This window comes from Acinonyx jubatus, chromosome D2 (genome assembly GCF_027475565.1).
Source record: "Acinonyx jubatus isolate Ajub_Pintada_27869175 chromosome D2, VMU_Ajub_asm_v1.0, whole genome shotgun sequence".
NCBI classification, from domain to species: domain Eukaryota; kingdom Metazoa; phylum Chordata; class Mammalia; order Carnivora; family Felidae; genus Acinonyx; species Acinonyx jubatus.
The window spans coordinates 25,243,287-25,315,375 of NC_069393.1; the positions used below are offsets into that span (position 1 = coordinate 25,243,287).

The 72,089-nt window shown below is 36.5% G+C and overlaps 1 long non-coding RNA gene across 1 annotated transcript; it reads right to left on the reverse strand.

Annotated features, from left to right (window-relative positions):
• Positions 1-17,317: 17,317 nt before the first annotated feature.
• On the reverse strand, positions 17,318-53,572 carry LOC106967207 (uncharacterized). Its single transcript, XR_008292193.1, has 4 exons — positions 53,504-53,572; positions 53,236-53,302; positions 26,030-26,101; positions 17,318-17,624 (listed from the first exon to the last, which is right to left on the reverse strand). It is a non-coding gene; the product is annotated as an uncharacterized LOC106967207 (long non-coding RNA).
• Positions 53,573-72,089: the final 18,517 nt, after the last annotated feature.

Here is a 72,089-nt window from a genome sequence, read left to right on the forward strand (position 1 = left end):
GCAGCGTGACGCTTGTTCAAAGAAATGCATACATTTTGACAAGACATTATCACTAATCTTTGAAAATTTGTACTGATTTTTGGCTGCACCACATGTATATGAGTGTAAGCTTACATTTCATTGATGAACTAAAGTATCATCTAGTTTCTTAGGTGAAAAATAATTTTAAATTTTTTGTAACAGGATTCTCACACAGAGAGTCGTGATGCTGAGGCTTTTCTTTCCAGAAAGCAACTTTATTCTTGCCCGCAGCGCTCAGCTAGGTTTGTACCCAAAGAACTGAGCCCCGAATGCCATGTGGCGTAGTCTTTTATATATTTTTTACTTCTTTGTCTCCTATATACGGTAACACACAAACGTACAGTCTGGTTAAGTGGTCTCATGTTACAAGGTCATGAGGGATATTGTCACCTAAGCTTATAGCCAGGTTGCCTTGAGGTTTTTGCTTTTCTTAGGGAGGGCACCCTACCGCATTCCCTGCTTTGATGCTCAGACCCCTCTATTTAGGGTCAAAGAACATCATCTTGGTTCAGTGGTTTATATTTTTATAACGTCATTACATGAGTGGCATCTTTTTTTTTTTTTTTTTTTTTTTTAATTGTGGCCTCAATGAGACTGGAGGCAGACCACACAACCAGGGGAGCTAAGCAGGATAAGATTAAGCAAAATTGAGAGGATAATTCCAAAATTAGGAGGATAATTCCCATGAGAGTTTTGAATCCCGCCCCTCCATGAGTTGAAAACCATCCTCCAAATACCTTCCCGGGGGTTCCAACCATTCCAGGTCTGGACTGGGACATGAGCGACCTTGTTTATTTGATCTGTGATCTCCTCTATGACTTTTCTCTTATTATCTATCTGTAGGTAGCAGTTGCTCAGGTTAAATTTTCCACGAACACCTCTCTCAGAAGCAAGTGGGTAATCTAAGGCTGAGCGATTTTGATAGATGGCATCGCGCATTTTGATTTGTTGCTTGGCTAGTAAGTTGAGAGCTCTGGCAGTTTCATCTGTTATAATTTCTACAACTGCTTGCAGTCTAATTATGCAGTTTAGCACGCAAATGGGAGCCTGGTAGCCCCAGGACCCATCCTCCACCCAGGTGGTAGGGCCATAATATTGGATTATATGCTCGGGAGGCCATTTATTACCTTTTTAATTGCCAATTTGTGAGGCACGCTGCTTCCTTTGAGTCTCCCTGTCTCCATACACTTAGACTCCCAAATGTTTCCTTCTGGCAAGTGAGAGCCACAAGAAAGACAGATGAATAGTTCCCAGCATGTATGATCCTGACCAGACTGAGGGAAGGGCTATGTAGGCTGTCCTTCCACGTATCTAGCATAGTCCACCTAGGACCAGCCATTTGATGGCTGCGTTGACATTGTCTCAGCCCTCTCGGAGACGAGAGAAGTCAGACAAGGGGTGGAGATCTGGCTCAAAGTGATCTGGGGTCCCCCACCTTTGGGTTTTTCGGGCTGTTGAGTTATAAAATCTTTGGCTTAGGCATGTTCAGTTTTTAACAGAGACAACGATGAACTTTTTTCCCTACTAGGCAAGACAGTTTTTCCCAATAATTGAACTTTTGAGAAGCCAAGCCCCGATAGTAAGACTGGGGTATTTTGTTTTACTATAAGGTTTGTGGGGAGCTAATTTTTTTAGTCTCTTATGGCCATTGTTTCCCCACGTTGGTACCAACGAATTATCCTATTCATAAAAGGAAGGTGAGTATTAACAGAAACCTCTCACCACATTTCCAGCCAGCCAGGTTGTACTCGGCCAATCCTATGGCAAAGAGTAGAGCAGGAATCACAGTAATAGCGAGAAACAAGGCATAACGGTGTATCACAGTAAGGAAACACACAGAAAATAAGGACAGTCTTTTTTTCATTGGACCTTCGATCCCTCAAGCTTCTGCTGTGCATAGATTAGTCAGCTTCCGGAGGGACTGAAGCAGGGCTGCAGTCTCCCAGAGCCTCTGGAGTTGTAGATTGCTTCTTCCTTATGGTCAGCTTGCACAGCGTTGATGGATCAGGAATGCACTCCCAGTTTCAAGATGCCGGCCTCACTCTGCCGTAGGGAATCCAAGGACCCACTTAGGCTACCTTTACTGCAGTAGGGGTGGACAAAATGACAGTGAATGGGCCATTCCAGAGGGGTTTTAGGGGTTGGGCATTTCACTCCTTTATCCGTATTGCATCTCCTGGTTTAAAGGGGTGAGCGTCTGTGGTCAGATTCCCTGACCCAGTGGTGTAAGGTGGTTAGCATAAAGCCCAGGGCCCTCATCTGTTGTCTTATGGTTAGATTGTCTATCTCATTTAGATCTCCCTGCCCTATGCCCTTGATAGTAGGGGGGCACCCATCAGGGATTTTATAAAGGGAGAACACCATCTGCTTCTTCAGCCCCCCACTTGCAGCTGCAGTCTGACTCCCTGAAGGTCCATATCTATTAACCCTTTCCCTATTTGTTTCTCCCCTGGAATAGGGAACCTAACTGCCATTAGGGAGCAGGGACGATGGCCGCTCTGGCTTCTTAAGCTGATGAGGGACAGTGCCGGGGTTCAGTAGTTAGAGTCTGACCAAGTGTCAGTCGAGCAGCCCATAGAGTGGTTCTGCAGGAAAGCTGGCAGGCATGAGGCAGCATAAACATTGACAGCCACAAAAAGAAAAACACAAAGTAAAGATTATACTGACCAACAAGATGACATTATTTTTTATGTTTATTTTTGAGAGAGAGAGAGAGAGATAAAGCGTGAATGGTGGAGGAGCAGAGAGACAGGAAGACACAGAATCAGAAGCAGGCTCCAGGCTCTGAGCTGTCAGCACAGAGCTCGACGCAAGGCTTGAACTCACAAACCGCGAGATCATGACCTGACCTGAAGTCAGATGCTCAACCGACTGAGCCACCCAGGCGCCCCTAACAAGATGGCATCTTAAGATTATATCTTTCCAAACCTGTCAAATAATCTAGGAGAGACCCTGAATTTGTAAACAACATATGTCAGGGAATCTTTCATAACCCAGGTGATGGAGAAGCAGGAGCAGTAAGTAATCAATGATGGCTCTATTTCCAAGAGTTTGGCCCTAGCTTAATTTAAAAGAAAAAAAAAAAGAGCATCTAATGCTTGTGAGGTGTTATTTATAGTTTTGCTGAGTATAAGCAAACAGCCTGTTTTACTTTGAGATGTAAAACTTTTTCAAGAGCCAGAAGTTCTACTAGAGAAAGAGTCAAGGCAACTGTTTACCATTATTAATTCATAAATGTTTAGATAAGCCTGGGTATTATTTTATAAAGCAGGAATTTTATTATTTTTTGTGCCTCTTCTGTTTTGTAGGGGAAGGCCTTTACCCAATTAGTAAAACTATTAACCTATACCAACAGATGTTGGACTTTTTTTTTTTTTTTATTTTTGATCTTGGCATATGAGAGAAACCTAACTGTCAGTCTTTCCTGGATAGTCTCCAGTTCCTTGACCGTCTGGGAGAGCAAGTTTGTGGTTGAGAGGATTGTTTCTAAGACATAATTCACTGGTTGATACTACTTGCAGAACTGGCCTTGACAATTTTTTTTCAGTAAAGATCCTTTGGTCCACTTGATAAGTTTTGTCCCTCCCTAAATGAAAGGCCTGATGTTGTATTTTAATGATCGTTTAGCTCTGTGAGCTTGGTAATAGTAATTGTCCTGCTCTGTTTGTCACCATTTTAAGGGCTGGAGACAGTATTTAGGAGTCAAACCCCAGTTTGTTTATTTATTTATTTAGGAGAGAGTAAGTGGGATTGAATCTCCTTTAAGACAAAAATCATATGACTTCACTCATGAGGACTTTAAGAGACAAAACAGATGAACATAAGGGAAGGAAAATAAAACCAATATAAAAACAGGGAGGAGGACAAAACAGAAGAGACTCATAAACGTGGAGAACAAACTGAGAGTTACTGGAGGGGTTGTGGGAGGGGGGATGGGCTAAATGGGTAAGGGGCACTAAGGAATCTACTCCTGAAATCATTGTTGTAGTGTCTGCTAACTAATTTGGATGTAAATTTTAAAAAAATAAAAAATAGAATTGAAAAAAAATGATATAGCAGCAAACTTTTCCTGAACCCTGGTATCTATAGCCTACAATACCCAGTAATTTTCAAAAACTCACATAATTGTTTATCTGTTCTGGAGTTAGTAGCACCATAGTCTCTAATTCACTTATAATGTCCCTTTCTAGCAAGAGAATAAGGCTCTCTGGCATTACCAGGAAAGGAGAAAAAAATAGGTTTCCCCATATACACCCCGGGGGCTGAGAGAAAAATTTAGTTAGTTTTCCAAAGATGCCTCCAATCGTCATGCTGTGTTTGGATAGTTGGCCTGGGGTGGAAAGGAGGACAGAAAAGGTAGCTCCGTGTCAGGAAGGAAATCAACCAGTTTTCCTTCCATATTTAGAGTCACCCAAGGTTCTGGGTTTCTGATGGTTGTTTTGGGGGAGCCACCGTGAGAGCCCCAGGCCCAGGTTAGTCTCTTCCAGGGAGAGTGGTTATCTGAGCCTTCACGCATAGAGATCCTTGAGGGCATTCAGGTCTCCAGTGATTGGCTCCACATAAGGGGTGTGGCTTATGGGGTTTTCATTTTGGTTGTCCACTCTGAAGATGTTCTCATTTTAGTGCTCTCAATGACCATATAAGTGGCCATATAAACTTGGGGCCAGGACCTTGGGAAGTCCGGTCTGACATGGTACATAAGGCCACAACTAAGGCCTCTGATTTTTTTTTAAAGCCTCCTTTTCTGTTTTGTTTGTAATATACCCAATTGGCAGCTCATAAGAGCTCCTCCAGGATCCCTTCAAGGCAAACAGCCAATTTTTGCATTTTCTTTGAATATCTAGGGCTGATTGAAAGACAAATTTGTCCTTTAAAATCGTCTCAGCTTTAGGGGTAGTAGGGGAGATAGCCATATATTTAATGAGAGCCTCCCTCAACCTCTCCAGGAAGGCCATTAGGCTTTTATCGTGTGTTTGTAAAACGATGGCTAATTTAGCATCATTTAAGGGCTAAATCTTAGATTTCCTTAATTTTCTTTTTTTCAAAACATCTGTCTCATTAACAGTCTGATTGAACAAAAGCATTATATCTTTCCAGGTCAACTCAAAAAGCATGCAATATTCTGAAAAGCCCATTTATATACTTATCCGATCAGAAGATTTACCTAGATCTCCTTTTATCTGTCTTAACCTTGTAATGTAAAGGTTTTTTGTTCTGGCATCCTAGCTTCTTATAAGGGAAACATGCCTGTTACATTAGAGGGAGGGCCTGGATAAGGTGGTTAGCAGGGAGCAGAATTGTGTTTTAGATAGATAGATAGATAGATAGATGATAGATAGACAGATAGATAGATATAGATATAGATATAGATATAGATATAGATATAGATATAGATAGATATAGGCCTGAGGAGGAGGAGGTCAATTGAGGTGGCAGACTTCCCTTCCTCCTTCTCTAGGTCTGTTTTGAACACAGGTAAGGGGCCCTTAATTGTTTCCCCTCCTGATTGCTAGACTTTTTAGAAAGGGTTGCCATTAAATTAGGCTCCACCTTATATTGCCTACATGTATCTCAATTTTTTTCTTAAGGCCCAAAAACAATGAGCATAGGGGAATTCTCCCCATTTCCCTTCATGTTTGCAAAACACATCCAATTGTAGGATAGTGTTGTCATTGATAATTTCCTCTGGAGGCCAGTTTCCCTCTTCCAATTTGTTTTGGGGCCAAGCCTTTGTACAAAAGAAAATGAATCATAATGCATTCCAAAGGAGTAATGGCCTTGGTTGGGGAGATACCCATCTATAGGAAAAAGGAAGAAAGTTGTCCCTTATCTCAATTTCCTATAGTCTGCCAGGAGAAACCTCATCTCCTGGCCCCTCATTTTGGCTGGCTATGAGACTGGCAGTCAAAAGCCTTGTCAGTCTCGTGAGGTGCTGGGAGTAGTCATTCTCACCCAGGCTTGACCCTACCTCCAAGAGCTGGCCTGGTCTTTCGTGTTGTTGTTGTTGTTGTTTTCTTACTCTTCTGTTTACCCCCTGCAGGATCTTGGGGGTACGGACTGTGACCAAGCAGGACATTTCTGGTTGTTGTAGGATTCACTAATTTTATTTTGGCCCAACAGTAACTTACATATTGACCATTGGCTATTGAGGGAAGGGGTTAAAGGGCCAAGTCAAGGTCTATTCCCCTGCCTTTTTCAACAATGCCCACAGGAATATGTTGCAGCCATGTGGATATCCATTTCTGGCATACAATCGGCTAAGTTTAGTAAAATGGCTCCCATGTACCTTAGTAAAAGCCTTCATATATCATCCCTCCCTCATATGGTAGAGGCATCCATTCCTCTGCTAAACAGGAACAACACAAATGTGGAGGATTTGGAGGCTGGCACCAAGGGTATTGACATCATTTTCCCAGCCTTTGGATCAAAGGAGGAGGAATTTTAATTTTAACCCAGTGTGCTTTTAAAATCCACTTATTTTAACCTTAGTCCATCCTGACCACATATAAAATTTCTTTTTAAACATTTTCCTTCAAGAAACTTCTACAACTTTTCTTTGCATTTAGATTTTGCCCCAAGCCATTTCCCTCCAAAAACCAGTCTCATTTATGACAAAATTACTTTCTTTTACCTTCAAAAAAATATTTTTTTCATTTCTTATATCTTTCTCTCATATCTCCTAATTTTCTACATACAGAGTTGCTTTTTTAAAATTTTTATCAGTTTTAGCTATAGTTAGCAGAATTTTAACTCTTAGAAACCTTAGTCTCCAGTGAAATCTAAGTAGTAACCAATTGTAAACTCTATGTTACATCAGAATTTTTTTTTTGATGGCAAACTTAGAATCCATTAAGCACAAAGCATGTTTTTCCACAGTTCCAAATATCCTTAGTTTTTTGCCACAAGTCAGAAGCAAAAACCTACATCTAGCAATTAGTTCTTTAGCCTCTTATCTCATTAGATATCCAATGAATTCAATCTCAATTTATCATGCAAGCAAAACTTTAACATTTCAGTATTAAAGTCTTTTACCAAAGACTTTGAAAGCTAATTTAACAATTACCCATGAAAACTTTGAGACAGACAAAATTAACCATCACTTTAAGTCATCCTTTTGCTGCGGTGCCTGGGCGGCTCTGTCAGTTCAGCGTCCAACTTCCGATCAGGTCATGATCTCACAGTCCGTGAGTTCAAGCCCCCCCCCCCCCCCTCCCGTGTTGGGCTCTGTGCTGGCAGCGCAGAGCATGGAGCCCGCTTCAGATTCTGTGTCTCCCTCTCTCTCTGCCCCTCCCCTGCTCATGCTCTGTCTCTCTCTGTCTCAAAAATAAATAAAAACATTAAAAAAAAATTTAGAGTCATCCTTTTGTTAACCAATTGGAACAGAGATAACATGAGCTTATTTGACCTTCGGCCAATCTAGGTAGAATAAATGTTTAATGTTGATAGACATTGTCTCTCTCAAACCAACTTAAATGAACTTAAACACTGAATACGTTTTACTTGGGTCCACATTAGACAATTTGTTCCCCATGGTTATTTTTTACCTGGAACCTTGTCGGGGGACATCTGACGTGGGCGGTCTTCAAGCCTCAACATCTAGGGTGGGAGGAGCTGATGGTGCCTGAGGCATTGAGGAGTCAGTTACTGAAGGCTGCGCCCCAGGTGGTGCAGAAAAGGGGGGGGGGGGGAGGAAGGCGGAAGAGGAGAGGCGTCAGCAGAAGGCCTAACTTTAAATCTTGTCAACTCAGAGGAACAGACTCCAGGTTTCTTTTGTTTCAACTTCCACAAGTGGAATCAGGTAGTCCGTGTCAGTCCAGAGAAGACAGGGAACCTTCAAAAAAGAGTTTCGACAGCTGCTCGGGAATATTCCTTAAAGTCCCTGTTCTGATGTAGCAGAACCAGAGACAGTTGGCTGTCATTATCATAGTCGTGGATCCAGGAGATGAACGAGGCACGAGTCCCCATACACAGTCACATGGCGACTCCAACCTGCCACCCAGTGCCCAGCGCCCAAAGCCTTAGAGTTGCAGCTCTGCTCCTTGTCCCTTGTGGAACTACTAGTGCACCTCCGGGAGGTTATCAGGCTCCCCTTCGGCCTCTTCCAAGCAGGTCTGTGAAAATGAACCCGGTTCTTACCCATCTGACGGGCACTCCTTAAACTGGTTCCCGGGCCTCCTGGGTTCCCGGGTTCCGCTGGAGCACAGAGTCCTCGCCCCGGCATGCCGGGAGGGCTAGTCTCCTGGGGATCAAGCGGTCCTCTGGTGTCAGCCCAGACTGCCTCTCCGTGCGCCCCAAGGTTTGCATCCCTGGTGGCAAAGGAGGTGGAAACACACCGTCTCCGAATCCTGGACAAGAGTCCCCAGGTAATGTAGCAGGATTCTTGCAGAAGAGTCTCGACACCCAGGCTGTTCTTTCCAGGAAGCAACTTTACACTTGCTGGCACCGCTCAGTTAGGTTTGTACCCAAAGAACTGAGCCCCGAATGCCACGTGGATAGTTTTTTATATATTTTATACTCCTTTGTCTTCCATTTAAAAAATATTTTCCTGGGGCACTTGGGTGGCTCAGTCGGTTAAGTGTCTGACACTTGATTTCTGCTTAGGCCATGGTCTGGTGGTTCATGAGATTGGGCCCTGGATTGGGCTCTGCACTGACAGCGTGGAGCCTTCTTGGGATTTTTCTGTCTCCCTCTCTCTCAGTCCCTTCCCCACTCTCTCTTTCAAAAATAAATAAATAAACATTATTATTTTTTTTCCCCAGACTGACTTATTTCAGCCAGAGAAAGACAGATGTCATATGTTTTCACTCATCTGTGGAATTAGAGAAACTTAACAGGAGACCATGGGGGGAGGGAAGGGGGAAAGCAATTTCAAACAGACGCGGAGGCAAACCCTAAGAGACTCTCAAATACAGAGAACACACTGAGGGTTGATGGGGGAAGAGCGGAGGGAAATGGGTGATAAGCATTGAGGAGGGCACTTTGCTGGGATGAGCACCAGGTGTTGTATGTAAGCGATGAATCACGGGAATCTACCCCCAAAAACCAAGACCATACTGTATACAATATGTTAGCTAACTTGACAGTGAATTATATTAAAAAAATTTTCCCAGTCTAGCTCTTACATTTAGATGTTTGACCCATTTTGAGTTAATTTTGGATATACTGTGATCTTTATTTATTTTTAACATCCTGATTTCTCATGAGGTGACAGTTATAATGTGCATTTTCCCATTATTTCTTTTCTGTCATATTCAGTTAATCTTGCACTGCTGTGATTTATGCTTTATGAATTTTACTGATTAAATATTATGTTTATGCATTTATGACAGTTAGGCACATTCTGAACTGAATCTTTCATTACTATAGAGTGAATCTTTTTGTGTCTTTTAACACTTTAAACAAATTAAAGTTTGACATTAATTTCATAACTCTGTCTGAAATCTGTTAGTATTTGCTTGGCAATTCTCTTTGCAGTATTTTCCTGTTTATTCTCTCTGCTTTATGCATATTTCTTATAGCAAAAAGATGCATTCTTGTCTTTTCTGGCTTCTTTTTGTGTGTGTGTGAATATCTGTGACTCTCTTGTAACCAGGTGAGAACAGTTAATAGTTATTTGTTGTTGAAATAGTAAATCAGAATTCTCCAGAAAAATACGACTGATATAGATATATAGGTAGATATATAGATATACTATATGGAGATTTGTTGTAGGAATTGACTTACATGATTATGAAGCCCAAGAAGTCCCACAAGTTGCTTTCTGCAAGCTCAAAAAGTAAGAAAACTAGTGGTGTAATTCAGTCCAAGTCTGAAGGTTTGAGAACCAGGGAAGCAGAGAGTGTGAGGCCCAGATCAAATTCAAAGGTCTGAGGATCAGGAGTGTAGTTGTCTGAGCATAGAAATGGATTATCTCAATTTGAGCATAGAGTAAATTTGCCCTTCCTCTGTCTCTTGTTCTATTCCGACCCTTAATGAATTGGATGTTACCCACCTGAATTAGTGAGGCCCCTCCTTACTCAGTCTACCAATTCAAATGTTAATTTCTTCTGGAAACTCAGACATGTCTAGAAATAACGTTTTACCACCTATCTGGTCATCCCTTAGCCCAGTCAAGTTGACACATAAAATTAACTCACATCAGGTATTCATTCTTTCACCATATATTATAGCCTTTAAAAATTTCCTCTTTGGGGGCACCTGGGTGGCTCAGTCAAACATCCAACTTTGGCTCAGATCATGAGTTCGAGCCCCGCGTCGGGCTCTGTGCTGACAGCTCAGAGCCTGGAGCCTTTTCAGATTCTGTGTCTTCTTCTGTTTCTGCCCCTCCCCCGCTCACACTCTGTTTCTCTCTCTTTCAAAAATAAATAAACATTAAAAAAATCCTCTTTGTTTTAAGTTTTTTTTTTTTCATTTTGATTATGCTTTTGATTTCTCTATTCATGTATTTACCTCCTGATAGTATGGATTGGTCTACTTTCATTGTAATTTAATTCAATTGCTATCTTCTGAACTTTATCAAAATTAACATTATATTTTACTTAACACAGTTGATTGCACAGTTTTCACTGATATTAATTTAAAACTTTGAAAAATGGAAATGCTAAAATACTAATATTTCCTATTACTTTCATTCCTTCCTCAACTTTCCATTTTGTTAGCATTTTCTTTCTGATTAAAACTTATCTGGTTAGTGTACGTATGACTTTAAATCATATACTTAAATCTATTTGCCAGTTTATCCATCTTTTATCCTCTTCTCTTGAAAATGTTAGTGTTCTTCCCAGCATCAATCTGCCTTCTCCATTCCCTCGTACCTTCTGCCTTCCCAACAGGCCTGTGTTTTGTACAAATATATACCCTTGTCCCACACAACAATATGCCACAGAGATTGCTGTGTTTGGACTCAGGCATTGAACGTTCTTAGTCCACACATGTCAATTAACAATACCTTTTCTTCCAATGGTGTTAGCTTAATAGCAAGCAGGTGAGTTATGCCACCCCAATCTTATTGAAAGAAAGGATTTATATATTGTGCTTATGGGGGAGGTTTGCTCTGACTCTCTCCTGTCAAACGCGAGGGGTGGGAGGGAGGCATGTGACTTGGGTAACTCCTCACAGCTCACTTACAAGTATAAGCATGAGCAGACTTAGAAGGAAACCAATGCTAATGATTATAAAAGAGAGTGCCAAAAACTCCTAGGTCTTTAGTGACGTTTTTAAGGTGCTGATGTACCTGTTTGGGGGCTTCATGTAACTCTGGAATTCTGGACATGTGAAACAATTAATATCCTCATTTTAAAAGTTAGTTGAGGGGCCCCTGGGTGGCTCAGTTGGTTAAGCGGCCGACTTCGGCTCAGGTCATGATCTCGTGGGTCTGTGAGTTCAAGCCCCACGTCGGGCTCTGTGCTGACAGCTCAGAGCCTGAAGCCTGTTTCAGATTCTGTGTCTCCCTCTCTCTGGCCCTCCCCCATTCATTCTCTGTCTCTCTCTCTGTCTCAAAAACAAATAAACGTTAAAAAAAATTTAAAAAAAAGTCAGTTGAGGTGAGACTTAGGGAACATCATTACAGGCATATTAGAATACAACTACATTGATTCACATTCTTCTTCACCTTTACCTCTCATTTTTTCTTACATTTAAATTTTTACATTATCAAGATTTTAAACTGCAAATTGATCACTGCCTGTCTCCTTTGGCACTTGATTAGCCATAGACTATCTGGAACATGGATTTGACACTTCCTCCCTGACTTCCAACTGAGACAATCCTTTACATTTGGCTGACAGGATGCCTTCCTTGAGTAGTGTTTTTTGTTTTGTTTTCTTTTCATTTGTTTGTTTGTTTTCTGAGTATGAAGAAATGCACATAGATGCTATAATCCCAAGAATTCATGCCACTTTTATATTTGAATAACATATTTGTTGGAAAATTTGTCCTTTTTTTGGTATTATATTGTCCTTGCCTCGTGTTGTCTGGGATACCCTTAGGCTTCAAGTGGTTCCTCCAACACGGTGATGCCTCTGCAAAGACTCCACGTAATTTGAATTCTCATTCTCTCTCCTCCGTCCCGGTGGGAACTTTCTAAAAGAAGGTCATTTCGCTGCCTTTGTTAAGAGCTGATGTAAAGAAGGGATGCTCATAAGGAACCCTCAGCACGCCTTTCTTTCTGCCTCCTGTTTGCCTCAGTTATTTGCTCATTTGTTTACTGTGTCCCTATATTTCTATTTCATGGTGGAGATAATGAGCTCTGGGTGTTAATGGTCCTTCTGTTTTTTATCTCTTGCTTTCCTCCAAGCAGGGAATTCCCAACATGTCTAAGACTAGCATTTTTTTAAATTTAGTTTAACTTTATTTTATTTTATTCTGTTTACAGTGAGGCTACTTTTTCCATTGAAATTTCATTGTGTTCTCCTGGGACTGCTATTTGTATGATTCTTCAATAAAGTAATTACTGGCCAATTTCTCAGAATCCAATTATAATTTTTAGTGTTCATGTGAAGACAGATACAGTGTTGGCTGGAGCTGTATAAAGCTGAAGCTTGCCAAGCCGCACAAAATTTCAGAAAACTATCTTATCCATTTACTTATTGATCAGTTACCTTTTATTCTTGATTTCTTTGTGTTTCTTTCTTCATCATGTCAGTTGATAGGTGTAGGCAAAGAGTGTTATTGAGGCCTGGTTCTACTTTGCCATCTCAAATAACATCGAGATTCTGTAAAAAGACCAAAATGCTTTGTTGAAATGACTATTTCTAATCATGTTGTGTAGAAAGGTAAGCACAATGTATGCAAACGTGCTAAAGGGTGTGCAATGGATTCTAGTAGAAATGTTTTGCTCATTTTCTCTAAGAAATTTGTGAGAATACTTAGCTGAAATGCCTTAGGAAATAGTAATTCCTCTTAGCTTGTCTGTATTTTATTTCTTTTTATGTTGTTCTAGAGAGGAAAAATCTCAAACACTTCATGTGTCTTTGTTTCCTCATGCTGGCTTTTTAGTATATCTACTACTTTTTTTTTAATTTTTCATCATTAATGTCATAGCAAGTCTGAAATAGAAACAAAATAACCAAGCACCACATGTAAAGTATCTACACTGTTTAGATAATCACAGCCATAATAACTAAATTTTTAGCACTTAATATATGTCAGGTACTATGCTTGGTGATTTCCCCATAGTAAGTGTTTTAATCTTCACAAAAACTATCATTCACCGATATTGATGTTTCTACCTACCACACAGACCGTGGATCAACAGTTCATGACCTTGTCTAAAGTAAACAAAGATAGTTGAATGGGAGAGTCATGATTTGACTTTGGGGCCATATGATTTGACCACAAACAAAAACCAAAAGACCTAAGGAGTACTATCAGAGACAGTATGAAAAAAAATAGCAATTGTCAAATAATTAAAATCCCTTTTCCCATTGGTGTTTCATAGGTCTGAATAATATGTTTGCCTCAGCTAGACAGCAGGTTATAAAATCTAAAACCCTCTCTGAGAAACTTGGAGTTTCATGGACCTTTAGGAAGATGGATGGCATATGGCTGAGTGAGGCTACCAGGACTTTTCTCCCTATCTTTAAGACCAAGTGCAAGTTTTTCTTGGGAGCAGTCTAAGGGAAGGAACAAGCTTCCCATTCCACCAATGGAATTTTGTGTGGGTATACGAGCAGAAAGAAACCAGATTGTGCAATGGAGTTCTGTGAAACCGTGGAGATTGTATGAAAAAAAAAATGAATATATTCCAAAGGCTCATAAACATGCTACCGGAGGAATGAAGCATCTGTGCTTGGGTGATGCTAATGGGTTATGCAGCTCAGCCTTCTTCACGATGCCTCCTATCCCCACCACATTTAATATTTGCATTAATAATTCTTTTAGGTTCATTGAATTTCTAAATATATTATATACATATTTTTCTGTAAATCAGGCAAATAGAAGAATACTAATATGTAAGTGATGTGATGGAAATAAACCTCACATTATTCATCCATAGACCAATTACCTAGACAAATTCACGTAAATGAATACATTCAGCCAAGTGTTCTGCAACTATTAGTAAAACTACCTAAATTTTGCCTCTGTGAATGCCTCACATTTCCGCTCAAAATACAGAAATGATCAAATCATTTTAAAGGAGTCTGCCTCCCTCTAATATGTTGGCGGGCACATGCTGGCTGCCTACATTACATGTTTCTGGGAAAACTTTTGTTTCTGTACTGAGACGTTACATTAACAGTGTTTCGAGCTTTTATAAATTTGATGTTTTAACATCTGCCCTACGTGTGTATGCTGGATATTTCTTGTTCCAGACACCTCAATAGTATAACTGAGCCACTTTGCCTTGCCCTCTTGCCTCTCTCCTCACCCCCTGTTTCCTCAGAGGGAATCCTCCAAGAGGTGTGCTTTTCAGGTACAAACCAATCAATCTGGAACCCATATAGCAACCACTTCCTTTACTGGGCTTTCCCTGGGCCACTATCCACCTCTCCTAGTTACCCCAGGGCCGGTACCAGACAACTAGGGATAGCCACTATGTCCCAGAGCCTGCTGCAATTATTCAGGCTAGCCAATCCTAAATCTGTATAACCTGCAGTGTCCATTCCTTCCAAGGAAATTACAAAAAAAAACCTCTTCTCTAAGATCCATCCCACCCTCCCTCCCTCCTGATGGACCACAGTGCTTCTTCATGTCTCCCCATCCCATCCAAACCATGGCATTGGGTGCTTCTTCTTCTTGGGAACCATGAATAACAAAATATCTTTTCAATAGGAATGTTTCTTGACCTGTTGTCCTTACCACACCGCAAATTTACTATTAATACGCTATATGTTTTTTATTGAACTGTACTTGGTGCATAATGTTACATTCATCTCAGATGTACAACATAATGATTCTATAAGTCTATACATTATGCTATGCTCACCACATGTGTGGCTACAATCTGTCATCATACAATGCTATTACAGTGCCATTGACTGTATTCCCTATGCTAACATTTTTTCAACCCCGAGACTTATTCTATAACTGGAATCCTGTATCTCTCACTCCACTTCACCCATTTTGTCCATCACTCTACCCTCTCCCCCCTGGCAGCCATCAGTTTTTTCCCGGTATTTATGGGTCTGTTTCTGCTTTCTGTTTGTTTGGTTGGTTGGCTTATTCATTTGTTTGTGTTTTTTAGATTCTACATATAAGTGAAATCATACGGTATTTGTCTTTTTTTGATTTATTTCACTTAGCATAATACCTTCTAGGTCCATCCATGTTGTCACAAATGGCAAGTTCCCATCTTTTTTTATGGCTGAGTAATATTTTATTGTATACATATATTACCACTTTATCCATTCTTCTATCAGTAGACACTAGGGCTGCTTCCATATCTTGGCTGTTGTTAAAATTGCTGCTGTAAACATAGTGGTGCATATATGTTTTCATATTCGTGTTTTTGTTTTCTTTGGGTAAATACGCATTAGTGGAATTATTGGATCATGTGGTTTTCTATTTTTAATTTTTGAGGAACTTCTGTACTCTTTTCCAGTGGCTGCATCAATTTACATTTCCACTAATATTGCATGAGGTTTCCTTTTTCTCTAGATTCTCACCAACCCTTGTTAGTTGATTCTAGCCATTCTTAAAGGTGTAAGGTGATATCTCATTGCTGTTTTGATTTGTGTTTCCCTGATGAGTGATGTTGAGCATCTTTTCATGTGTCTGTTGGACACCTATTCTTCTTTGCAAAAAGTGTCTATTTAGGTACTCTGCCCATTTTTAATTAGATTATTTATGGGTTTTTGGTGTGGAGTTGTGTAAGTTCTTTATATATTTTGGATAATATCCCTTATCATTTGCAAGTATCTTCTACCATTCGATAGGTTGCCTTTTTGTTTTGTTGACAGTTTCTTTTGCTGTGGAGAGGATTTTTATCTCGATGAAGTCTTAATAGTTCATTTTTAAAATTTATTTATTTAAATTCAAGTTAGTTAGCATACAGTGAAGTGTTGGCTTCAGGAGTAGAACCCAGTGATTCATCACTTACATATTTGCTTTTGTTTCCCTTGCCTGAGGATAGGTAGGAAAATGTTTCTGTGGCTGATGTCAAAGAAATTATTGCCTATGTTTTTTTCTAGGAGTTTTATCATTCCATGCTTCACATTTAGGTTTTTATTCATTCTGAGTTTATTTTTGTATATGGAATATAAAAGTGATATGGATTCATTATTTTCCATCTAATAACACACTAGATTTCAAAGTAGCCATGTAGCAGATTTTTCCTCTAGATTTTCAGATATTTTTTGACTTATCTCTGCATTCTTTGCTCTGTCAGCATTTTCTTTGATGCACTGTGGTGAACTCCATTTTCAGGAAAACTTACATTTTTAATTAAATTTTCATTAGGGAATTCAAGATTTAAAAAAATAGCGTTTATTTTTGAGAGAGAGAGAGAGTGTGTGTTTATTTTTGAGACACAGAGAGAGAGAGAGAGAGAGAGAGAGAGAGAGAGAGAGAGAAGCACGAGTGGCGGAGGGGCAGAGAGAAAAGAGGGAGACACAGAATCCAAAGCAGGCTCCAGGCTCTGAACTGTTAGCACAGCGCCCAATGTGGGGCTCAAACTCATGAGCTGTGAGATCATGACCTGAGCTGAAGTCGAATGCTTAACCAACTGAGTCACCCAGGTGCCCCTGGAGAATTCAAGATTTAGATGAAGTTGTGAAGATAATACAGAGAGAGCTCTGTACCTATTGGCCAATTTTCTCCAGTGGTAACATTTTGCAAAACTATAGTACAACATCACAAACAACATTAGACATTGATGGAAGCCTCTGCTCTTTTGTTCTTTTTGTAAAAATACCCTATTTGATCATTGTCCTGGATAAAGGTAGATATCTCAACACCGGATGGCAATGCACCTCCTGTGAAAGCGCTTCCTTTCTCATTTCCCCTCTCCATCATTTTTGCAACAGATGAGAAATATTTGTGTTTAATATCTGTATGTTTTTTAAATGTTTGTTTATTTTTGACAGAGAGAGAGAGAGAGAGAGAGAGAGAGTGTGTGTGTGCATGTGCATGTAAACAAGTTGGGGCAGGGCAGAGAGAGAAGAGGAGAGAGAATATTAAGCAGGCTCCTTGCTGTCAGCACAGAGCCTGATGTGGGGGTCAATGTCACAAACTGCAAAATCATGACCTGAGCTGAAATCAAGAGTTGGACACTTAAATGACTATGACACCCAGGCATTCCTTACATTTGTATGTTTTAATGTCTTGACCAAAATGTATTTCTGTAATTATGGCTTACTCAACAGTTGTTACCATAACAGCATTGATTATCAGGATTAAATGGTCAATATGTACATTGGACTACCATGTGGAAAGATTACAATTTTCAAAACTGTATTTGGACATGATTTGAATTTACGAATTGACATTGATTAGGGACCAATTCCAGCCTTTAGACACTTGTTCCCACCATTTCAATTCTTGCATCTTTAGGGGTTTTCAGATCTTAATTGCATAACTCATTGAGTCTAGACTTGTTGCCATGAACACTTACTATTCCACGTTGCTTATAATTCCAAGAAAGGAAGAAGAAAACAGAATGGTTACTGAAAATAGAAGAAAACTTCATTTAGTGCTTTTATTCAACCTATACTGGGAGTTCAATGCAAACAATAAATTTTCCTTTCTTGAGCACTTTATTTTCAGTATTGTACCCTTATGCTTTGCTGCTTCTTTTTCTTTTGGGCTATTCACTCACACTATAGTTGATGTATATGGTCTCACAGATTTATGATAATGGAAAGAATCTCCATTTTATTTTATTTTTTAAATTTTTATTTGAAAAGAATCTCCTTTTTAAACTGTTCATTTGTCCTGATGTAAGATGTAGCAGCCTAAGTAAAAATGTCAATCTAAAAGCTGAAATTTTCAAATAAATCAGTTTTTGAATACTATTTATTGAAATGAGTTTTTCTTTGCTTTATATGAAACTAACACAGAACAATCAACACTAACAATACTTTACTTCCAAAAGCTGTGATTATTGCCGTTTTTCTGCACTGAAATGACAAATGGAAACTATGTAAATGTTCTGTTCTGTTTTGCTTTGTTTTCCCTTGTGGATTTCTCAGCATCTGCTTTCAAATGTATGAGCGTGTAAATTGAATATATATGATTTTGATGACCTTAAAATAAATGTATGCAATTTGGTAGTCTGATGTACTTATAATTCTACTCAAAAGCTAGATCAAAGCTTTCTTTTTTAAAATACTACCTGTGAATAGAATTTGGTATTAGCATTGTTTGATGTAAAGGTATCAGTATCTTTGGGAGAAACAAGTCAAGACAAGTAGCATACTTCGTTATTTATCTTTCAAAGTAAATAAGTATCTTAGAAAATATTCTCTTCTTAGAAAGCTTTACGATCAAAAAGAGCCAGATTTTTGGAAGTTACTTCCTCTGAGTCCAATCTATGCTCCCATTACAGATCCCTCGTGTTGTTATTTGTGCTTTAGCCTCTTTGGGGGATTGATAGAAACAACATCTATGGAACCTACACTTTCAAAGCCACATCTACTTGTAACATCCCTTGTGGAAATTTCACCTTACCCAACAATATCCCCCTATAAACCTGACTAGTGTATGCTTAATTTAGCACCTCAAAGCAATTCAACTGAAATGTTTTCTTAGACATAGTAAGTTTGCACAAAGGTTTTATATTACATCTGTGCTGAAACTTTCAGCAGTTCAGTTCTGTTTCATATACTCTCCTTATTCCAATAAAATTATCTTTCAATTAGGTGCTTAGAATATTGTGTTCTATTAAATTTACATTTAAATTAAAAATAAATAAATAAAGGAATATGTACTAACTACTCAGACATTTCCTAGCTGCTACACTAGATTCCTATATGCAGTTCATAGCTTTTAAAGTTAATGAGCTCCTATATATTGGTAGTTAGCTGAATTTTTTTCATGGTTAGAATATTTTGTGTAGCATTGAAAATACCATTAAGCCACTTAGTGTTTTAAACGGAGTCATCCTAATGGATGCCTTTCAAAATATTAAAACAATTTTCCTGCTTTTCTAAAAGCCTGGTGGGGGGAGCACAATTGAATGGAGATGTTCAAGTGGTTTTAAAAGTCATTGAACATGTATCATTTTGGCAGATAGGACAGCTTGAACTGATGCAAAATAAATCCCTGTTGCTTGTAGACAAGATGCTCCATAAGTAGGAGAGAATTCCTTTGTCCTAGATAAAAAGAAAGCTATATACACCATTGAAAGTATGTTTTCCCTTTAGTTCCTTTCAAAACAAGCTTAAATGGATTTAAATAGCCCAAAGTATTGAATACTTTTGGAGAAGACTGCAGAGATCATGCTGATCTAATTAGAAAAATTGCATGCTTTTTATATGCCATTTTCCTTTTTATTAGCCAATTGGAAATAATATATTATCAAAGGGAAACTCACTTTTCTTTTTTATGTAGTGCTCTTGCCCTATGTTCACTAGCTCGGATGCTGCAGTTCTATATTAAGCTTTTTGAATATGGACGTGACCCTTAATTCTTTGCTCTAGTTCACTCCTTTGGATAAGGAAGATCGCATCCCACCCTACTATTTAGTAAATTACCACTCTGAGGAACTGAATGCCACCCTAGCGCATTAAACCTCAAAGACTTAATGCACTTTCATAGAACTAACTCAGAGTTATTTGCACACTGGAACCTGCAGGCAAGCTGGGAGAAAGAGAACTAATAAAAGTGTTCATAATGCACTTACACTGTAAAGTATCAGGATACTTTTATGCAACATTGAATGATAACACACTCAGAGTGTTTTCAGTGATTTTACCTGAAAAGAAAATTTCTACGCAGTTATCTAAACTGTTTTGACCCTTGTTTGGGGACACTGCTTAGCACTATTGATGAGCCAGCTGTGCCGAGAGCTCCCTAGATCCAGAGGAGTCATGCTGACCAGACTCAACTGCTCCCCAGTGCCCACTGGCTTGGCTTTTTTCTGTCCCCAAACAAATCTGTTTTGAAATTTTCATATTGCCTGTACCCAAACCCCTCTTTGTTTCTTCCCAAATCGCACTTATCAGAAAATGAGCTCATTACCTGCACTACTGAGTTTATAGGCATCAGTGATAACCTATTTCAAGTAAGCCCTCCTTTTTTTTTCTTTTATAAAACTTTCTGTAGATTCTGACACAAGTTTTGTTACTTTTTTTTTTTTATCTCTTTAAAAATGTGTTGTTTCTTCTTTTGAATACTAATGCTTCCTCCTCTTGGTGATGACCCTCTTGGTCTTCACTAGAACCACCAAATATGCACTTTATGCAGATTTTGACTTCTTTTACATTATGTCTCTTATGGGCTTTTTCTCTAGTGCGTATAATATTCTCACCGAACCATTCCTAAAAAATGCTTCTTTCTTCTGACTGTTCTCTTTATTGCACTGTCAGAGTTACTACCTTCACGCTGTCGCCAGGAAACTGAAAAATAACTATAATCAATATAAAAGTTGAGTATCAGATTTTGGGCACATGTCTGAACAGTGATCAGCCTGATTCATAAATGTCATTCTTCTCACTTAGATGGCATAAAGCTAAGGTAACTCCTTGTTGCTGAATTTTATTATCCAGACATTGTTGAACAGATAGATGAATGAGTAAATGAAAAATAAAGAAGACTTATTTTCATCAGATTTGGTCCTGTGTCATGGCTGTACCAAGGAGAAACTTGTAGCAAATGTTTGAAACCGGAGGAAGCTGTAGGGAGTTACTTTTGTTGGCCACATTTTGGTATGTAACTTAATCATAGTAATGTAGCAGAGAAATTGGGTGGATTTATTTCTCTATCATTGCAGAAATTTCTAGGTATCATTGTAGAGGTCCCCAACAGATCTTATCTTGGTATAAGGTGCCACCCACAGAAGTACTTGGGATCCTATAAGTAGGAGCCTAGATTTTGATCAACTTTGCCTCAAAAACCACTTTTAGACCAACTTTGCCTTAAACATAAAATCATACTCTGATACTCAGTCTTCTACTTCCGTTTATTTTAACCCTGTAGAGCTACAAGGGCCAAAAGAGGAACTTTAAGACTCACTCATTTTGGTCAATTGATTTCAAAAATGTCCCCAAATATTCACTTGTTTCTCTATTTAGACCCTTTCAAATGAAACTGCAGATTCTCCCATCAAGAGATAGAACCTATTACCCCCTTCCTGTGAATTTGGCTGCTATGTTGACTTCTCTGCAACAAAATTTGGTAGAAATGACAATGTGCTGGCTCTGGAATAGTATCAAGAGCCCTTGCACTTTTTATGCTCTTTCTTTTAAAATGATGCCACTGTCATGTGAACAATCCCAGCTGGCAGAGGCCATCCTCAACAAGCCTATAGACACTGTGGATTTGGTGGATGATTCTTTCCTTCAATGAATAATGAGGCTTAGTTTTATCATCTCCAAGAGTACTTAATAATCTTAAAATATTTCTCTGATGATTAAAAAAATTTTTTTAATGTAAGCATGAGCCACCTAGTAGATATTCAACAATAATTTATGTTGTGTTATACTATTTTCCCTTCTTCTCCAGATGTTTTATTGTTTTAGTCCATTTATTCATTTCTGTTAAACTCAGCAAAACAGGTATCGAATGTCATTGCCTGGCTTTGGGCTGAGGTTCTGAGATTCCAAAGATAGATAATACTTGAAACTCGTCTTAAGAATCATATAAGCTTTCACACAAACTATTAATTAGGTCACTGTACTGGCTACTTCGCCAGGAGTCTCTCAGTTTCCTTTCATTGCCAACTCTCCAGTCTTACCTTCTATATTTCCATGAAACTGTTTTATCAGAAGATAAAACTGACCCAGTCACTCCTCTTTCTTATAAAAATAAAATAAACACGATGCTATTGATCTCTGATTTGTATCATGTTACTAAGGATTACTCTATACATTTCTTACAGCACACATGCTTTTTCAGTCTTTTAAACCATTCTCTATCTCCTCTAAACCTTGGGCTCCTCATCAGTAAAACAGACATAAAATCTTCTTCATATATCAAATGATTAAATATGATAAAGAGTTGAAAGCCCTTAGAACATCATAGTAGCACTCAGGAAAAGGTAGCTATTTCTATTGTTTCTATTCTAATATATTCAATGTGTATCCTTACTTCTCTCACCACCATTCTCTCATACACCATTCAATGTGTATCCTTACTTCTCTCACCACTACTTCCGCTGATTTTATCTCTATTATCTGTTAACAAAGCCTTCCTTTTGCAAAAGTGAACTCTCCGTAATCTTGACAAGTGAGGCTCTTTAATTCTATCTTAAGAATCATTACAAGCTAGTTCCCCTGAAAAGGCTTTCCCATCCACTTTCCACCTTGTGTTTTTTTTATTCATCTTTAAGAATCAGTTCCAATATTACTTCCTTAGTGAAATGTTACTTCATTCCTTGAGGCAGAACTAGATATTTTATTTTTTGTGACCCACAGTTGTCTCACTCTTATCTCTGAAATGTCACTTATCAGGCTATCTTGCAATTTGTTTATTTTCATATGTTGGTTTGTGTATATTTTAAGGACATGTACTTTTTATCTATAATTTTATGTCCTTAGGGTCACAATATTGGTTCAACAAATATTGGGATAATTAATATGCACACTTGAGGATTATTCTAAAAAGCATCGATATTCTTCGGCTAGTATTTTAATTTAAGCTTTTGTTTTCATTTCTTTCTAATTGTGCATAGCCTTTTTACATCTCTCTTACTCCTAGGTCTCTTCTGTTTTAAGAGAGAACATAGTCATAGAATAATTTCAGAACTGTAAAATAGTTCTGCTTCCTAAAAGCTCAAACAACAAAAAGCACATCCCATCAGAAATGATTTCTATATATGTTTTAAGACTTTAAAGTGGCACATTCAATTTATTTCTTTAAAATGATTTTTTTTGGTGGTTGTTAATAGGCAAGTATTCATGCATTACCCTAATTTTTAAAAGTTCCAGATTTTCAATATAAAGGATGAATAAATATGATTAGTATATGTGGTAAATTCTACTGAGATAAATATCTGGTTTGGCCTTGACTAAGCATTTTTTTAGTAGGAATTGACCAAGATGGCTCTCATGTTCTGCTCAACTTGACTAAGTTTTAGATAGGCCTTTTTCCTGATTATAGGTCACTATCCTTTTTCTGAGAGCATGTACTTTAGAGAACTCACAATTATAAATTCTTTCTCTGGCACTTTGATATTTAAATCTTCCTCCAGCTTCTTGCCAAGATTACAACCCAGGAATGTCTGTCTCAAGATTCTGAGAGCCATCCTTTTGAGATACAACTAATCAAGAAAGATAAGGCTACTGTCTCCCAGCATCTTTGGGAGGGTAGAATATTAACTTCAGTATAAGCCAATTAGTAAACACACATAGTCTAAGCACATTGACCAACACGTTTTTACCAACTCACCCCATTGCTGAGAAACTCTCCTGACTTTTGTTTTAGTGGAGTTGAGTTTTGCTTCTGTCCCCGATTCAAACAGTTTTGACCACTATTACAAGTCTTTAATTAAGTTGTCCTCGCTTGTTTAATCTGGTGCAATTTTTCGTTGATAGCTGTTGATGTACACTATAAAAAAAGTTGTAGATATCTATTTCACAGTGTGGATATATTAGTTTCCTTTTGTTGCTGTAACAAATTGCCATGAACTTATTGACTTAGAACAACACGAATTTATTCTCTTACAGTTCTGAAGGTCAGGAATCTGCAATCAGTTTTATTGGACCAAAGTCAAGGAGTCAGCAGAGAGGGCTCTTTCTGAAGGATATGTGAAGAGTGTATCCTTTCGAATTCTCTTTCCCAGATTCTTTGTTTACATTTTGTGGCGTATGGCCCCTTCCTCCATCTTCAGAGCCAGTGGCATAGCACCTGCAAATCTCATTCTGCTTCCATCATTGAATTCTGTGCCTTCTCTGATCTCTTTCCTGGACCACCCCCCTGGAAAATCCAGCATAATATCTCCATCTCAAGATCATTAACTCAATCACACAAATTTTTATAGTTTCTGATGCAGATTCGGATGCAGATATCTGGCAGGGGCCATTATTCAGCATTATACACACTGGGTTGAAAAGCCCCTAAGTCTGCAAATAAACGCATAGCTGGGAACTATTTCATTCCTAAGCTTACCAAAAGAATCAAATTTTAGTTACATGTTGTTTGGAAAGACTGAAGACCAATGGGCAACGTTAAGAATTCAAACTTCCTTTGCTTATATTGGCCCAACACTTGCATCTGTACCTACAAGACAAATGCACAGATGCAAATCTCATTCATGTTACTGAGGATTTTGCAATTTACAAAATAAGCTTCTATGCTGCTTACCATCTGGGCTTGTGAGGGTTTTAGGATAACGTTACTTTCTTTTTACGTGATATCGTTTTAAAATATTGATAAGAATGGTGACAGAATTGCAGAATTACAGTAATATTTTTAATTATTTCCACCTTAATGCTTGCCGAGTAGGCGCTATGATAAAGGACGTTGGACTCGACTAAAGCTCATCATTTAGATCACCAAATGTATAAATTGTTGTTTAATTTTATGTATGCCAAAGTGAAAAGAATTTTTCGAAATGCAAAGGGTCTTTACAAAGCTATCTTTCATCACGTGAGTGCACTATGTGAGTTTTACCCTAAACCACCGCAGGGACTCCCCCATGAAACTCAAAATAAAAGGCAAAACCCGAAAAATAACTTACAAGGCCTTACAATGACCAGTGCCCTCACTAACTCTTCCAAGGCCACCCAGTCTCCTCGTTCTTCCTCCCACATGCCAGGCAAATTCCTGCCTTGCCATATTTGTACTTGTTCTCTCCACCAGAACACTTTTTTTCAGAGAGCTTCATGGCTCACTGATTCTGCCCATTAAGTCTTTGTCAAAAGTCACTGTATGCTAACTAATTTGGATGTAAATTAAAAAAAAAAAAAGTCACTTTCTTAGTGAGGTCTTTCCAGACCCGATCACATAATTTAAAATTTCACCCTGCTCCCATATTACTTATTTGTTTGTTTGTTTATTGAGACATTTACTTACATATGTCTTTACTTTTTTATTTAAATGAAATGAAAGTTTATAATGTGAAATGCATAAACCTTAAATATTTCACGTAGAAATCTCGTTTCTCCTACGCGTCCTGAGCACCTTCTTTCTGCTCCCGCAACCAACTGTTCTCATTTCAATCACTGTAAATTAACATTTCCTGTGCTTGAAGTTCATTAAATGGGATCTCCAGAATGTACTCTTTTGTGTACGGATTCTTTCATCCGATATTTTTGAAAGTAATCCGTGACATCTGATCTACTTTTCATTATCCATCCTCTTGTTGATGGAGTTATACGTTGTTTCCAGTTTAGTGGAGTTATGTATTGTTTCTAGTTTGGGGCTTTTCAAAATAAAGCTACTCAAAAAAGTTTTGTGTATTCTTTTTTAGACACAGAGTTTTATTTCTGTTGTATAAACACCCGTATTAACTACAATTCTCCAGAGAACCAGAACCCACAAGATGGGTGTTTCTACATTAAGAGAGATTTGTTTCAATGAATTTTTTCACATGGTTGCAGAGGCTTGGCAAGTACAAAATCGGATGAGGTAGATCGGCAGATGGAGATTCAGGGAAGAGCTGTAGTTCAAGGTATAAACTGGTCAGCTGGCAGAATTTCTTTTTGCTTAAGAGAGGCCGGTCTTTATTAAGGCCTTCAACTGATTGGATGAGGCCCATCCACATTATAAAGGACAATTTGCTTTACTCGAAGTCCACTGATTTAAATGTTAATCTCATCTAAAACCACCTTCACAGAAATACCCAGAAAAACATTTGACTAAATATCTGGGCCCCATGACCCAGCCAAAAGGACACATAAAATTATCCACTACGAGTAGTTTTTATTTTTTTTCTTCTAATATTTATAATTCCTATCTTAGTTTTTGTTACCTAATTGCATTTGGATCATTAGCTTAATATTGAATGAGAAGTGAGATTAAGCATCCATACTCCATTTTCTATCTTAAAGAGAAAAGTCAATATCTTACCATTACATATTACATTGGCAGTATGTTTTTCTAAATATCCTTTATCATATTGCAGATATAGTTTTAATTTTATTTTAAAAGAAATAATCAATGGGCACTAAATTTTGCCAAACCTTTTTCCCCACCTATTGAGATGATTATATACTTTTGTTCTTTATTCTATTAATGTAATGAATTGCACTGATTGGTTCTAAATATTAAAACAACTCTCAACTCCTGAGATAAACCTCAGTTTGGGACATGATATGCTATCTTTTTATGTATATATATATATATATATATATATTTCTGGACTTAATTTGTTGATGCTTTGGGCATTTATGTTAATTAAAGACAATGCTTTATAATTTTTTTTTAATTTAATGAATTTGAGTTAGATAGTGTTTTCCCCTTCTTTATTTTTTGAGGCATGAAACTTTTGTGATACTGTGTACCCTTCAGAATCTTCCACTTTTGGTTAAGGAATTGAGTCAATGTAGGAAAATTGGATTTTCTCCCTAGGAATATGAAATCAGGTGTCAAAGAATAAAGAATATTGTCAGGCTCCTCAGTAGTGAAGATGAAGAATCTGGGTTTGAACCATTGGGAAACCCACCAATCAGAAAGATAGAATTTCCTGGGTTCTGTGCTGACAACTCAGAGCCTGGAGCCTGCTTCGGATTCTGTGTCTCCCTTTCTCTCTGCCCCTCCCCCACTCATGCTCTGTCTCTCTCTCTCTCTCAAAAAATAAATAAACATTTTTAAAAAATTTAAAAATGGGCCTCCTGGGTGGTTCAGTCGGTTAAGTGTCCAACTTTGGCTCAGGTCATGATCTCGTCATCGTGGGTTTGAGTCCCACATCAGGCTCTTTGCTGACAGCTCAGAGCCTGGAGCCTGCTTTGGATTCTGTGTCTCCTTCTCTCTGTCCCTCCCCCGCTCATGCTCTGTCTCTCTCTCTGTCTCTCTCTTTCTCTCTCTCAAAAATAAATGAACATTTTTTTTTTTAGAAAGGTAGCTAGAATTAGAGAAAATGACCTTGAAGTAGAGACGAAGCATGAGGCCATGAGTGAGAGAGATAGATACTTTCTACTTTCAAGGCACAGTTTCTCTTGAAGGAACTGCACTTTCTCTCCTCACATTTCATTAAATTCCCCTAAAATTTAAAATAAATTCTCTTTTATGGGAGACCAAGGGTGGAAGAACATTACCAAAATGAGCTCTGGTTGCCATTTATATATTTCTTTGTTATGTGTTTTTAAAAATTGGGTTTGGGGCACCTGGGTGGCTCAGCTGGTTAAGCTTCCGACCTTTGGTTTCAGCCCAGGTCATGATCTCACAGTTAATGGGTTCGAGCGCTGTGTGTTCTGTGCTGACAGTATGGAGCTTGCTTGGGATTCTCTCTCTGTCTCTCTGTCTCTCTCTCTCTCTCTCTCTCCCCCTTCCTCTCTGTCTCTCAAAATAAATAAATAAAAAACAAAAAATTTGGGTTTGATTTTGGAAAATACAATTTGGAAAGTGTGAACAATTCTCAGAGGACAGAAAGGAACTGGAGGTAGGGAGGTTGACAAGCATTCTGGCAGCTTGCACGAATTTATTAATATTCAATTTCTTTAATCAAATAGCTGACTGATACGACATTACCGGTGAAAGCCTGGTTAAATTTTACTCCCGTCTCTATATTATGTGCAGAGTATGCTTTATTTATGACATATATAAATTCAATATGTAACCTTTGTGTTTCATAAGTATATTTTTGTCCCTAATGGAATCTGATAATGAAATGCTTTAAAAACCTCTGAGACTTTTGGGTACGCAAACAACTTTAAGTTTAAATTAACTTAAGAATTGATTTCCACTTCAAGCAGTGTTTTACGAAATGCGAAGTATGGATTGGACTACGTCTTCAAGAAAGAATCTTCAAATTGATAAGTCTAAATTTTACCCTTGAACACTGTTTCAGCTTAACACTGTTTAGAGATGAAAAGCCCCACGACACCTAATTTAGTGGCAAATGCATACAAATATCCCCAAGGAAATTTCTTCTCAGATAATAGCCAAAGTGTGAAAACTGCCTTTTACTCAGGTGGCTGTTTTCCACCCTCATCCTCTGGAACGGGCAGGGCATATATATATACATACATATATATATATATATATATATATATATACACACACACACACACATATATATATACACACACACATATATATATGTATATATATATATATATATATATATATATATACATATATATATTCTCTTTTATATATACCCAGGAGAGAATCCTGAGAGAATAAGAAAGAAAGAAAGAAAGAAAGAAAGAAAGAAAGAGAAAGAAAAGAAAAAGAAAAGAAAAGAAAAGAAAAAAAGAAACGAAAAGAGAAAAGAAACCTGAATTAAGAGCATTTTTATCTTCAAATCATGTTAGGTCTGCTCTTTGTTCACTTGTGATTTCATAAATAATGACATCTCTGGTTAGCATTGATTTAGTAGAAACCTTATTCTTTATAATTCTGTACACTTTTTCTAGATAATTTTGTATTCTCCCACAGCATGGATAGCCTTTGTCATCATAAGGACAATTGGACTGTTTATTTTTGGTTTAAAAATTATATACGTATTTATGTATACATATGTATATATATGCGCAAATGTATATGTGTATGTGTATATTCTTCTGAACTCTCTTTGGAAACTAGTATGTTTTATATTAATGTTTTAAAAAAATCTACATGTTGGTGTAAAACTGTAGAAAATGATCGTCAACTTTCTTTCTGGGATTTACTTATTTGAAAAAATGAATTGATAAAATGGTTGCCAATGGATGGGCCCTAAATGAATAATTTTTCAGTCCACTTTCGCTATTGAATTTATTTTATTTTCAAATGATTTTAAGTTAAATTTCAGTTAGCTAATATGTAGTGCAACATTGGTCTCAGAAGTAAAATTTAGTGGGGCCCCTGGGTGGCTCAGTCTGTTGAGCCTCCGACTTTGGCTCAGGTCATGATCCCGTGGTTCCTGAGTTGGAGCCCGGCATTGGATTCTGTACTGACAGCTCAGAGCCTGAAGCCTGCTTCAGAGTATGTGTCTCCCTCTCTCTCTGCCCCTCCCTTGCTCATGCGCTGTCTCTGTCTCTCAATAATAAGTAAATGTCAAAAAAATTAAAAAGAAGTAAACTTTAGTGATTTATCACTTACATACAACACCCAGGGCTCATCATAACAGGTGCTCTCTTTAATACCCATCACCCATCTATTGAATTCAGATGTACATTGGATATTATTTTTTAAAAGATCTTTTGCATTTTCTTTAAAATTCTTTCTGCTTCATATTTGAGCTTTGTCCGTGAAAGAGGGGCTGGTTACTGAGAGCTTGGATGGGAGGGCAATGGGGTTGGGGGACTTCAATTCTTCTCATTTAGTCTGAAGCAAGAAGTCCACTCCCTTATTCGATTTTCAGAATAAGGATGGGAAATGGGGAGTTGCATGTACTTTATTTGAAGCTTCAGACACCAGAGTGTTTCACACCTATGAAAGGAAAAGTTTCCAGTCTTGCCAATTTATCAGAAGGCCAGTTAGGCTGAAATTAGGGATGTTTCTGACTACGGGGTCTCTGGAAAGCCCAGACACAGATAAGATATAATTTTGTACAGGGAACTTTGGTAATAGGAAAATGTAGTAGAACATTACCATGGGGTTAGACCTGCGGAAAACCCTGTCGCTGGCCCTTATTTGAACCTCGGTCAATTTCCTACCCAGAAAGCATGAACTCTCCTCACGTTTCTATTTCCTTTCTACCATGAAATGAAAACTGTGCCCTCTCAGGAGTCAGTAAACAAGGATATCGTATGCAGCAAGTTTTAATTCTTTCATCAGATAAGTTTATCCTTAAAACAAGTTCCAGAGAAATCTAACATTTAAAAAGGGTGGCGTTTAGTTCTTCACAGACCACACAAATCTTCCATACCAGTATGTCCATATTTTGGAAAGCTTTTAGTTTGAACTATTTTGAAACTTACAGAAATGTTGCAAACTTTGGATAGTTTCTATTTACTGCTCACCCAGCATCCACTAATGTTAACACCTTACTAACAGGATATTGTCAAACCAGGAAATTAACATTCTTTATTCAAATTTTACTGGTTTCTCTACTAATGTCCATTTTCTGTTCTAGAAGACTATCTAGGATACTGTGTTACATTTACCTACTTTTTAATTAAGAAACTTTATTTTTTAATTTTTTTTAAAAAAATTACATCAAATTAGTTATCATATAGTGCAACAATGATTTCAGGAGTAGATTCCTTAGTGCCCCTTACCCATTTAGCCCATCCCCCCCTCCCACAACCCTCCAGTAACCCTCAGTTTGTTCTCCATATTTATGAGAAACTTTATTTTTAGAGCAATTTTAGGTCACAAAAAATTATGTGGAAAATACAGTGTTTTAATATGCCCCCGTCCCCACACATGGATAACCTCCCCTATTATCAACATTTCTTATTAGACTAGTACATTTGTTATAGTCCATGAACCTACACTGATACATCATTATCACCCAAAGTCCAGAGTTTACACTAAGGTTCACTCTTAGTGTTGTACATTCTATGGGTTTGACAAATGTAAGTGACATGTATTATCAAATAGTTTCACGGTCCTAAAAATTCTCTATGCTCTATTCATGACTTCTTCCTCCTTAACCCCTGGAAACCATTAATCTTTTTGCTATCTCCATAGTTTTGCCTTTTCCAAAGGCAAAGGACTGTTGGAATCCCACATTATGTCACTTTTCCAGATTGACCTTTCACACTTAATGAAATGCATTTAAGTTTCTTCTTTGTTTTTTCATAGTTTGATAGCTCATTTCTTTTTAGTGATAAATAACATTCCATTGTCTAGATACACCAGTTTATTAATCCATTCACTTACTGAAAGACATCTTGGTTACTTCCATGTTTGAGCAATTACGAATACAGCTACCATAAACATGTATAAACATGAAACATCTACTATAAACATAAAAGATACATTTTATGTCCACACAAATTGAAAACATGTTTTCATGTTTGAAACATAAGATTTCATGACTTGAACACTTATCAAAATATAAGTGTTGGGTTATATATATATATATATATATATATATATATATATACCGGGTGTGTGTATATATATATATACCAATTCATGAGGGTAAATACCAAGAGGTGTGACATCTGGATCAAATTGTAAGCATATGTTCAGTTTTGTAAGAAACTGCCAAATTGTCTTCCAAAGTGTCAGTACCATTTTGCCTTCCCACCAGCAATGGATGAGAGTTCCTGTTGCTCCGTGTTCTTTCCAGCATTTGCTGGTGTCAGTGTTCTGGATATTGGTTATTCTAATAGGTGTTAGGGTTGCATTTAGTTTTTATTTCTCTTCGTGTCCTCCAATTTTCAATAATTCCTCAAGCTTTTTTTTTTTCTTTCATGATCTTGAAACTTTTGGAGAATTATCGGTTATTTTCTAGAATGTCCCTCCATTTGGGTTTGTCTGATATTTTCTCATGATCAAAATGAGACGAATTTATGCTGTTTTGACAATAATACTAAGTACTTTTTTTTCTTTGTCCATGTGTCTTACCAAGGGGTTTATGAGACTAATATGATAATCTTATGAGTTGGGATATTAAACTTACCCAATTGGTTATGATGGTCTTTGCTGTTTCTGGACTATACATTACTAATCTTTGTAGTAAAGAAGTATATCTTAGGGGAAATACTTTAAAACCATCCAAACCATTTTTCTCTTCAAACTCCCACCAAATATTAGCATCAATAGTTGGGTCTAAGAGTTAAAAAAAAACAATATTATCAACACTTATCCTTCCTTATTGGAAAGGAGATGGAACATAGATTGGACTCAGGAATGACAGCTATATTTTCTCCTAAACAATTGTATGGATCAGCAGGAACTTTTATTTTTACCTTACTCTTTTCATTTTTTCCCCCTAGGGGATATGGGGGCATAGAAAGTATTGAGAATTGGGAATTCATTGTTGGACATTGGGCATCTTAATTTTAACTGACTGTTGGGCAGTCTAGTAGAGTTATTAAGCATGGAATTCTTATTAATCAAATTCTTAGGGAAAAGTTAGGGCTGCAGATAAATCCTGGGGTTGTCAGAATACAGATGGTACTAACCATAGGACCAGATGACATCACTTAAGGAGGGAGTATTGGTAGTGAAAGAAAGGAATTGTGAATTAAGCACATGACAACCCATTATTTAGGAAGTAGGGAAAAGAGACTGAAAAGGATGCTGAGAAGGAAATACAAAAGGAGTGGGATTAAAATGAAGGGTGCTTGATATACCACGGCTAAAGAAAGAAAGGATTTCTACAAGGAATGATTATCTATTTTGTCAAATGCAGTAGAAATGGCCACCAAAATGATGATCGAGAACAAACCACTGGATTTAGCAAGATGGTATTCATATACTTAAGGTAATACTGCAGAGCCGATTCTAACTTACTTTTTCCTCTTTATGCTATCATCCTGATCGCCTGCTCCTTGCAAAGACAGCATATCATTATATTTCCAATTTCAGCCTATTTTTTTCTCCCATTCTAAGGTTTTAGGTAGGCTCAGGGACATGCTTGTAAGAAAGCGACACCCATTCCTCCTTGGATGACAGCTATTCTTTGTGGAAAGTACCATCTACTTGTGACCAATGTGTGTTTCCTGACACCTTGCAAGGCATAAATGTTTTCTTGAACATCTTCATGAACCAGGTTCAATTTTCCTGCATTGGACAGCCTTGTTTTCATAGATTTTATTTTGTGCTTGTTTTTATTTCCTAGTTTCACTGACGATTCAGTTTCCTTTTCTGTTTATTCTTTTCCTTCTTTTTCTTTTTAAAGTAGGTTTCAAAGAAAGGACAGTAGCAGTCCATTTTTTATTCACTGTGTCTCTACCTACATGCAATAAAGTTATATAAAACAAAGCTCTGTATTGTTTTGTTCCAAATTACAATACAATTCAACAGTTACCTGAAATGGAACCTGGAACTTAGAAGCAGACATTCAATAAATATTTATTAAATAAGTGAAAAAAATATTTTACTGGAAGTTCAGTTAATTCAAAATCGCACTTCAAAACTCCATGATCTCTAGTTATTTTATTTTAATTTTTTAAAGTTTATTTATTTTTAGAGAGAGTGTAAGTGGGGGAGCAGCAGAAAGAGGGAGAGAGAATCCCAAGCAGGCTCCATGTTTTCATCACCCAGCCCGACATGGAGCCCAGTCCCACAAACTATGAGATCATGACCTGAGCAGCAATCAAGAGTCAGACGCTTAACCCACTGAGCCACGCAGGCACCCCTCTACTTCTTCTTCTTTTTTTTTAATGTGATATTCTCTGAAATGTATGGAGTTCATTATATTTTTTCTGATTTTTAAATTCTATTTGCTCTATAAAAGATTTTTGAGGGTGGTGTTGTTTCTGTTTTGATTTGTTACCATTCCTTCAAGTAGTTGTTTTTTTTTCAGATGTTTGGTGGTCATTCAAAACTATCTGCTAATCTTTACATTTTAGTTGTCTTAATTACCTTTTTTTTTCTTTTCTTTTTTTTTTTTTTTTTTTTGGTATCCTATCTGGGGATTATGGGATACAGAAAGATATGGTATCTGGATGGATTTTCTGTTTGTTTTTATCCTGGAATGTGTGTGGCCTATAATTCTTATCTCTTCAGTTACAGGGCTAACATTCAATTATTTAATCTAAGGCAAATAGTTCTGCTTCCAGTTACTTAGCCCAAATGAAGAATATGTTAGTAGTCAACGCTCCTTACTGTTCTGACTTGTTGATTAATTAATCAGTTTGATGAATACCCTCAGGCTTCTTAATCTGGGCTTGGAGCTTCACTGAACTGTTCTTAATTTTCTCTTCTGTTCAAGTGGAATTTCTAGACTCATTTTATCTATCTTCCAGATTGTTAAAATGCATTTTCTTGTACATGTCAATATCAAATAGACATAATGTTTCACAGCTAGCATCTGAGGTTAGAAACAACGGAGGCTTAAATAAGGAAGAAGTTGGAAACTTCTTACCAAATCCAGGGGCTAGGAGTCCAAAATACACCTGGGGGTCTCACAGTGTTTTCAGAGCTTCAGGTTCCTACCTTTGTGTCCACTATACTTAGCTTATCAAGGTACAGTGGTATCGTGGAGCTCCAGCCACTAGGCCTACATTGCAGATAGGAAGTGGGAACAGCGAAGGCAAGAAGAACACATACAAGCTGTCTGTACTCCTCCTAAGGAACTTTCTCTGAGGTCTCACCTTATAAATCCCTTATGCTTCACTGACTACAGTGGGCTGTAAGAAGCTAGGGCATGGAATCATATAGTACAGTACTACTTAAAGTGTGATCCTTGGATGATGCTGGCCTACAAAATGTTGGCTTCTCATCTATGAAGAGATTAATAGAGAAAGTGAGAGCGAGTAATGGGAAACTCGATAGAAATTTGACAGTTGGACAACATATGAATTGTATTTTACAAAATAAATGAACCACATCAGATTAGGAAGAATAAGTAAAATGAAATAAAAATAAAATCCTGGTCCTTCACCTGGAATAAAAGTGGATTCTTTGATCACTGAAGAAACAGAGAATGGAGATTGGGAAGTCATCTAGACACCTCTACCACAGCGATAATCTCGATAAGGCTGCTGACAAAGGACAGAGAGTGGAGGTTCCAGAATTTCCACATGGTAGTTACCCTGGGACTTGACAACTTCTTTCCAACTTTTCCCAGGAAAGTATTTCCTGGGGAATATCTAGATTTCTGGCTTGGTAAGAGGTAAAGGAGAAAATATTAACTGATTATGCAGAATTGGATTAAATGATAGATCTTATAGCATGAAGGGGTAGGGGATGGGATGAAGGTATGTTTAGAAATACATTAAAAAATTAAGGGAGAGCTGTTGTGTAGAGTAGAAATGCAAGATCTGTTCTGACTCTGAATAAATGACATAAAAGCAATTTGTAATAGACACCCCTTTTTTTTCAAATTTGAGAATGCATTTTGAGATCTTTAGTTAGGAAAAAATCCCTTATTGATTTGCTGAAATGGGCAGATATATTTTTGAGTTAAAGAAAACAGATTTATAATAAATCAAAATAATAACATTATTTAATTTTAACTAGTTAGTATTTATTCCAACATACAATATGAACATTTAGTTTACATTTTTAAAAAAAATTTTAATGTTTATTTATTTTTGAAGGAGAGAGAGACAAAGTGTGATTGAGGGAGGGGCAGAAAGAGAGGGAGACACAGAATCCGAAGCAGGCTTCAGGCTCCGAGCTGTCAGCACAGAGCCTGATGTGGAGCTTGAACTCACAAACTGTGAGATCATGACCTGAGCCAAAGTTGGACGCTCAACCAACTGAGTCACCCAGGCACCCCCACATTTTTTTTTACTTGCACATGATTTCAAATAAATTATAATGTAATGTCTTATCACTAAATCAACGTGAGAGTGCTATGGACTGAATTGTGTTCCCTCAAAATTTATATGTTGAAACCCCAACCCCTAACGTGATGATATTTGGAAGTGGAGTCTTTGGGAGCTAATTAGTTATGAGGATGGAGCTCCCATCCTGTTGTTATGAAAAACAAAAACAAAAACAAAAACAAAAACAAAAACAAAACAAACATGTGAGGACACAGCAAGAAGATAGCCATCTGTAAGCCAGGAACCTTGATTTTGGACTTCTTGATCTCAGTCTTCCCAACTATGAGAAATAAATTTCTGTTTTTTAAGCCACCTTCTCTGGTATTTTGTTATAGAAGCCAGAGTAGACTAATACATAAGGTTAATAGAGAAGTAACATTTCTTCATGAAGTCAAGATACTTAGGGAATTGACATTATATTCAAATGTATTTTGCTTAATATTTTAATTTTCTTCATGCCATTAATACATGTGCTTGGAGGAATAAACACTCCAACTAAAACGGCATTTATTTCAACCGATCAGATCTATGAAATAATATTTTATGATCACCTTCCCTAGGTACTCATACCACTATAGTGAATTTAGTCATGTCTTTCACTTGGTTATTGTCTTTTGGTTAATTTGTTAAGACAAGTCCATTGAATTATACAGATTTTATTCTTTTATTCTTTGGCTAATTTTGCATGCACCATAAATATATAAATATTTTATTAAATATATAACTCCAATATTGCAACATTTTAGAATATATGTTAAAAACCTTCAGGATTTATTTATTTTTCCAAACGGCACATAGGATTTTAGGATCAAGAGACAGAATTTAATCAAATTATAGGATTTCAACATCTAGTCACATTTTAATCATATTCTCATCCATCCTAATTCTAAATAAGAGGTGGAGAAAACACAATACTATAACCTGTTCTTAAAAATTGAATAATCTTGGGGCGCCTGGGTGGCTCAGTCGGTTAAGCGTCCGACTTCAGCTCAGGTCATGCTCTCACGGTTCCTGAGTTCAAGCCCTGCGTCGGGCTCTGTGCTGACAGCTCAGAGCCTGGAGCCTGTTTCCGATTCTGTCTCCCTCTCTCTCTCTGACCCTCCCCTGTTCATGCTCTGTCTCAAAAATAAATAAATGTTGAATTGAATAATCTAGGAGTATGTTTTCTATTTTATTGTGATATCTCAATTGGCTATTCCAATTTAGTCATACCCGTGATTCATTAAAAAGCATTTTCTCTTCTGAAACATACTCCCCTATCCTGAGTAAATTTGCTTGAATGATGTCATTTACATAGGTTTGGGCTTATATCCCATTTCTTGAAGTGGATTTCAGGATTCAAAAAGAAATTATGCTTATAAATTTTGAAGGTAAGGACCCTCTAGGAACAGTGTGCCCCATTCAATGTGACAATTAGTCCCTAATGTACTGGGACCTAAGTAAATGATATGTGCATATATAAACAGCATTAAAGGAAAGTGAAATTCAAACAGTCAGGTCCTAGTAAAGTGGACCTGCTATTACAGCAGATAACATGAAATTTGTATGGAACCAGAGAAGACCCTGAATAGCCAAAGTAACATTGAAAATGAAAGGCAAAGCTGGAGGCCTCACAACTGTGGGCTTCAAGATATATTATAAGACTGTAATCATCAAGACAGTATGATACTGGTACAAAAACTGACACATAGACCAGTGGAACAGAATAGAGAACCCAAAAATGGACCGACAAATATATGGCCAACTAATCTTTGACCAGGCAGGAAAGAGTATCCAATGAAAAGATGTCCAACATCAGTCATCATCAGGGAAATATGAATCAAAGCCACAATGAGATGTCACCTCACACCTGTTAAAATGGCTGCAACGAACAACTCAGGAAACAACAGATGTTGGCAAGGATGTGGAGAAAGGAGAACACTTTTGCACTGCTGGTGGGAATGCAAACTGGTGCAGCCACTCTAGATAATAGTATGGAGGTTCCTCAAAAAAATGAAAAAGAGAACTCACTATGACTCAGTAATTGCACTACTAGGTATTTATCCAAAGGATACAAAAATACTGATTTAAAAGGGTACATGCACCCCAATGTTTATAGCAGTGCTATTGACAATGACCGAAGTATGGAAAGAGCCAAATGTCCATTGACTGATGAATGGATAAAGAAGGTGTCATATATATCCACAATGGAATATTACTCAGCCATTAGAAAAGAATGAAATCTTGCATTTGCAACAACATGGGTGGAACTGGAGGGTATTAAGCTAAGTGAATAAATCAGTCAGAGAAAGGCAAATATCATATGATTTCACTCATATGTGGAATTTAAGAAACACAACAGATGAGCATAAGAATGGAAGGAAAAATAAGATAAAAACAGAGAGGGAAGCAAACCAGAAGAGCCTCTTAAATACAGAGAACTGAGGGTTGCTGCAGGGGAGGAAGGTGGGGGGATGGGTTTAATGTGTGATGGGCATTAAGGAGGACACTTATTGGGATGAGCACTGGGTTTTATATGTAAGTGATGAATCCCTGGGTTCTACTTTTGAAACCAATACTATACTGTATGTTGACTAACTTGAATTTAAATACATAAATTTTAAATAATAATAAAATATATAAATATTATTGCAATTATCTGCTCTCAATTATACTGAGGGATAGTAGTGGGCAACAAAGACGGTGTCTTCTGACAATATAAAGCACAATCTTTTGATATCTTGAATTCATTTTGTGATATTTAAAAGTGGACTTCAGAATAGATATTTTTATAATGAAGCATAAGAATGATCTTAAAAAAAGCAAAAGAAAATTGCACATAGAAACTTTCCGTGTTCATCCTCCACCTGATGCTTTTCAAGGGTTCTGAACTATCCATAGCCACCTGATATGCCACCTCATGTGAAAGGTCTGATCATTTGGTAGCAACACATTTTATTTATAAGAGCTTTATAATATATTTTAATATCTGATAAAGAAAAACAGCCATATTCTCCTTTCTATTTTCCTCAGATTTAGTTGATATTTAGTTGGCATATTTATTCTTCCAGAAAAATGTGAAAATAAACTTTTCAGCTTCAACTAAAAGGTATTAGGAAGTGTTGGGTTTTTATGAAGCCCCATAAATATCAGCACTAATAGAGAAAACACATTAAGCTGATAAAGTGCCACCTTCGTTATCAATAAAGGTTAGTTGGAAAGACATGTCTTATATGTTACAAAATGTTTAGAGTTTCCTAAACCTGTGTCCCCAAATGAGACTTCACCAGGTAGTCGTTGACGGTGCCGGAAACTACAGGTGCTGTAAGGCACAGAAAATATTCTAGTTAGCTTGTTGCAGACAACACATCAGACAGTGTACTCTCTAAGGGCAAACCAATTTCAAAGAAAGAGAAGGGGTATATGTGGGGTCAATTCATGTCTATTTCTTTAGTCTAAACTTGGTCAACAGAAAATATACTCCTTTCATGGTTAAGGTAGGTGGTGCATTGATTTAGCAGACGCATTAAACTAATGTTAAGCTTCTATACCAAAGGGCAAAGGAACAGGAACTGTGGCTTCCCTTCCAATAAGTAGAATAAAAAATAGATGTACGCAGTATTTATGCGTTAATTTGAGATTGTTTTAAACATTTCTATACTGTTTTCTTGCCAAATAAAATTATCTCTCTTTATTTAAAGTTTATTTCTTTATTTTGAGAGAGACAGAGAAAATGCACAGCAGGGGAGGGGCGGAGAGAGAGAGAGAGAGAGAGAGAGAGAGAGAGAGAAGAGAGAGAATCCCAAGCAGGCCCCACCCTATCAGCACAGACCCCAACACGGGGTTCGATCTCAGGAACCGTGAGATCATGACCTGACCAAAATCAAGAGTCAGAGCTTAACCAACTGAGCCACTCAGGAGCCTGGAAATTATATCTTTTAATTTAATAAAGTTCTACAACATTAAAAGTAAGCTAGAATATGTTTGTTAAAAGATGTGGGCCTGCAACCTATTTTGAAAATCACTTTTTGACAAATATTGGTTATTTTATGATTAACAATTTTATGATTAGCAATTTATGATTAACAATTGGTTATTTTATGATAAACAATTGTTTAGCTTTTTAAAATTCCTCTTGAATCATTTATAATTCATACTTTGCAAAATATTTCCATTCTCGTTTTATCTTGATGCTAACCTCTATTGGCATCGAGTTGTACATAATATTTTCCATAATGTCTTTAATCTCTTCCATATCTAGATGCTATTTAGTTTATTCTCATTTTAATTCTCAGTGCTTAAACTTTGACACATGGTAGGAATGTAATAAATAGGCATCGATTGCATTTGTTTTCAGAACTATATTCCAGAATCAGTTTAAGAGAATGACACGAATTTGATCTATATGCCTTGGCGTTGGCTGAGTTCTCATAAAGGAAACATAAGATTTCACACTGATTATTTATCCTACATTGTATACCTGTCAAGTACTATTGTTAAAGGCAAAAATAATTTTAGCAACAAGGATATTATATGAGAAAATCGAGTTTAATAATAAAATATTTATGACACCAATACAATTGTGGCAATACAAATAATTTATTTTGCTGTCTGCTTAATGTATTGGGGAGAAGTATTGAAGATAGACCCTGGATACATGTGACACATTTTTCTATCTTCCATTAAGAATGTTAAGACAAAAGTTACCTTATATTTTATCCCAAATACACAAGTTGTTTTGTGGAATCATAAAGTCTGAACTTACTAGATAAGGGAATGTTTTTTTCACCTTTCCCCTCCTACATTTTTTTTGTTTTTTTTTGAATCTTTGTTTTACTTTGTTTTCCATTCCTTCTTATGAATCATAATTTGATATTTCATGGAGATAGAAGATTGGGATGGAAAGGGATGCAGTTAAAGTATCAGAGAGATAAAAAGTAGAAAGGAAGGAAAGAAGAAAGGCTTAGCTTTAAAAAAAATCTCAGATCACTCAAATTTAAGCACAGATTTTTCTCCCACAGAGACATGGATGTATGAAGGGCGGATCCCAAAGTACTATAGACTTGGGAGTGCGGATGACATCCATAATTAATTTTAACACAGTGCTAGTTATTAAACTACTGTATTTCAGCTCGAAATTCACTTCTATTCTCTGCCTTCTGAGGTTGGAGCTGAGCTCTCCATCACCATTTCTGCTTTACTCTCTAACTGTAGGTAAGGTTCTACTAATCAGGACAGTTGGGCTACAGGAGGGACATGGGATTTGCTTCTTCTGTCTGTTTCCTGTGTTTTGGGTCGTCCGGTAGACGTCACACATAAGGAGCGCTTCTTTATTCAGGGAAGCAAGAATGGGTCCTTCTTCCAGCCAGATCCAGTCTACTGCTTTTGCAACATTCTCAAACCATCTTCATTGTTGCCCACTCCATGAAAACCTGCACTAGCCAAGAAACACCTTCTCTCTGGACTTCCTAGTTTTAGCGCTATGGGGGTCCCCTTCCTACATTTTAATAATTCCAATATCTTCTCTTTGTTCCCTCCTTTTGTTCCCCTGACCATAGTAGTGGCGCTGCCTCCTGCAGTTCCTACCTCCGTGATCTCTTACATTTCTCTTTTTTAACTTTTAGTTACACAAGTAACAGCTTTATATGCAGTTAATAATTTTTTCCCTTAGATTCTCTCCGTGTCTCTGACAAGTGATTTCTATTTTCTTAGTGGACCCTGACTGATAGAAACACTGGTCCAGTGGTCAAGAGAATTTGGTTATCATTTTATTTGCTTTAATTATTTATGAGCTATCCTGTTGTGGGGAGTATGTGAATTTCAGTATTGAATAAACTAGGGTTCCAACAATGCTCCACGACCACCTTACCCCTGATTGGGGATTGGGGATTTGTGGGATTTGGGATCCTTTTCCCTTTCTAAGCTTCAGTCTTCTCAACTGAAACGAACACCTACTCCCAGGATGTGGGAATATAATATAATATAATATAATAATGTTTTCAAATCATGTAGGATGTGCTCATTAAGTAATACGGATGGTAATAATGCCGAAGATTATGATCCAGGCACAGGGATAAGTTTCAATGATTCAGAAGCAAAAGTTTTATACTTAATTGACCTGTCTTATTTTAAGGCCTGAAATTCTAAACTCTGAATTCTAAAATCAAGTGATATGCTAAAGTTACAAAATTAGTGACAAATATTAGACTCCTGATTATACCTAGAGACTTTCAACATGCTCATCTATCAGAACCTTCAAAGTTAACACACCACTTCACTTAAGTTTATCATTCCATAGTGGAATCCTGAAAGATAACACTGTTAAGTTAAACACTGACTGACAATATCAAAGATTGTGATACTATATAGGAAAGTAAAGGTTGAAAATGAAACTTATTTAAAAAAAATCATGTCATTTTAATAACAAGAAAAAAGAGCCAAAGGGAAATTAAATTTGTGTTTAGTAATAGAAACAGTAGGATATGTTGTTTTGATTGTGGACTTGGCTGGCATCAGACTGCCTGAGCTCAAATCTAGATAATACTTTTGCTAGTTTTGTGAACTTGGACAATTTTTTTTACTTCACTGTGCCTCCGTTTCTTCCTTTATCAAACAAAGATAATAATTCCTAACACATAAGTGTAAATAAACTGTTACAAATAAAGCACTTAGAACATTGCTTTTCGTGTGGAAAAAAAGTTTGCATTTTATCAAATTTTACGTTCACATAACAATAGGTTACTAGAAAAATGTCAACTTCCTTAAGAGACTCTTTAAAAACTGAGAACAAACTGAGGGTTGATGGGGGGTGGGAGGGAGGGGAGGGTAGGTGATGGGCATTGAAGAGGGCATCTTTTGGTATGAGCACTGGGTGTTGTATGGAAACCAATTTGATAATAAGTTTCATATATTAAAAAAAATAATTAAAAAAAGTCAACTTCTTGCCCCTTTTTAATGTTATAGAAAATGTGGCTTTAATTTACAAGGAACTTCAAGGAATTACTTGGACTATATGTAATTTTTTTTAAATTTTTTTTTCAACGTTTATTTATTTTTGGGACAGAGAGAGACAGAGCATGAACGGGGGAGGGGCAGAGAGAGAGGGAGACACAGAATCGGAAACAGGCTCCAGGCTCCGAGCCATCAGCCCAGAGCCTGACGCGGGGCTCGAACTCACGGACCGCGAGATCGTGACCTGGCTGAAGTCGGATGCTTAACCGACTGCGCCACCCAGGCGCCCCTATATGTAATTTTTAAAACACAAGACTGATATAATTCTGAATTATATACGATTGCAGTTATATGTGAAGTTTTCATCAAAAACTAAATATAGTGTTGTAATTAAAACAGATATTCAGGCTGTAGTAGAGGATGAAGAATTGGCTGTTCCAATAACTTGGCCAGGTGCAAACTATTTTCTCTCTCTCTCTCTCTCTCTCTCTCTCTTTCTTTTTTCTTTTTTTTTTTTTTTTGAAATTTCTTATGTGATACCCCTTGGCTAAGAAGTAATCATTCCTCATAAACAAGATATTGATCATAAATATGTTCCAATTGTGAGGAAACAATACAGATGAAAACTTAGTGAATGCTGAGCTACATCATACGGAAAGTGCATCCATTTGCTTTGGCCACCAAAAATGAATTTGAACTGAATACTGACTTCTCTTTGGAAAGATGGTTTATCTTAGCTTAATCACAAAAAGGAAGACAGTGATAAAAGAAGGGGGGAAAAAGAGCTGAGATGAGTTTTTCCAGAACACAGAAGTAGGTAAAGTTGATTGATAGCTAGTGTTATTCTCAGTGTAAGGCTCCATCAATATAATTAAATTAAAAGTAAAGAGTTGGTTTGGAATTTTCTCATCACTCTTCAAAATCACAAGGGAATCTGTTAACAAAGCTGTTTCCTTACACACAAGAAAGTTCAAGGGAATTGAAACAAATAAGGCCAGAATCATGAGACTATCTGGCTCTTTTGTCTTCATTATATTTCATCAACTCTCTCATATAGAGCTTGTGAGTAACAATAGAAAGGCCACATTTCATATGAATAAGAACTCTCAGTATCTTTGTCTGAGTTTGGATTTAACCAAATAAATTTGCATGTCAGTTAGGAATTAAACTTCCTGTATGCATGCAAATAACATTGATTGAACACCTACTATGTTCTAGGCTAGGTGTTACGGGTGGAGAATCAGGCAGGATCTTTAGGAAATTTATATATTTCAAAATTAGGTCAGTTGGAATATCCTAGAAATACTGTGTTTCTGCCTTTGGGCACAATAAAACGATCTTTAGAAGGAAAGGGAAGAAAGCAAAATAGAAATAATAGGACAAACATGAATTTTCACTATCACTAATTGGTCAATCATGAGGTGGAAGTTTCCAAAAAGTAATGTCTTTTTAGGATAAGTTAAAATATATCACTGTATGGTAGGCAGTGAGAACACATCCACATTATCCATTCAATTCGAGGAACAAATATGTAATGTATATGGTTGCGACTGTCATAAAGAAAACATTGGGAGACTTATGAGTAGTAAAAATGTGTACTCTAATATTCTTGGCCTGTGTGGAAGAGGTATTGAACTTCATTGGCTCTGGAAGGCAGATAAGAAAGAATGGAGAAAAGTCACAGGTAGTCATCTATGTTAAGCTTAGATACCCTGTTCAGAATTGAGATCACATTTCAGCTTTTGAAAGTGATGGTAGCTCTCTGACAACTGTCCTCACCTAAAGAGAGTCTATTCATTCAAAATTATGTCCCCTCCCCATGGATGGCCCAAATCCAATGGCTGGTACAGGATGGGGAGTTGAACTCTCCTATATTCCTTTACTCAAGGCAAGGTAACTTAAAAGGGCCAACTCCAGATCCCCACAAGGGATCAACTGAGTCCTCTTCTGACCAAAGTTAAACTCCCCCCTCCACCTATCCTACTTCTTTTCCTTTCCTAGAGGTGTTGATTTAGGGGGCATTTTGCCATGAATGTGCTCACAAATCTCCATCTCAAAGTCTATTTCTGAACCCATCTTAACACTTAGACGATCTGGGATAGACATTAGGGAGAGACTTCTCAGAAGTTGAATTGCCTTATAATATTCCGGACTACTTCTGCGGGTTGTGTGTTTTTCATATTTAGAGATAGTCAAGCAGAGACAAGGTGACCATGAGCTAGAATTGGTGAAAAGGGAATACTTGTTTCATGAGGAGTTGCAGTAAATCATTTAAAAAAGTGTCTTGACGGGTGCCTGGGTGGCTCAGTCAGTTGAACGTCCGACTTTGGCTCAGGTCATGATCTCGCGGTCCATGAGTTCAAGCCCTGCATCGGGCTCTGTGCTCACAGCTCAGAGCCTGGAGCCTGTTTCGGATTCTGTGTCTCCCTCTCTCTCTGACCCTCCCCCGTTCATGCTCTGTCTCTCTCTGTCTCAAAAATAAATAAATGTTAATAAAATAAAATAAATAAAAAAAGTGTCTTGAACCCTGATTGCATATATGATTCTAAAATAACAGAGCCACCCTCTATGAAAATCGGTGTCCATGGTGTTTTTTATACTTAAGCCCAGGTTACATAATAGGGAAGATAATCTATCTTGGGTTCCCACTTGACTCCTGAAATAATGTGTAATTTAAAGCCTGGCCCAAGTTTCTCTAAACTCATAGCAGAATGCAATGCAAAGAAGATTATTTGAAAATGTAAGGAAAAAAAAAAAAACACTAAACAATAAGGAAACAAACTGATAGATAAATGGGACAAAGATCTTAACTGACACATCACCAAAGAAGACATACAAGTAGAAATTAAGCATAAGAAAAGATGTTCCACAGTCAATCTCATCAGAGAATCGCAAATGAAAACAGCAATGAGATACCATTACACACCTATCTGAATGGTCAAAATTCAAAACACTGACAACACCAAGTGATCACAGGGATATGGAGCAGCAGGAACTCCCATATCACTGGTGGGAATGCAAAATGTTACAAAGCCAATGGAAGACAGTTTGGCAGTTTCTTTAAAAACTGAACAAACCCTTATTATACAATCCAGCGATTGTGATATTTACCCAAAGAAGTTGAAAACATGCCTACATAAAAACATGCAGTTTTATTTATAACTACCCAAACTTGGAAAAAAACAAGATGTCCTTCAGTAGGGGAATTAATAAGAAAACTGTGATACATCAAGACAATGGGCTATTAGTGCTAAAAGGAAATGAGCTATTGAACCATCAAAAAACATGGAGAAATCTTAAATGCATATTGCTAACTGAAAGAAGCCAATTAAAAAGGGCTATATACTGTATGATTCCAACTATATGACATTCTGAAAAGGCAAAAGTGTAGAGACAGTAAAAAGATCCGTGATTGCCAGCAATTGGGGGAGGGATGGATAGGCTAAACACAGAGAATTTTAAGGGCAAGAAAATACTCTGATGCAACTGTAATGGTGGATACATGTCATTATACATTTGTTCAAATGTGTAGAAGTACAACACCAAGAGTGAACCCTAATGTAAATTATGGACTTTGGATGATAATGATATGTCAGTATAGATTCATCAATTGTAACAAATCTACCAATACGGCTGGTTATATTGATAATGGGAGAGGCTATTTATGTGTGTGAACACAGGGTATATGGGAAATCTCTGTATCTTCTGCTCAATATTGTTGTGAATTTAAAAACAGAACTACCCTATGACCCAGCAATTACACTACTAGGTATTTACCAAAAGGACACAACAATACAGATTTGAAGGGGCACATGCCCCCCCCACAATGTTTATAGCAGCATTATCAACAATATCTAAACTATGGAAAGAGCCCAAATGTCTATCACCTGATGAATGGATAAAGAAGATGTGGTGTATATACATATACATATATATACACAATGGGGTATTACTCAGCCATCAAAAAGAATGAAATCTTGCCATTTCCAATGACATGGATGAAGCTAGAGTGTATTATGCTAAGTGAAATAAGTCAGTCAGAGAAAGACAAATACTATATGATTTCACTCATATGTGGAATTTAAGAAACAAAACAAATGAGCAAAGGGAAAAAAGAGAGAGAAGAAGTAAGCCATATGAGGCTCTTAATTACAGAGAACAAACTGAGGGTTGGTGGAGGAAGGTGGGTGGGGAATGGGCTAGATGGGTGATAGGTATTAAGGAGGGCACTTATGATGAGCACTGGGTGTTATATGTAAGTGATGAATCACTAAACTCTACACCTGAAATCAATTTTACTGTATATGTTAACTAGAATTTAGATAAAAACTTGAAAAAAACTGCTCTAAAAATAAAGTTTATTAAAAATGTAAAAGGGACAAACATTTGGTTATCTTAATCTTTTGAATTATATCCCAGGTTGCAAATAATCAAAAACCTTAGGAGATCCATAAGACCTCTTGTGTTGACTCTAAACCAGGTTTACTGCTTCAAACTCACCTCTAGTGAGGAATTCCCTAGAGGACATTTTACTTTCTTTTGCTGCCCAGTATCTCACCCCCTTTTTGGGTATAGCAATCCTCAACTTATGAAGCGGAGACTGATTTCCATTTTTGAAGATAAAAATGTCAGATATTTGCTTTCTCAACTTTTCTTGTAGTGAGAGTATGATCATTTGGCACAGGCACTGCCAGTCAGATTCATCAACCCCAAACTTTGATCCAGACTTTAATCCAAAACCAAAATGCTTATGGAAAATAGACCCATGAAAAAAACTAATGTCCCTAGCTCTACCCAAACCCCTTTTGCTGTCTCCTAACCTGTAAGTAGATACCGATCCAATGTCCAAGTATATCTCAGGAAGCCACTTACAAGCAAATCTAGATAGAATAAATCTTTCTTACTCTCAATTATGAGATTTTGCTAATTTAAAATGTAGGCAAAAAAAGAAGCAAAGTTAAAAAATTGCATTTATCAGGTATTTTGGATTTAATGTGTTAGCTCAGATATCGACAAGTGTTTTTTTTCTCCGTTGGTTTTTCTAAAATATGAACAAAATGATGCCCATGAAAAATAAATTTGAAATTTAAAAATCATAATATGGTATCAAAGGCCAATCCTTTATAGATCATATTAATTAGCTAGAAGTTCAATTGAAACTTCTTATCAAGGTAGGAATTTAGGTACCAGATGCATACCATAAAATCAGAAGTAAATTTTCAGAGATTCTGAAGACTATTGTCTTAGAATTCTAAAGTTTATCTGAATGCTAAATATTTCTCACCCAAAGCAAAACGGAGGTTGTAATATGTTGTATCTGCTAATGATGTGGAGACATCGTCTTTAGAGGCCTCTTTGGATTTCAACATATCACTTTAGTGGCTATTACTTATTATCAGTAACCTGAGTGCCTGAGTGGAGCCTAACAAAAGAAGGCTCTACACGTGGTCTCATCTGTAATACAAGTTTCTCTGCTGCTTATCTTTCAGGATACAACTGGTTGAATGGGAGTCACAATATTTGTGGCAGATCTGGGTGCTGTATGGAGTCTGGTTGCAAAATCACAGCAGTGGCCTCTAAGAAAGTGGAATTATGTCGTAGTCATACTCTTTGCTCAACTGTTTTTGTTTTTGTTGTTGTTGCTATTGTCTCTATTAGAGACTGAAGGCTTGATAATGGGACACCTTCAATAGACAACATGGACATTTTCTATTTGCTCACATATCTCTAAAGTTGAGCATTACCAAACACCTCCATCAAGTACCAAGGATCCTTGGGAGATGAAGCCCCCATACATCCTGAAGTCACAGATGAGGCTTAAGAACAGGTGGGTTACACTTCTAATGTATTTCCTTCTGACCCCCATTGGAAGCCCCCAAGAGTTCCCTCTAACTAGCTGTCAGCGGAGGAAAATGTTGAAATCTCATTTACATACAGCTCTACACAACATTTTGGCACCAGCCCAGGGAGAGAGGAGGGTAACATTCAAGCCCCACATCCTTCTCCTTCCTTAATTGTAATCATGCTTGTAACTTCTTTTTAAAAGTTGTCTTTGTCCACCCACCAGAATGCACAGTAAGTATATGAGGGCAGGGATTTTATCTGTGGTATCGACAGTCTAAAGCAAAGCCTTGTACAGAATAGGTATGAAATAAATAGCCGGCGAGTGAATGAACAAATGATGCATACTTGAATTAAAGGAAAATATATCAAAAAGGATGAGAGGGAGATGAATGATGGGGTGAGTTCGAAAATAAATGATGAGAAAAAATATGGTAGGAAAAAAATAGTAATGTATAAAAAACACTCTTGAAAGTACCAGATGTTATGGGGGCTGATGCTATGAACTCTATATTCTCTATTCCAGCATCTGTCTGCTCTTGAAATAGCTTCTAGTCTAGCACTGAGTGGATAGGAAAAGCAGTTGCACTGGTTTCTGCAAGAAATGAATTGTTTGCATATCTAATTCTTATAATAAAAAAGATATAATGGATTTATGCAAAAATAGATATAGTTGGCTATGAAATGACATGTTATCTTGTAATTACTCCATCCTGTGGATGGGCTGCATATAAGAAATGTAATTGCAATGAGATACAGAGAGTGATATTACTTCTTTCTTGTTCAGCATTGCCTTTGAAGATATGTATGAATTGCTAACAACTGACTGACTCCGGGCTTGAACAATGAAAACCAGAGAATGAACAACACACCCAAGCAAGTCATGTTGATCAGGTACAGCTATTCCATTTTCTCTTGATTACTCTACTGTGTAATTAATGGATAGGGTTCCTAAAGCATGGAGTCTAAAAACGGAAAATACGTTACATGCCTCCTAGGTTTACACGGTCTCTGTCTTTTCAGAAAAATCAAGATAAAACCAAATAAAATGCCCCATGTAAATTTCCTAATTAAAGCAACAGAACTGACGTTTTTCAAAAAAAATCTAATTTCCTTCCATAATAGACTAAGGTTTGGCGTATGGCTAAAGCTTTCATATTTCTAAGATAGTCATTAAAAATGGGGCTATGGCTGCCATATTAATTACTGTATAATAGAAGAGACAAACCCAAGAATAGTGATGAAAACAATAATATCCAGACATTTCCTTCCTCCCCCCCCCCCCCCCCCCATCCAGAGTGCTTCCTGTGACAGATACTCAAATCCAAGGCAGGTGTTTCTTTCCAGCTACATGTACGTATCCACCTATATGTGATGTTTCAAAGCTGTGAAAAATTTTATCTGTCCCCCTACCCACTTCATGACCCTGATCTTGTTGATTAGTGCACAGGCTGACCTTGCATTAGACTCTACCAGCTGGCGCAAGTCTTTGTCGAGTTCCTGCACTCAGTGCCATATTTGAAATATCAAACTTCCAAGTAATTATAGAGATAACTGGAGAAAAATTCACTGATATTTAAGATGACCACTAGACAAATATATTTATATATTTATATATTCTCCAATTTCGAGAAAATAAAATAACATTTGTATTTCTCAGAAAAAAAAGAGTGTTTAAATTACCTCACTAGTTTATTTTTAGTCCTTAGACAAGCAAAAGACCCTGCACTTTTTACTCAAACAGGCCAACTGTATGAGAAGGACTTGACAGTGTCCTTTCTTTTCTTGGAGGCAATGTTTACAGTGCTATTTATGGAGATGAAATCATATACGCTATTTCTATTTGAAGATACGCTTGAATTGCAAGTACAGAGAAATGGAAGCTTTGTTCTGTGTTTCTCAAGGGTAATGTATCTATGTTTTCTTATTTTAGTTTCTGAAATGAACTAGGTCTTTCAATCAGCATGCACATTTAAGGTGGTAGAAGTTGTTTTTAGATAAACACTGTTATTAAATCGATAGTGTCCTTTCAAATTAAGTGTGTTTTAGAATCAGGAAAACATGGTGTATAGATAGAGGCCAAAAATGCACTTCATATAATTGGATGATTAACCTGAAATGTCCTTTCATCCATACAAGTACTTTTAATTCTGCTTTGAAGATAAATTACTTATATAGAAGGCATATAGGGGAGTCAGAAAATCTCTGGGAATGTTACTCTCTGTCTTACCAGTGGTTGAACCTGAGCCACCCAGGCGCCCCAAAAGGCTAGCACTTTAATGTTTGCACCACTTGCCCCAAATCAGACCTCATGTCCCGATTTCATCTGTATTAAATCCTGAATTTATTCTTGATCTTTTTATGAATTGGTGTTTTCTCATGTTGTCTAAACTAATGACTTTGTAATATTAATCTTAAATATCTGTGATTTCAGAATCACCAATATATGTGATATCTCTCGTATCTGGACATAAGTTTCTCTGAAGAAATATCCTTGGCATATCTGTAAAATTTTAAAATCTGTAGTTGAGCTGAGTAGGAATGGTTCCTTCCAAGCTTAGGTATCTCACAATGCAATCTTTACCGAGCTCTCTAAGGCAAACCTAGTCCTTCTTGACCTTAGAGTGATGTAAGAATATGTTTAACTAAGATGTTAATAATAATTGTTAAAAGTAGATAGGTTTATTCCCTTACTAGGATCCCAAATGCATACCTTTTTTCCACCTTCTCCCCAAGCAAAAGATTAGAGAAATCTCTTTTTGGAACCTGAGCAATCCTTTAAAAAAAATAGTGATAGTGAAGGTTTCTTAATGAAATCAACCAATCAGATCCTGTTAGAATGTTCATTTGTAAGTGTAAAAGGACCCTATTCAAACTGAAATGTGAATGAATAGCCAATGGTTACTGAGTTGAGAGAAGTGTCCAAAAATAAGTCAGAGACCAAAATGAAGAGAAAAAACATCAGTGAAAGAAAAAGACTTTAGAGGAAGAAAAGAAAATTTAAATACATCATCACTACTATCACCAGAAAGATAAAGATGGTGTTGAATCCAAGAAATTATAACACGAGTTTAGTAAAAATAAGGACCCTTCTGGTAACAATAAAGAAGCTCTTGAAAATTAAATACATGAGGGCAGAAAGCAAAACTGAATATTAAAGAGAAAGGTGAAGGTACATTCTTGAGACCAAAATATGATTAGGGACAGGAAACAGAAGAGAGAGAGAATTTAAAAAATGAAAGACCTGTAGGGGAGACTCAGCTTCTAAATAATCTGCTAGAAAGAGTAATGAGATATAGATAGTATCCAACCATGAACTGAAGGAAATTACCCACGAAAGAACAATTTCCAAGTTGATAGGCTCCATTTCAATATCCTGCAAAATGGATTAATATAGACTTACAACAAGGCATTGATTTATAAAATTTCAAAACCCTGGAGAAAGAACTACCTAAAATTTCTGAAAAAGGAAAGTGAAATGTTCATTAAAAAGAAAAGCACAACAAGCAAATTCTCAACAGCAAGGGGTGTCTGGATGGCTCAGTGGGTTGAGACACTGGATCTTGATTTTGGTTCAGGTTATGATCTCATGGTTTGTGAGATTGAGCCCTACATCAGACTCTGAGCTGACAGCACAGAGCCTGCTTGGGATTCTTTTTCTCCCTCTCTTTGTCCCTCCTCTGCTCTCTCTTTTCTCTCTCTCTCAAAATAAATAAACATTAAAAAAAAATTCTCAACATCAAAACTAGAAACCAGAAGTCAATTAAAATGCTTTCAAAATTTTAAGAGAAATTCATTTCTAATTAAAATGTTTTACTCAATTTTACAAAGCCCATTAAACAAGAGATACAATACAGATAATTTGTAGACATGTAAGACCTCAACAATTTTACCTCATATACACCTTGTTCAGGAAGCAAATGAATATTCCTTATAAAAAGTTGCAATAACCCAGACAGGGAGACTCAACATTTCAGGAACTAGACTCCAACACTACAAAGGGGTGAGTTCACGCACACGCACACACACACACACACACACACACATATATAATGGCACCCAGGGTATAATTGATCAGCCTGCCTGCAGAGAAACCTCGCCAGATAGAAGCAAGTCAGGAAACGCCGTTGGAGATTTCGTCAGAAAACATGGAATTGATTGAAGAGGAAGAGCTTGGCAATTTTAAAAGAAGTTTTATAACGCTGAGAAGACATTAGTGGAGAATTCATGCTAGTACGTGGAAAATAAAGTATACGTATAAAAGAAGAAAATTACTACATCTAGGCAAAACAAAATGTAGATAAAAGGAAAAGTAAGTACAGCGTAATGCCTTACTACATGTTTTGGATGTGACTAGTGTTGACACAGCTATATTGATATGCACATTGAATATTGATCTACTGAACTTAATATACAAGTATATTAGGTGGATGACATGTGTTTGTGTATTTTTTGGAACAGGACAGCGAAGGAGAGCTAGATTCTCATCTTCTAAAATAGAAGGTCAAAAGATCAGACCTAACCAAAGAAGAGAGATATAGAAGAGACAAAGAAAGAAAGAACAAAAGAACGGAAGGAAGGAAGGAAGGAAAGAAGGAAGGAAGGAAGGAGAATGTATGCATATAATTTAGGTAAATTTCAATAAAAAATAAAAGATTTTGCTTGAAAAAACTTAAAAATTGTTGCCTGTATGGAGCAGGAAATGGAGAAGGATTGCAAAATCCCTTTCCTTTTCTTTTTTTTTTTGTCCTATTGCCAGCAAACTTTGTAAAACGATTAGATTCTATAAATATATGACAAGAAATATAAAACTAAATTGAATAGTAGTTAAATCTATAATAAAACTTTTACTAACATAGTTTACTCTGTTGTTGCTGTTAAGATTCCTTTCCACTCGTCCTATTTCCATTTAGTGATCATGGTCTCATACCCTGCAATGAATTTGTACAGCTAGGATTAGTTTCACCTACATATGACAGATTAACCCCAAATAATCTCAACCTAAGCAAAGTATGGGCTTTTGTTTAAACTGAATTCAGCATTAAATACTATCCAATCAATATGATAGTGTGTAGCAGCTATCAGACAGGAGGAAAAGAGAACAAAGTGGTAAAGGATTGGTGCCGGCTTACTCTTATGGGTGTTTCCTTGAAGTAACACATTAGCCCAAGCTGCGTTGCTCCAAACCTATTTACATGGTCTCACCTGGTTGCTAGGAAACCCAGAAATAGATTCCTTTTGCTTATTACATACGATATCGAATAAAACTGTGGTTCTTTTACTAAAGAAAGAGAATAGATCATGGGTTGGTGGCAAGTAGTCTCTGCCACATATGATGTTTCTCTTTTGAGTTATTGGAATCCTTTCTTCTACAAATTCGATACTTTATAAATCTTTTTTTTTTTTTTTTGCATAAAAATGATAAGCCATAACTTTAAAATACTAGGTAGTGGCACTGATAATTTGCTCTTTGGAATCCTGGAGTTATACAATTAATCATCGGGAGTTTTATACATCACATTTTTTCTTGGCTCCCTAAAAAATGAGAGCAAAATGGCATTTACTTTTTATTGTTACGGTGCCTCCCAAACAGTTTGCAAATATGTAATTCTCACAGAATAACCCAGTAAAAGTTGCTCACAGTGTTCCTCCGTCTTGCTTACCACGTTGCTGATTAAATGAAATAATACTACAACAAATGACCATAGTAATATTATTTTATATGATAATATATGTACTCTATTTTCACCCTGAACAAATCCCATCTTTTGATAAAGGGACTATTAGTCAAAATATCCCTCACAGGGGCGCCTGGGTGGCTCAGTCGGTTAAGCGTCCGACTTCGGCTCAGGTCATGATCTCACGGTCCGTGAGTTCGAGCCCCGCGTCAGGCTCTGTGCTGACCGCTCAGAGCCTGGAGGCTGTTTCAGATTCTGTGTCTCCCTCTCTCTCTGACCCTCCCCTGTTCATGCTCTGTCTCTCTCTGTCTCAAAAATAAATAAACGTTTAAAAAAATCCTTCGCAAACAGTACTTAGAGATATATTATACTAATCCGTGATTTATTTTAATTTGTTTCTGCTACACATAACTTAATACAGGTCCTCACAATTACTTTTCATCTTTTTAAGATAGCTGAATAAAGATTCGTTTCTGGGAGCTATGTTACATGGTCTGGTAACAACATTGATCGTTGTGACTGAAGAGATCGAAATTATCGAAAATTCATATGAAATGAAGTATGAGAGAAAATAACTACAATAATTTTTGTTTAAATTCTAGTAAAATATGTATAACATGTGCCTTTTAGCCATTTCTAAGGGCATAGTTCAGTCATGTCACGTGTATTCACTTTGTTATACAACCAGTCTCCAGAATTTTTTTATCTCACAAAACTGAAAATCTATGCCCATTAAACAATAACTCCTCATTTCCCCTTCCATTCAAACCCTGGAAGCCACCATTCCATTTTCTGTTTTGATTAACTACTCTAACTCTAGATATATAAGTGAAACCATATAGCATTTATGGTTTGTGATAGGCTTATTTCACTTAGCATAATGTCCTCAAAGTTAATCCACTGCTTTAAGTATTAGAATCAGGGCTGTTTTATTACACCCTTTTTTTCTTTTTGGCAGCATGCTTTATCTGAGAAAATAATTCTATGTTTAAATTTTGCTCCTAATAGTAAATATTCTCAGAGATTAACTAGTTAAAATTATGAGATAGCTAAAATACAGTGAAGTTTTCCCATTTCTGCCTTCCCCTCTAAATTACAGCATTTATTTTGTTTTCCTTTATTAAAAAAGTTTTATTGAGACATGATTGATATATAAAGACTTACACATATTTAACATATACAATTTGATGAGTTTGCATGTTAGCGAATAACCGTGATACCTTCAGGGCAGTGAAGGTAATAGACATAGCAAACACCTCCCAAAGTTTCTTTGTGTCCCTTTGCTTTTGTGGTGTGTGTGTGTGTGTGTGTGTGTGCGCGCGCGCATGTGTGTGCGTGCGTGTTAAAACACTTAATGTTAAATGTATCCTCTTAACAAATTCTGAGTGCACAATACTGTATTGTTAGCTATAGAGACTATGTTGTAAAACAGATCACTTGAAGTTATTAATCTAGCATAATCTTAGATTGTGTCCATATCTGAGCAGTTGTGACAGATGTTGCAATGAATATGGGAGCACAGATATGTCTTCAAGATTTTGATTTGAACTCTTCTGAATATATACTCAGAAGTTGGATTACTGGATCATATGGTAGTTCAATTTTTAATTCACGTTCAGTCATGTTATTTATTTATTTTTTATATTGAATTGTAAGAGTTCTTTACATATTTTGGAAACTAACTTCTTATCAGATACATAGTTTGCAAATATTTTCTTCCACTCCATATGTTGCCTTTTGGTTTTTTTATTGCTTCTTTTGCCATGCAAAAATCACTTTAATTTGATGTAATCCCTCTTGTATACTTTTGCTTCCATTTATTATGCTTGGGTGTAATATCCAAGAAATCATTTTCAAGACTAAGTCAAGAAGCTATTTCCATATATTCACATGCAGAAAAAAGACCTTCTAGGACTAATAAACAAATTAATAACATTTTGGATAGAAAATTAACAAAGATCAGTTGTATTTCTATATACTAACAATGGGCCATATGAAAAGGAAATTTAGAAAACAATCCCAATTACAATAGCATCACAAAGAAAAAAATACTTTTTAAAAAATCTGACCAGGGAAGTTAAAGATATAAACACTGAAAGCTGTAAAACATTGATGAACAAAATTGAAAAAGATCAAAATAAATGGAAATATATTTCATGTTCATGGATTGAAAGACATATTGATAAGATATCAATATCACTCAATGTAATCTACAGATTCAGTGCTGTTTCCATGAACAAAAATCTTAATGGCATTTTTTATGGAAATTGTGAAAACAATCCTACAGCTCATATAGAACTAAAAAAGACCCAGAATAGCCAAAGTAATCTTGAGAAAGAACAAAGTTGGAAGCATCACACTCCTTGATTTCAATCTATAATACAAAGTGATAGCAATTGAAATAGCATCATATTAATATCAAGATATAGACCAATGAAAGTGAATAAAGAGCCTAGAAATAAACCCACACATGTACAGTCAACTAAAGCTTGATAAAAATCAAGAATACACAATGGGAAATGATAGTTTCTTCAACAAACGTTGCTAAAAAATGGACATACATATGCAAAAAAAAATGAATTTGAACCCTTACCATACACAATGCACAACAATCAACTAAAAATTGATTTGTTTTGTTCAGTGATAGGAAGGCTTTTCTAAGAAGCTAATGTCTAATGTAAGGCACTATCATTTCACTCATTGTCTGGTGGTTAGACAATGAAAGACACTAGGATGAAAGCAATTCAAAACTCAAATATTAAAATAGTCCCTCTGGAACACTTTGAACCTCATCCTATGGTACCAGTATTTCCCTGATACCAAAACCAGATAAGGATACCACACACACACACACACACACACACACACACACACCTAATATCCCTGATGAATATAGATGCAAAAATTCTCAAGAATATATTATCAAACTAAATTCATTAAAAGGACAATACACCATGACCAAATGGGATTTATTCCTGGAATGCAAGGATGGTTCAACATATGCAAACTAATATTTGTAATCATCATATGAATAAAATGAAAGATAAGAAATCATAAAAAAACTATAAAAAGGTAATTTCAATAGACAAAGAAAAAGCATTTGAGAAAATATAACATCATTTTGTCATAAAAACCCTTAACAGATCTGGTATACAAAGAATATACTTCAACGTAATAAACGTCATGTATGACAGACACACATCTAATATTATAGTTAATGGAAGAAAGTTGAAACAGCTTACTCTGAGATCTAGCATAAGAGAAAGTTGCCCAACCTCACCACTTCTACCCAACATAGTACTGGGAGTGCTAGCTAGAGCAATTAGGAAGAAAAAGAAATAAAAGGCATTTAAACTGGGAAGGAAGAGTGAACATTATCACTATTTTCTGAATAATTGTATAAACAGAAAATCCCAGAGTCAATAAAAATCTGTTGGAATTAATCAATGATTTTAGTAAAGTGGCAGGTTAGAAAACCAACTTACAGAAATCTGAGGCATTTCTTTAGACTAAGGATGAAGAATCAGTAAAAGAAAAAAACTATCCCAATCACAGTAGCATGAAAAAACAATAAAATACTTAGGAATAAATTTAGCAAGGGTGTGAAAGATCTGTACAATGAAATCTCTAAGACTTTACTGAAGGAAATTGAAGAAGACACGAACAAAAGAAAAGACATCCTGAGATCATAGATCAGAAGAACAGATGTTAAAATGACTATACTACCCCAAACCATCTGCAGATTCAATGCAACCTCCATCCAATACCAAAGACATTCTTCACAGAAACAGAAGAAATAATCCTAAAATTTGTATGCAACCATAAAAGACTTCAAATAGCCAAAGAGATTTTGAAGGGGTTGGGGGAAAGCTCGAGCTCTATTTCCTGATTTCAAACTATACTAAAATCCATACTAATGAAAATAGTGTGGTACTGGCTCAAAAATAGACATATAGACTAAATATACAGAATATAGGGCCCATAATTAAATCCCAGGATATGTGGTCTACTTATATTCTAAAAAGGAGTCAAGAACACACATTTGGGGAAACATAGTCTCTTCAACAAGTGGTAGAGAGACATATGAAAAACAATGAAATTGAACCACTATCTCATACTACTCACAAAAATTAACTCAAAACAAATCAAGAAGTTAAATGTAAGACTGTAAATCTCACAGAAGAAAACACAGGAAAGAAATTCTTTGATAATTGGTTTTGGCAATGATATTTTGGACATTATGCCAAAAGCACACACAACAAAAGCAAATATTAACAATCGGGGCTACACCAAACTAAAAAACTTCTTCACAGCAAAAGAAACAATTAGAAAAATGAAATGACAGCCTACAGAATGGGAGACAATTTTTTCAAACCATATATCCAATAAAAGGTTAATGTCCAAAATACATAAAAAATCACACAATTTAACAACAAAACAAAACAAAAATCTGATTAAAAATGGGCAGAACTAAATAGACATTTTTCCAAGATGGACATCAAAATGGCCAACAGGCACATAAAAAGATGTTCAGTATCACTAATCATCAAGAAGATACAAATAAAAACTATAAAAAAATATCATCTGACTCCTGTTAGAATGGCTATCCTCAAGAAGACAAGAGACAAGAAGTGCTGGTGAGGATGAGGTGAAAATATTCAGTTGGTAGGAAGGTAAAATAGTCCAGCTACTATGGAAAACAATAAGTCCCACCCCAAAATTGAAAATAGATCTTTCATCTGATTCGGCAATTCTACTTCTGGGCATAATACCCAAAGGAAATGACAACAGGATTTTGATGAGATATATGCACACCCTTGTTTATTGCAGCATGATTTACAAAGTCAAGATATGGAAACAACCCAAATGCCTATCAACAGATGAATGGATTAAAAAAAAATGTGGTATATGTACACAATGCAATATTGTTTAGCCATGAGAAAGAAGGATATCCTGCCATTTGTGATGACATGGATGGATCTTGAGCACATTATGCTAACTGAGATAAGTCAGACAGAGAAAGTCAAGTACCAAGAACCATATGATATAACTATTATGTGGAATCTAAAAGTGTCAAGCCTGCACACACACATGCACACACACACACACACACACACACACACACACACACACACAAAACCAGAGAGTAAAACAGTAGTTACCAGGGCATGGAGGATGGGGGGGATAAGATAGGTGGTGTTTAAGATACAAACTTGCAACAAATAGTAAATAAGCCATAGAGATGTAGTGCATAGTATAAAGAATAAAGACCATAATGCTGTACTATAAAGTTGTAATGTGATAAGTCTTGCTTCAATGTCAATCATATTATGGCATATAAGTGTATCAAAGTAGCACATTGTACACTTTAAATCTACAAAATGTGGCATGCCAACTTTATCAAATAAACTTTTTTTTAAATAAAATAAAATAGTCTCTCTCAAGCTTTGAAATATTTTTCACAATTTAATGTAAGGGAAAGAAGGGTGCCTGGGTGGTTCTGTTGATTGCACCTCCTACTCTTAATTTCTGTTCCGGTCATGATCCCAGGGTCATGGGATTGAGTCCTGAATTGGGCTCTGTGCTGAGCGTGGAGTCTGCTTAAGATTCTCTCTCTCTCTCTCTCTCTCTCTCTCTCTCTCTCTCTCTCTCCCTCTGTCCCCACCCCTACTTGTGCATGTTCTCTCTCTTTCTCTCTCTTTAAAATAGTAAATAAACAAATCTATAAAAATGTAAGGGGAAGATAATCTAGAGACTGTCTCTTCCCATTAACTCTCTCCGTGAACCATACATTCTGTAATTTGAGTATCTTTTTGGAAAAACATCTAATTGCTCTCCAATAATTTGTGGGAATTCCAAGAAGGGGAGTTACTAATAGGGGAGCAGCTTAACTGTGGTATCACTTGGAGGCCCTATTTTCTGGGAAGGGAAGGGAATGAAAAGATTGAGTACAGAGTTGACCCAGCACGTAGTGAAGGATGTCGGCAGCTTAGAGGGGTATTATGGTGGAGAAGCAAGTTCATGGGCTTTGAATTACAACAGATTTGGGTGTGAAGCTCAATTCTGGAAATTCCTGGCTGAGTGCTTGGTGCTCTACCAATGCTACCTGAATGTGACAGGTGGACTTATGCTTACCTGTGTGTTGGCTGTCTTAGGTCTGTAATAAGAAAAGAAAGTGAGGAGTAGCCATTTAAAACTATTTATCAAGTTGCTATTTCTGTGAGATAATACTTGCAGTCAGTGGATTTGCCTCACTGAATGGGGCAAGTGTTCTTCAACTCGTCTGGGGAATTACATAAGATCGCAAGCTCCATTTTACTTGTGCAGAGTAGGACCAGGAGACAACATGTGACATTTGAAAGTTAGTTCATCAAGAATAATTCAATAAAAATAAAAGGAAAATGTGTGGCTATTTATTTTAAAGATTCCTTAAATTTTCATCAGACATATTTTATAGTTTCCCATTTTGGGCAAATTAAGGAATTAAATTTTAATCCTGATTTGCAGACAGTAAAGGCTCACAAGAATATTTTTGCCAAGAAATGACACATCTTTTCCTTAAGGAGTGGTACTGCTACATGGTAATAATGGAAGCTACATCAAGAAATGAAGACGTTTTGGGGCGCCTGGGTGGCTCAGTCGGTTAAGCGGCTGACTTCGGCCCAGGTCATGATCTCGCAGTCCGTGAGTTCAAGCCCCGCATCCGGCTCTGTGCTGACCGCTCAGAGCCTGGAGCCTGTTTCAAATTCTGTGTCTCCCTCTCTCTGACCCTCCGCCGTTCATGCTTTGTCTCTCTCTGTCTCAAAAATAAATAAACGTTAAAAAAATAAAAAGAAAAGGAAATGAAGAAGTTTTAAGCCTAATTTACACATGGTAAAAGAAAACTCATGGGGCTTTTTTTGTCAAGAAATGACACACCGTTTCTTTCAGTGGTATATTAAATAGCGATAATGGAAGTTGCTTCACAGAAATCAAGACCGAGGAAAGGTCAAACAAGTTTCAGTCAGAACTATTATCTCTTATATATTAAATTTATTTTATAGCTATAATTTGTGATGAAGTGATAAAAAAAGTGTGCTATTTGTTGAGATGAATTAGCTTCTGAAGCAATTATACCATCAAAATTTAAATGGCATTTACACATACAACATAAAGAAATACATTCAAAACCATAAGAACACTTTGAAATAAATAGTACTGCAATAAAAAAGCTGACAGTAGCAGATATTCAATATTTTACATATAAACATTACTGCTTTGCAGGCTTTAATGTCGTACTTTAGTTTCCTAAGAAGGAAAACACCATCTACAATTACTAAGAAACTTGTGAATGACTGTATCAGAGAGCTTATCCCGATATGTTGCTATGGCAGACCAGGTGACTCAAGTCCCACTTTCCAATGAAATCAACTTGACATATTCAAGAATTGCCTAATGATATAAAAGACCAATGTATACAGAAAATATAGGTGGCAGAGTATTTTTCAGATTAATTGCTGACCAACGCAACTAACCCTGAGTTGTGTAAAACTGTGAAAGATAACATTGTTGACAAAGGTAGTTTGGAATTTCAATTTTACGTAGGAGTATGTTCTGCGGGATACTCACCCAGAATAAGAAGCTTGTGCCAGAATGTAAATTAACTACTTTCTTCACAGAGACAATGTTGCCAAAAAAAAAAAAAAGTCATCTGTCAACTATACAGTTGGCTTATGTGTGAATTATGTAAAGGCCATGCGTTATATTTTTAAATATTTTTAAATTATATGATAATATGGATAATGATAAAAATAATTGGTATTGCATGTAGAAATATAATGGTTAATTGAAAAAAATATTGAGAATGCTTGACATATGAAACAAACTCTAAATGACTCTTCAAGAGAGTTTTGTCACAACTGTTTTCTTTCTCTTCAGGGGAGTTTTGTTTGTGACAACTGTTTTCTTTCTCTTCAAGAGAGTTTTCTTCAACTGTTTTGTCACAGTTTTTTAAGGAAATGAATTGGATGACTACGTTTGCTTATAAATCTAGTATAATTGGTATGTTTCATTATTTATTACTTCCATACAATAAGGAAACTTAACATATTTTCCATGACAGGTAAAGTAAAGAACACAACCCAAAGTTAACAGTTGAGAACAGTGTTTATAAATTGATGTAACAGACTGTTATGCTAAGTGAAATAAGTCACACAGAGAAAGACAGATACCACATGTTTTCACTCCTACCTGGATCCTGAGAAACTTAACAAAAGACCATGGGGGAGGGGAAGAAAAAAAAAGGTTAGAGGGGGAGGGAGCCAAAACATAGGAGAGTCTTGATGACTGAGAACAAACTGAGGGTTAATGGGGTGTGGGAGGGAGGGGAGGGTGGGTGAGGGGTATTGAGGAGGGCACCTGTTGGGATGAGCACTGGGTGTTGTATGGAAACCAATTTGACAATAAATTTCATATTAAAAAAATAAATTGATGTAACATATTCCATAATTTAATAATAATTATAAATGAAGTGGATGAAGATCTTGATGTTAGATATTTGCTAAAAGGTTGTTGACAAACACCTTAACCATTTGATATATCATTTTTATTTTCCACCAGGATGAAATCCATGCATAGGAAATTCATGGATCCAGATTTCATTTCTTTCATTGGGAGATAATTGAAAATTAACTATGAAATCAATTTTATAAGATAAATTAGTGAAACTGGCTACTGATGAACATTGAAGATAAATCTTGAAAATACAACATCATGTGCATCATTTTGGTTGAAAATTAAAGATGAATATATTGAGTTTGCTGGAAGCTTTTTTTAATTTCTCCTATTTTTATTAATGTACTTCTGTGAGACAGGTTATTATGGGCATTTTTCAAGTAAAACAGATATATTTAAATATATATTAACCTATGCAAATACTGCTGTCATCAATTTCACTTAAATAACTCAACATGCAGAAATTCAGATCCTTTATCAAATTAAAAACTTTACATATTAGTATACACGTTCTTACAAAATCCACATAGCCATTGAATATGAAGACTTGCCCTTTTCTTTTAAGTTTGTTTATTTATTTTGAGAGAGAAAGCACAAGCACAAAGAGAGGAAGACAGAGAAATCCAAGCTGGCTCCACGCTGTCTGCGCAGAGCCAAACACGGGGTTGGCAGGAGATCATGACCTGAGTCAAGAGTCCGACACTTAAACTGACTGAGCCACCCAGGCTCCCCACAAGGACTTGCCTTCAAGTTAAAACTTTTTGCTTACTTACGGTAGAGGAATAACAAAAATTAAGCGTACTAGTAAATATATTAATCACTTTCAATAAACAATATATGTAGTGTCTACAACTAGTTTTCTTTTTCCCTATGTTTTACCTATGCTGGTTACATTTATTAAACAACGACGATGGAATCTAGTACGACGGTTAGATTTTATATTATGCAAGTTTTTATTTTTCATTCCAGGTTTATGGTGATTTTTATTACAGTTTATGAAAGTATTGGTATCTGATGGATTGAAAGTAAAAACAGCTGGCCTGTCACTGCCAGTAGTTTGAGAAAAACTGGGCTTGATTTATAAACCTTTCTGAGTTCTCATTTTCTCATTTACATAGGGAATATAACAGTGCCTGTCTTTCAAGATGATAATTATGACTAACAGTAAGAGACAAAGAATAAGCTAAAATCTTCAGGCAGCTTTTTTTTTTCTTTTCCTTGCACAGTCCAGTTCCCTCTGATGCAATCACCCATTTTCGTAACAAATCTTCATAGCCGGGTCAGATAGACTCTGTCCCCAGTGGCTTCCCCTTGATGGTTGTTCCATATGCCACAAACGCCAGGGAATTTCTTTTTCATCATTATTCTACACATAAAATTTTCATATTAAGTGATAGTAATAGTTACCATTTGGAACATTTTCTAGATGGTAAACACTGTGTGAAGGTTTGTAGGAATAAGCATTTAATTCTTACATTACTGCAATGAAACATACGTGTATTTTGAATTTTTTTTTTAACGTTTATTTATTTTTGAGACAGAGACAGAGCATGAACGGGCAAGGGTCAGAGAGAGAGGGAGACACAGAATCTGAAATAGGCTCCAGGCTCTGAGCGGTCAGCACAGAGCCCGACGCGGGGCTAGAACTCATGGACTGTGAGATCGCGACCTGAGCCGAAGTCGGCCGCTCAACGACTGAGCCACCCAGGCGCCCCTCATACGTGTATTTTGTAGACAAAACCTGAGAGTCAGAGAAGTTAAGCAACTTGCCCCAAGTTGTGCAACTAGAGGGAAAATAAAGCAGAATTTGAATCTGCTTTGGTCTGAATCTAAGATTTTAATATTATTCCAATATATTCAATTTACTATATTTAACAATTGGGTTAGTGACCAGTACGCACTATTGTTAAAGAAATACCTATTAAATAAATGAATCACTCAATTAATATAGAAATGAATATGTATGATTTGAAGTACTGGGAATTTTGGCTTTGTTTTTTTTTTTTTTTAATTTTTTTTTTCAACGTTTATTTATTTTTGGGGCAGAGAGAGACAGAGTACGAACGGGGGAGGGGCAGAGAAAGAGGGAGACACAGAATCGGAAACAGGCTCCAGGCTCTGAGCCATCAGCCCAGAGCCCGACGCGGGGCTCGAACTCACGGACCGCGTGATCGTGACCTGGCTGAAGTCGGACGCTTAACGACTGCGCCACCCAGGCGCCCCATTTTGGCTTTGTTTAAGCATAAACATTTAAATCAAAAGTGGCATTTTCCACATTACTTCCCCCAAATTAGTTTTGTTTTCATTAGCAGTATGAACACAGAAAGTTATTTTTATCAACTTGAAATGAATACATAAAAAGACAGTTAATTGAGTAATTGTATTGTTTGTGTTCATTACTACATGCCAAAATACATGTAGTCTAAAAAATGAGATTTGTAATTTGTTCTGGGTGAAAATAAAAGTTATTGCAATTATCACTTAGGATGCTTTTATCTTATAAATTGGAGATAGTGAACATGGTACTTCTGGTCTCAATTCAGATGGCTTTTCTATGAATGTCTTAAGGGCATACACTTTATCTTTTTCATTGCTGTATCCTGTCTAGTGTCTAGTGTAAGGACAAATACAAATTACAAGTAAGAGATTTAATTTTCCTTGTTGAAAATAATGGAAGCGATGATTCGTCTTTCCCTTTTCTTAGAGCATTAACTCTAGAAAACTTTAGGAACCTTCTCTTCTGTTCAAAATGGATATATTATAATCCCTTTGAAAGGTGGACAGGCCTTTTGTAAATTTTCTGACCATAAATATCTTTTTCAAGGACTAGGAATCATCTCTTTGAAATGCAATCATCACAGAGGCGCCTGGGTGGCTCAGTCAGTTAATTGTCCAACTCGATTTCAGCTCAGGTCATGATCCCCCAGTTTGTGGGATCAAGCCCTGCGTCAGGCTCTGTGCTGATGGTGCGTAACCCGCTGGGAATTCTCTCTCTCTTCCCCTCCCCTGTTCTCAAAATAAATAAATAAACACTAAAAAAATGAGAAACACAACCACTACAGAAGATATTGCCCCTACCTCCCTGCCTCCGTGGTTGGATAGAAGGTTCTCTTTAGTACATACTTTCCTCCAAATTATAAAACTACCTCCTGTAATAAACACATGATAATTTTGTTTTCCTCTGCATAAAACCAATGAGCTAACACAGATGGTCACCCTAATTACCAGGTAAAGTTAGAATGACCTATGGGTGGCAAATTGTGCTGTAAAGTCTTCTCACCTAAAACTTTTATCTTTTGTTCATTTATCTTGAGTGTATGTTTATAATGGGTCGTATTTGCCAGACTCTACGAAAAGGTGATGTTTCTTCCTATCTTTGCAGTTTCTTAGTGGATTGTCTTTGATGAGCATGGCATTTAGGTTTAATGCTTATTCCATAATAAAAGTGTTTTCTTTCTCTACTAATTCTATGGAGAGAATTTCTGGGTTGGGAGACTTTATTTTTAATTATATTTCCAAAACATTTGCCATACTCTTTGCAGAGAGAACACTGAATAATTATTTTTGAGTCAGAGAAAGAAACTTTAATGTGCATTCAGTTAATTTTGCTTTAATTGTTCATTTGGCACATGGGAAAAATAATAATTGCTTAATTGCGATTGTTTTTGCATTGACATTTTATTTGTTATTCAAGGCTAGACTGCTTATGGCTCCACTAACTCTGTGCTCGTAAGTCAAAAGAACTGTCCTAGAACCTCACAATCAAAACAAATTCAGATATAAATACAGACAAAATACTTGTTTTTCTTCTCACAACCTATCTCTGAAAATATCTGTTCTAGGGCCGTTTTGTAATCTGACTTTTGAAACCATTTCTGTTTTCCTCAACTTCCAAGGCTTCACCTTCTTTTCTTTTTTTTTTCTTAATTTTTAAAAATGTTTTTATTTATTTTTGAGAGATACAGAGACAGAATGCAAGTGGGTTAGGGGCAGAGAGAGAGGGAGACACAGAATCTGAAACAGGCTCCAGGCTCTGAGCTGTCAGCACAGAGCCGGATGCGGGGCTTGAACTCACAAACCATGAGATCATGACCTGAGCCGAAGTTGGACACTCAACCTACTGAGCCACCCAGGCGCCCCACCTTATTTTCTAATAGATAGCCTCAGACCTGGCACCTGATTTGGCTCCTATAATGTTGGCCTTTCTTTCCTTGACTAACAATCAAACTGGCTCTTTGGATTATGTCTGTTTTCTAATATGCTTACCCACCCACTGCAGTAAAGATCTACTTTGATCCTTAGATGTCAGTATTCTTGCGAAACTTCCCAACAAGAATCAGAAGAGCATTTTCAATAATAATTAGGATATATATTTAAAAATAAGGAAACGGAGACTTAAAATCTAGTTTTTCAGTTCTGGAGCAGAAAACCATAGCTAGAGAGCAAGATTTTCACAAGCCCATTCATTTTTTTATTTGCTTTTCAGTGTTTAACTAAAAGGCATAATATGGTTTGCAAAGCAGACAAATATTTAGATCAAATATACACACCCTTATAAATGAACATGGGCCAACTATCCCCTACATATGTAGGCTTGTTCATTTTCATTACAAAAGTCTGTCAAGTCCTTAATAACAAAACTGAACAAATAAAACAAAGGCACCCCTAGGCAAAACTAGAAAATCAAAACATTAATTAAAGAGAGAACACAATGTAAGCGTTAATTGAAAACACCTTTTTGTGGCATTTTTCCCTTTTGCAAAGGATTTATCTTTAGCTTTGGAATATTTTGTTTCTTCTAATTGTAAAGACAGGCAGCTCTCAGCTTATGAAATAGACAGGGACTACTATCAACACAGAATTTAGACTTCCCGGAGAGGGAGTTTTCTGAAAGATATAATTGTCCTAAAGACCTCCTAAGGGATTTTTTCTCAGTGAAGGTGTTTCACACATATACATATATATACAAATATATATGTACATATATGATGTATATATATAGTCATCTACATATATATATTTATATAGTCTTCTATCATCATAGTTTTGTAAAGAAATGATACCTACATGAAACAAAAACATAGTCTCAGAATGTAGTAGATCTAACTGATTTAATTAAATATAAAATTTAATTGATTTTCAGATTTTTTATCTTTTTATTATTTTTTTAGATTAATGAGAACTTCATTAGGGTCTGTATAGCCACAGCATGTAACTATCACTTCTTTCTTAGACTATTCCAGTTCCTTTTCAGTGATTTTTCTTGCCTATTACTTTTTATTTTAAGTTTATTTATTTATTTTGAGAGAGAGCATGAGCAGGGGATAAGCTGGGAGAGAGAGAATCCCAAGCAGGCTCTGCCTGCGTCAGTGCAGAGTCCAACCCAGGGATTGATCTCACAAGCCGTGAGATCGTGACCTGAGCTGAAGTCAAGAGTTGTACACTTAACCGACTGAGCCACCCAGATGCCCCAATCACTCTCTTTTTTTTATGTTTATTTATTTTTGATAGAGAGAGAGAGACAGAGCATGAGCAGGGGAGGGGAAGAGAGAGTGGGAGACACAGAATCCGAAGCAGGCTTCTGGCTCTGAGATGCGGGGCTCGCTCGAACTCACAGACCATGAGATTATGACCTGAGCCAAAGTCGGATGCTCAACCGCTGAGCCACCCAGGCGCCCTGCCCCAATCACTCTTAATCACTATATCGTTAACCACTAAGACAAAGCCTTTAAAAATGAATAAACTGGATTATCTATTCCCAATCCAATTCAGCAAACTTTATGGACATAAAAGGGGTAGTGAGAAATGTAGCTAACAGATAAGAGCCATGACTGGAATTTGTCCAGAGTCAATAGAAAATCTCACAAGTTTTGGGATGTAACACACAGAAGGAGCTGGAACAACAACCAAGAAACACAAGAGAACATAGGAAGTAGGAAGACTATGATAACCTGTGTTATTTCTGACTTTCCAAAATCTAAACCCCTTCTGCTCCTTTTTGGGGATCCAGATTGTCTTTGGTCTCACGGCTCTCACAGCTATTTCTTGGGCACATGACATAACTTGGGCATATTCCAACAAGAACTTCTGCTCCTGGAAAAGTTACTGAGAGACAAAGAGACTATTATTATTCATTCTTCAGTAGAATAATTTTACAAGCTGTAACCACAGAATTAGTTATGAAAAATATGTCTATACAAGTTCCTGAGCTAGGAAGGGAAAAAATACATACAAACACAACTGGAATAGTCAATGATGTTAGGGATAATTTTACTACAGTTTAAAGATTTATGTGACTTGAGCCCAAGGATGTGGATTCAATACTTACCCTCTTGAAAGAAATGGGATTTCTTTCTTTTTTCTTCTTTCTTTTTCTTTCTTTCTTTCTTTCTTTCTTTCTTTCTTTCTTTCTTTCTTAGTGATGCTTAGGATAGGATTTAGTGGTGCTCCTCCTTGTTGAAGGCAACTTCTAGACCAGTGCCCTAGCTGAGGGGCTTTCTAATTATTAGGAAACCAGTGAAATAGATGGAAACATCAACTTACTTAACATGAGAAGACAAGATTCTATTTTTTCCTTATTTTGTAAATGTATTTTAACTCCAAGGAATATAGTCATTGTTGGGCTGATCATATAAACCCAAATTATAGCATTCTTTATTGTTTTAAGGAATAATCTGTGTGTATTTGGTATTTTAAATACTTCTCATGATTAAGAAAATTTATTATACCAAGGTCTCCAGGAAAACACATCTCTGATTTTAGCTGAAAATCAATAACTGAGTGATTTAGAATTGTAGTTTTATAACTTAAATTGTTCTAAATTTATAAACGAACAAAATCCTAAAGGAGAACACAGGCAGCAACCTCTTTGACCTCAGCTGCAGCAACTTCTTTCTAGATACATCTGGAGGCAAAGGAAACAAAAGCAAAAATAAACTATTGGGACTTCATCAAAATAAAAATCTTCTGCACAGTAAAAGAAACAATCAACAAAACTAAAAGGCAACTTATGAAATGGGAGATGATATTTGCAAAGGGCATATCTGATAAAAGGTTAGTATTCAAAATGTATAAAGAACTTCTAAAATTCAACATCCCAAAAGCAAATAATCCAATTAAAAATGGGCAGAAGATATGAATAGACATTTTTCCAAAAAAGACATACAGATGACCAACAAACACATGAAAAGATGCTCAGCATCACTCATCATCAGGAAAATACAAATCAAAACTACAATGAGATATAACCTAACACCTGTCAAATGGTTAAAATCAACAACACAAGAATTGGCATGTGATGACAAGGATGGAGAACCTTTGTTGGTGGCGATGCAAATTGGTGCAGCCACTCTGGAAAACAGTATGGCGTTTCCTCAGAAAATTAAAAATAGAACTACCCTACAATCCAGCAATCGCACTAAACATTTATCCAAAGAATACAAAAATATTAATTCAAAGGGATACATGCACCCCCGTATTTACAACAACATTATCTATTAATAGCCAATTTATCCAAAGAGCCTAAATGTCCATCCAAATGAATGGATAAAGAAGAGGTATATATATTATAATATATGTATTTAATATATATATTATAATATATATATAACAGAATATTATTTAGCTCTTTAAGGAATATACAATATACATTGTAATATATATAAGGAATATATAATGAAATATTAGTTGGCTATAAAAAACGAAATATTGCCATTTACAACGACGTGGATGGAGCTAGAGGGTATTATGCTAAGGGAAATAAACTGATCAAAGAAAGACAAATACCATATGGTTTCACTCATATGTGGAATTTAAGAAACAAAACGAAGAAGAAAAAGGACAAATAAGAGGGAGAGAGAGAGATAGAAACCAAGAAACAGGCTGTTAACTATAAAGAACAAACTGATGGTTACCAGAGGGGAAGTGAGTGGAGGGATGGGCTAGCTGGGTGATGGGCATTAAGGAATGCACTTGCTGCGATGAGCACTGATCACTCTATGGTACATCGGAAACTAATACCACTCTGTATGTTAACCAAGTGGAATTTAAGTAAAAATTTAAAAAAACATTATAAACAACACTGAAACATTTAAGAAACTCCTAATCAGCTTACTTATAGGTTTAATGGAATCGATTTGTAAGATTTACTTTAGTGACTGGATTTAGTTTAGAGCTAAAACAATTTAAATAATTAAAAGGAAACCTAATGTATTAAAATTATAAATGCATTTTTATATGTTAATTGAGGTTAGTTAATTAAGTTTTGCAATGGGACCAATCATTAATCGAAGTCTCCTTACGATCAGATATTAAAATTTCCTTGGCTTACAAATATAGTAATTCAGTTTTTAAGTTGAGGTTTAAAGTTTTACAAAGAAAAAAGCTACACTAAAATTTTAACTTAAAAATTGACTGTTTTTTTAAAATACGTGCCTGACTACTTTTTTCAGTGCACAACAACTTCGAGTACATCAGACAGCACACATTGACCTCATTCATAGCAGCTGTGTCCTTGTCCCACCTTGTCTCAAACCAACATGCATCATTTTGCCTATTCAATATTTTCCATAAGAAATTCAGTCAAAGTCAGCAACAGTGATTTTTTTTAAAAATAGAAATGCAGGGTCATATTGTCCACTGTGCCATCGCCTACCTTTCTGACTCTCCTCACTTTGGTTTTATGGTTTTTATTTTACACTCTGGCCTTTTCCTTATCTCATACCTTGATATATCACCATCTTTCCATCTACATGGATGCTAGAACTAGGTCTGTGGTGTTAAAATGATTGCTTGCTGATATTTCATAGTGAACAGTTTTGCACTGGTATCACTTGTTTTGGCTCACTACATGAATCTCCAAGATGCTAGTAATTTGATGACTGAAAATATTTCCTTTTATTTTAAGAGCACAGAGGCAGACATTTGAGTTAATTGCACTTTTTGCTTCAAGGCAAATTATCATCATTGGCCCATGCATGATCCTTTCTCCATTTGGTTTATTAGTTTTCTTTTATTCATTCATTCCGTCTTATTTTTATATCCTACTCTTTTTTCTCCATCTTAGCTATAAACAACTATTATATACTCTAAGGTGTTTTATATTGCTTGCATATGCTATTGCAAAATTCATATTGTTAATATGAGTACATATGATTTATTTATGCATACACACATATATATCACAATTTCTTACTATTATATCTCACTAGACATGGTGCTATAAATGGGCATGTGTGTATGTGTATATATATATATACACACATATATATATATATATTATGTAGTGATATGTACCATTCTGTTTAATTTTATTGTCTGCAGCTCTAAAGATTTCGACATGCTATTGTGTTGTTTTGTGTATAAGTGTATAATTTTGTGTCTAATTATTACACAGTATTCCAGCATGTGCATGTGGCCTGTTTTGCCCATCTCTTCTCCTAATGTTGGACAACAAAGTTGCCTCCAACTTCTCATTGTCACAAATACTGCGATAAGGATCATCTTCTCATATGTCCTCTATAAACTTGACTGAGTTTTTTTCTGGGCC